Genomic DNA, 72,089 nt, shown 5'->3' on the forward strand with positions numbered 1-72,089 from the left:
TCCCAGCATGCCCCAGCTAGCAGTGTGAGGTAGGCTCAGCTGAGAGTCGTGAATGGAAAAGTCTCAAGATGCTGGAACAAAGATTTCATTTGTTAAAAAAAAAAAAAAAGCCCAATGAAGATGTGGTCAGTGAATTTTAGTAGGAGACATTATTTCAGGTGCAGATGTTTTATAACCCTTCAAGAAGGCTTTAAAGTAAAAAGTCCAAAATGCATTGGGAATTATTATTATTTTAGCAAATAAAATATTTGTTCCAGCATTTTGAGGCTTTGCTCTTTTGTTCATGGGTCCATTTTGGGTATTGTCCCACGTTTCTCCTTTTTGCTTTTGCATTTTTTTGGCTGAGAGACAGTGACTGGCCCAAAGTCACCCAGTGAGCTTCACAGACTAGTGGAAACTAGAACCCGCGTCTCTCTAATCCCAGTCCAACACTCTAACCACTACACCACACTGGTTCTATTACTATTAAAATTATAATAATTATTTCTAAATTGGCATCTATACATATAAATCAGGATATGCACATTTATGAAAATCTAAACAGTCACCCTGTTCCTGACCGCAAATCTGTCCAGAGTGGAAATATGGCCTTGCCTATAATTTTACAATTACAGCCTTCCCCAATCTGTGCCTTTTAGGTATTTTGGACCACAATCCCTAGCACTCCTGACCATCGGCCCTGCTGGCTGGGGCTGATGGGAGTTGAGGTCTAAAACTTCTGGAGGGCACCAAGTTGGAGCAGGCTGCTGCAGAGCATAGACAATTCTGAAAATGAGAAAACGTTCGTTTCACAGCTTGTTCCCAACCCTTGGGCTGTGTCAAGCTATTACCCAGACAGGAACTTAGAGAGTAGGCTCTCCTCCCACGTATACATGAACACAAAAGTTGACTTTCTGGATCATTTGGTTGGCAAATCTTTGCTGATTGGCACTCGGATACTGTGTAGGATGAGGTTGCAGAAGAAAAATTGCCACGCCTTATAAAGAGCCTCTTCGTTTGGCAACAATGAAGTATGAAATAGCTTCTTTAGTAAACTTTATATGGACCCTCTTGGATGGATGTTTGGTCACCTGCATATACAGCATTTCCATGAGATGCCTTTTTAATGATGTGCTGTTTTTAAATAATGTATTAGTTTAAATGTTTTAATTAGTTATATATATTTTATGGTGTTTGCATTTGTGTTGTACCCCGCCTCGATCCAGAGGGAGAGGCGGGTAACAAATAAATGAAATTATTATTATTATTATTATTATTATTATTATTATTATTATTATTATTATTATATATTAAGGATATATCTACACTATAGACTTAACCCGCCACTTTCCTGAAGTTTTCTGTTTCCGGATTCTTTGCAGGATTAAGATCAGCTCTTTTACATGTTTCTTTTCTGGGGATTTTCTTTCTCTTCCTTTTCTTATGTTCCATTATACAAGCAATAGGTGGCCTTGCGGTATAGCGGAACTATGCAATTACACAGGGCTTGATAACACCAGTCACAAATATTACCAGACTTTCCTAGTTAAAAACACCACCCCCCACCCCGGCTGAAATGGTTGCAAAGCACAGGAGAGGCCCTGGAGGATGACAACATCCTGTAAAGGACCCACAAACTACCGTAAGCGAGGAATCACAGGTGCACATTAAATGTCTCATGTAGAAAGGCTCCTATCTAGCTTGAAATAGATCAGTCAACTAGCCTCCAGCTGAGAGATGGTAAGGATATTTTATGTTTGAAGACCAGACTTATATCTTTATAAGCATGAGATTATGGGAAACTGTTTTGCACTATTATGCTTATTAGAAATTGTGAATGGCTTTAAAAAAGTAAATAGTACTCAATCTGTCAACATATTGCTAAACTTCAAAAATTGTTCTGGTTGATGAGCTATCAGTTTCATAGCTGCTTCAGTATAATCCTGTTTTTTCCTACCTCCTGGACCTTTCTCACTTTCTGATGCTGTAAACTGAGGCCCTTGTTGTTGTAATATTATTATCCTCCCCCTCCATGTATGCTTACTCTTATTACTGTTATTTTTATGAAACCCAACGGAAGGATCATTTTCAAAAAGGCCAACACTGGCTCAACCAAAGATCTATCTAGTCTGGCGTACTATTAATGTAGATAAATATACTCACATACGTATCCCACCAGATGGCCTTAAGCCAGGGGTTGTGGAGAATCCCTTTCTTGGCGTTCACCAAGGTTACCTAGCCCTTTTTTTAAAAAAAAAGTTTACTAGCTGCTGGGAATGCCATAAAACAGGTTTCTGTAGATGCTGAAAACTGTTGGGTTCAAAGAAGGTTTTGAGTAAACTGCTGGATTTTTTTATTATCAAAAATAGGGAATCTACCATTATTTGTTTTATTTTCCCAGCTATCTTTGGAAGGGTCCAAGGTGTAAGCTGAAAACATCTCACTACCTTAAGTTCAGCCACTGTTTTCAACCCACCCACCCACCCACGCTTTTTGTGCTTTGTTTACCATCCTGCCTGGTGTGTTCTGAAGATGTTGAAAGCTCGTAGAGTATTTTGTGACCTTTTGAGTTAACCTAATAAAAGTATTACGCTAATGGGGATTTTAGCATTTTTCTTTTGACCTACCATCATTTTTTATTCACTTATTCATTCATCCATCTGCTTTGCAGTCAGTGTAAGGATTATTGAAATATATACATGAAGGGATTTGAACACACCATCAAAGCTATATAAATGTTAAATATTATTAGCGGAAACCAGAAAGTCTGCAACCCTGGCAGTTCATTCATCAAGGAAGAATGGGAGCAGAAAGCCAACACGGCATGTCTTAATAGGAAATGAAACTTGACCTTTCAAATAACTTTCCAAAGCTTCTGAAGAGTAAATGTTAGATCTATATATAAAAACCAACAAGTATATTGGCTCCATTTAAAATCTAGAGTTCAAACACATTCTTAAGCAGGATCTGCTTTGCATCCCCTGCCCCATCTTGAAATATTCAACCAGACTTGATGGGGGTGGGGGAATGTTCCACTTTTCATTCACCAGGACTGAATGCAAGGTGAAACACTGCTGTCAAAAGAACAACTGTCTAGGCTGCACAGGGCTTAGGGAGGCGGTGGCATAGCCTTCCACAGGTCCAGTGATGAGCTTCTTTTATGGGCTGGATTAGGCCGTGGGTCAGAGATTTTGTACCTTTGGTTTAGGAACATGGTAGATTTCAAGTCCATGCAGAACTGCTATGGCCAAGGCTGCCTGTAGGACTGCAACATATCAAGTGATGAATTTGATATCACTGTGTGTAGAAAATATCCTGAGAATGTTGGCTTTTGGAAATTACTGGACTTGGGGAAGCTGACTGCTTTATTGGGAAATCCACAAAAATCTGAATGTGGCGAGTTTGAATCCAGAGTTACAATATATTAGGGGGAATTACTAAGTATTATAGATATGGAGAATGAGTTTATGACACTGAAATAAACAAAGAGCTGAGATACCAATAGAACTGGAAATAATTGTGGTTGTGGTTTTTTTAAGTGCCTTATGTAGTTGTACTTTGGGTGGTGGATGGGAGTTGCAATGATAATGAAAGAGAACGTTGCTTTCATTTCTTAAATCCAAGTTTCTAACCTTATGACAAGCTATGATACTAGGTTTGATAAGAGTGTGTGGCCAATGTCTGCTAAAACCTCAAAAGCCAAAAGAATGGAATTCAAGTTGTCAAGATGGAGCTTTAGTGTCCCACATAGGACTTTTCTGTGATCAAAAAGCATTGTGCAAAATAAATAAAATCAACATTCATGTTAATAATATTAAAATAACATGAATAATGTGCCCAAATAGTCCTTAGCCAATAAAAAGAAAATCCAATATTTACATGCACATAGTATACAACTTTAATTAGAAAAACAGTTCAATTATTTAAAATTGCCCTCTTCTAAGTTATTTGCACAACTCTGAAATTAAAACATCTACTTGCAAAACCAAAAATCACCTTGAAAGGACACATATTTGTGTACAAAATGTCTCACTTAAGACATACAACAGAAACATGGCTGAAAACCTTGCTCCACAACCGCTAATGGGGAAATGTGGTTATGGAAGGTATGGGGACAACAACATGCAACCTCTCTCCTCTCAAGTCTCTGCTGCTCGGATTCTAGAGCGAGCAACATCCTTTCGAAACTAAACCCAGGCTGCTCAGTGCTGCTTCCGCGTGGCAGCTTCCAGTTCAAGGCCCTTCACAAATAGAACAGCTTGTCTGCAAGCTCCAAGCTTGGTTCCCGGTGGATACTTTGACCCACCAAGAAAGTCAGCTTGCTGGCATACTGGCACGGCGCTGGGACTCGGATGAGGCCCTGGAAAACAAAAGAGAGGAGATCAGTGAGCCAACCCCTAGGATGTGTTGCTAAAAGCAGCACCTCCCAATGCCTTGAAACCACACGACAGCCTTCTCCAACCTGGGGCATTATGGGAATTGCAGTCAAATACATCTGGAGGGCACCAAGTTGGGGAAGACAGTTTTCAAGATAGCGGAAGTTGCTCTTTCTTCAGCCAGTGGGCTCCGGCTGCCTTTACACTTCCAGGCAGGCAACAAAAGCTAGTGGTTTACAGATCCCCCGGAAGACTCCATGCTTGTTCTGGAGGACTGAGGCAGGCACTGCTATATTTGAAGCAACAGGCTGGCCTTCTCCAACACAGCACTCTCCAGATGTATTGGACCACTCCCATAATTCCTAGCAAGCTTAGCCAATGTTTGGAGAACTTTTTTTTAGACACCAGACTTAATGGTCTTATATGTCCCCCCACCCTATCCAACCCTGCTTTAGATAGCCACGTGTATTTATTCACTCACCAGCACTGGAGTGAAAGAGAAAATTATCACCATGATTTTGACTTCATGCCACTTATTATTTAAGAAGTTCTATACAGCACAATAAGATTTTGCTGAGCTCCTCTAAAAAAGTGATTTTTTGCTCATTCATGCACATTCACACTCACAGAATTTTTTTGATCCATTACATGACATTGTCAACGCCCAGGACGTCTCCCACGGTATCCCCTGGAAATCCCGATATGAAAAGAACCACTTTTAGTGTGGTAATACCCAGAGGAAAGTGGGATCTTCCAGCCCTAGATGGTGCTGTCTCAATGGAAGTGAAGAGAGGGGAAGTATTCAATTCAAAGCTTGTGGTTGCCTCTCTCCTCCCGTGTAATGCAGCCCATAACAATCACATCAAAGAACCAGGAAGCACAAAGCCCCGGGTAAGCACTGTGATTTCCCCTTTGTGTAGAGGAACTCGCTATGTTCTAGCCACTTCAAAAAAGATCTCATGAGGATATGATGGAAGATGGGTGTCTGCTCATATTTACTGGCTATTCTTCCCAACTTTGAAACACAGCCTGGCAAACAAGCCCTTGACTGTTACTAGCCCATTATAAAAAAAGATTTACAAGTCTGGCTGCCAAACTGTATTGGTCCTTTCCGGTACAATGATGGCTTGAAAGGGGAGGAAAAAAGAATAAAATCTCTCCCATTTCACAACAGTTTGCAAGGCTGACCACCTGGGGGTCAATTTAGGCTCCCATCCTATCACCTTACTCCTCTGGTCATGCTGGCTGAGGATGTTGTGAGTTGTAGACCAACACATCTGGGGAAGGCAGCAATAAGCCACTCCTTTCCTAAATTCGGGTGTGGGGAGTGACCATTCACAATGCTTCTGACTGTTTGCAACGCTGTTACTTACACTCCAATTGTAGTACAGGTGACACATCTTGTATGTCAGGCGCTGCATATGGTCTGGCTTTAATCCATTGTCATCATAGATCACGTTATAGTAGGTGGGGTTAACAGTCCCCTGCCGTGCAAGTTGGCTGATCAGGAAAAAGTCATACCTGTCGGACAAGGTTAGGGTTAGTAGTGGGAAAAGGTCCAGGTAATATGGGTCAAGGAATAACCCCAAAGGGTATAATTAACTGATCTACATTATGAAAAGCATATGCTAACTTAGCAGGCTTGATGAGTTTCTTGATGGGTATCAAGTGACTGAAATGTTACTCTTTAATTAAAGCACTTTGCTTCCCACCCTTTCTCAAGGAAGTATATACGATGCTGTCCATGCTGATGTTATCCTTACGACAATCCTGCGAAGTAGGTTAGGCTGAGAGGTTGGGTCTGGATGGACAACCAGTGGAGCTTAAGGGCTGGGTGGCAATTTGAACCTGGACCTCCTAAGTTCATCTCTAATACTAATTATCCCACCCTGACTCTCTCTCACACATCTGATATATCTGGGGGCCCCCCGTGTGTGCTGCAATAGGCACTGTGCATTCATTTCAATGTAGAAGAAGATAAATGCAGAGCTGCCTGCCCCTTTCGTCAAAATGAATTTCACAAGTGAGGGTCCCTTAACAAACCAATGAATGGGGGTAACCATAGGAACTGTCATAAAGCTCTGTGTTGTTTTATTTATTCCTCACATTTATATCCCAGCCTTTCTTCAAGGAGATCAGTATGGTGTATGTGAGTGGGTTTACTCTCCTTTATGTTCACAACAACTCTGACAGGTAGGTTAGGCTGAGGGCACATGACTGGCCCATGGTCACCCAAGGAAGAAGGATTCAAACACAGGTCTTCCAAGTCCAACACACTAACTATTGCAACACATTGGCCCTCAGTTATAAACTAACTTGTTATATCCATTGCAATCGAGATGCCAAAATGTTTTTACACATCCCAGTGTGGGTGATTTGGGGATTCTAATCTTTATTACTGATTATGAATATGGATCCTGGCTGTTATTCTAGATTAACACAGAATATAAAGGGTATGATCTTGTGCTGGTAGCCCAAGGGGGGATCTACACTACTGCTTTAAAGCGCTTTATAACAGTTTTGACAACTGTTGGGACCCAGGACACACTGCATATACAGGTTTCAAAATGTTTTCAAAGTGCTTTAAAGTGCTTTAAAAGCAGTAGTGTAGATCCCCCCCACCCCGTGAGATTGGGGAGCAAGGGGAGGATACTGTTCTTGGGTACAAGTGATTTGGAAAAGAGAGCTTTCCTTTCATTACGCTACAGATAGTTGGAAGGTGAAATTTTTAACAAGGAATTTGGAATGCGGCTTGGCTCGTAGCTTAAGTCATTTGGACACAAGACGCACGGGTTCACTATTTGCACATTTCATCTCCTGCTGGGAAAGGGGACCTACTCATTACCCTCTTGTCCAGCCTGTGCCCCCGCCCCCCAAATTCCTGAAACATGAAACTTCAAATCATCACATATAAAGAGAACTCACCATGATATAATAGCACAAGGGTGGGGAACCTCAAACCCAGGGGCCAAATCTGGCTCTCCGGGGTTCCCCAGATTGCAATGCCCCCTTCCACCCCCTTTCTCCCAACCAATCACTGGATGCTTTCCTGGCTTTTGCACATTTTCTTCCCCATTCTAAAAGGTTCAAATGTCTCTCAGTAAGGCTTAGTTACAAGCAGTAAGAGCTTTAAGATAAAATATGCTGGTATTTTGGCCCCGCCCCTTTTGCATTTAGTCCCACCCGTCATTGGAATGCAGTCCCCAAGAGCTTCTCCAAAACTGAATTCAGCCCTCGGACTGGAAGAGGTTCCCCAGCCTTGCCATACCATCATGTTATCCACATATATCCAGACGATCAAGCCGTTCTGGCAATCACAGGTATTAATCTGAGCAGGCAAAGCAAAGAAACACAGAAGAAGTTTTAAAGAAAAGGTTTCCTCCTGGCCTGGAACTGAAGGAAAACACCTGCTTAGTAAGATTACATTCCCCTAGTCTGTTGATCTGAAGCTGTTCTCCATGAAGACAGCACCACAGCGGTTTTGCTCCCATGCCCATGTATACTTGCCATTCAGGTCGAGTGGCTTCCCTGTCGACAACTGTCCCAATGGGAGGATTCTGCAGGCTTCTGTTGGCTTCAGTGAAGAAGCGGCATGGGCATCTCTTTTTTACTACAACCATGGACAGCTTGGGTCGTCTGCCATTAAGGGAAAGAGCTCTTAAAAAGGCAAGTAAGTCATTGCACTTCCACTACTAAATGGGAGTTCCTGATAAAGAGCAAGCCTTGCTCCCACAGTTGGTTTTATGGGTGGTGGTTGAAACAGAATGTCATCAGTAGAGGTCAGTGCCATACAAATGCAATGCTCCCCAATCTCTTATCCAGGATTAGGTGATTTTATTTGTATTTATTTTAAAATATTTATACCCTAGCCTTAGAGGCTTACCAGAAGTCAACAAGTTATCCTGGGCTCAAGGACTTCTGCCTTCCCCCATGCATGAATCCCCCTCTTCTTTCATTGACAGAACTATATTTATCATTATTTCTGCACCAGTGTTTTCACAAATGATTGTTAGCTCCAAACCACAGTTTACAACATGATACGGAACCTCCGGCCCAGGGCTTAACCTGGCTTGTGGAGTGCTGGCCAAATCACTTTGATGGTGCCTGACTCACTACTCTTCCCTGCAAAGGCTGAGTCTCTCTTTCTGTGCTGAGAGAGGCACAGAACTCCGTGCTTCTCCTAGCAGGTCAAAAAACAAAATGGGCAGGGGGTGAGGCATGGCCAAACTCAGTGCCATCAGGGGGCACAGCCACACCCACTGACATCAATAAGCCCCTGGTTTCTAACCATGTTTAGAAGTAGGCTTAGAATGTGTGGCTTCAGCAAAAGACAGCTAGTGAAAACGCTAATGCGAACGAACGTAGCACCATGGATGGGTATCTCAGAAAATGGACTGGAAAAAGGAATTCATCTGCTAGAGCAGAGGAAACTTGTAGGGTGCTTCCAATCTCCTAACCATGGTTCAGAGATTGGGTGTGCCCTGGGAGAATGGTATAAAAGGAGGGTCTCAGGACATTTTGACCACACAAACGGCAGAACGGGATCCATTTACCTGCAATTTCCACAGAATTCATCAAGCACAGTTAGTAACTGTGGAACCTCATAGTCCACCACCATCTTCAGCTGCCCATCCCCAACTCCATCGCGATATATTATGATGCGTGCAGGCAGCTGTCCGTTACAATTTTGCCATTTGCTTAAAGCACCTATAGAATGGCAAGAAAAGAAATACAGAAGTGGTTCATGTCAACGGGTCCAGGGGCGGGGGAACCTGAAGGCATATGCTTGTCACATCAAAGTTCCCTTTCGCACTGTTGGGTGGCGTTTCCAAGTACTTTTTATTTTACTTGCAGCCACAAAGGATATCTTATAATTGTCACTGCATTTAAAAAGCTGGGTGCAATTTACTGGGAAAACGGAGGGGGGAAATGAAGCTGGAGAAAGATAGTAGATTATTCAGCAGTGAAGACAATATGATAGAGGCATTGTTGACCATGACCAGGAGCAGTCAATTTCTGGGGGGGTCTGGGTGCTATTTCCATGCAGGCCACAAAAACAAAACAAAACAAAATGCTCAAAGCTACATTTAAGGCTTTTCATACTCAATAGCTGTTATGCATTTGTAACGGCACTTTTTGTTTATTTTGAAATTTTTGGGGGGACAGCAGAGCGTGGTAGGGGCTGCAACAGGAGGCAGCGAGAGCCACATACGGCCTATGCACTGCATGTTACCCACCCCTGAAATACACTCCAGCTCTGCTCGCAACCCACCATGCATGGCACCCCAGCAGAGACTCAGTAAAACATTTGCTCTCGTTGCCTAGTAGTACAAAAATAAAGACAGGATGTCAAGGACCTGATATGTCACAATATGTGGATTAGGGTACTGCGCTTCGACAACCCTGGTGTACACTGAGGTCAAACAGTGCTTCAATACCCCCAGTACATTTCCAAGCCCATTTCAAAGAGTTGGTGCTTACTTTGAAAATCCAGGTCCCATAGCTTGGGACCCGGATATGTGAAGGTGCACCCACTCCCACGTTAACCTCCTGCACACTTAAGTCATCTACAGAAGCCCCTTTCCAGGTGCCCCACTGTCTGAAGTGAGGCAGGTGGCAATAGGAAAAGGGCCTTCTTGGTTGTGGCACCTGAATTCAGACTGCTCTCCCCAGGGAGGCTCGCCTGATGGCTTTAGTTGGATGCAATGCCCCGGCCTTCTACTGCCTTTAGTTTGATGCAATACCTTTCAGACAGATCTTCAAGCAATCTGCAGTGCTCGCGCCTGTGTGCTGCAAAATGCAGCGAGAGTACCACCTGGACGGGAAAGGAAAGGAGTTACAAGGCGATCAACACAGTTCTAACGATACAGGCTGGTGAGGTTCCCTCTCTCTATAGTTGTCTCTATTGCTCTCACTCAGCTGCTGTACATTTCTGCATCATCCAGAACTGCCTTCCCCAACCTTGTTGTCCTCCAGATGTGCTGGACTGCAACTCCCATCATCCACATCCAGCACAGCCCTGCAGATGTATCCCAACACATCTGCAGGGCGCCAGGCTGGAGAAGACTGATCCAGAGGAATGGCCAGTAGGCCAGGGTAGGGGCCGCTACCAGCTGCTGACCCCTATTATCATCTTGAATAGCACTTACATTCCAGAGAACAAATGGCAAATGAATGAGGGTGCAGGCATTGCTTTGCTCCCATTGCTTTGAGAAATACTGAATGGGCAACGGCCTTTATCACCCAGCGCATCAACAGAGCAGCAGACAGCTGTGGAGCAATGGCTGCTTTGCACTACACAGCCCCGGAGCTGCCACTGCAATGTCTTGACGCATGCAGAAATCTTCCAGGAGTGTCCAGTTTGCAAATGAAGAACCTTACCTAGTTATTGAAGCATTTGTGCTGGCCACGAACCCAACCACTGAGCTTCCTTTGGCTATGGCATCTTTGTTGATGTCAATGCCGACCACCATGAGGAACTTCAGCTGGTAAGGAAATATGTAACTCAAATTAGAGCCTCAGTACAGGCTACCTGATGCTGCCGCTAGGGTTGCTGGGAGCTGCCTTGCTTGCTCCCAGCAGAAGCCTGAAGCCATCATATCACCTGCTCCAGTACCCTAATTCACACTTGAATGCCTGCAGAAACCCTTCCCCTCCAATTCCATCTCAATGTCACTTCAGCCTTTTCTCTCTCCATCCTCCTCGTCCCCACCCCCACCATTTGGTAATGTCTTGCCTGATGAAGAGATCTGGAGATCTCAAAAGCTTACATACTTTTTTGTGACCTTTTGACTGGCCTAATAAAGATATTACGCTCATCTGAATTTTAGAATTGGTCCACACCTGCTCTGTTGGGCAGGGGGGGAAGGTTATATATAAAATCACTTACTGGTATCTCAACGGCCCACAGCTCCCCTCCAAGCTTACAGGCAATCTGCATTGCAACCTTTGAGGCCACACTCATCATCATTCCTTGCTTGGTCAGGGTACGAGCGAGTATGCACTGGCTCGGAACAGGCTGATCCAGGCTCAAGAACTTCTTTATGATATCGTAACAGTCCTTCTGATTGGACGGCAGCACACAGAGCACCTAAAAGTGGGAAACAGGACAGGCAGATCCACTCGCTATGGTCTATTGACAAGGCAGGCTTGCCTATCCCGTGACCTGCCATGAGAAACACAGTTGGAACCCTGGAGGTGGGTGGGCAATGGCAGCAGAAAACACTGGAGGGGAGGCTTAATCTTCCCCGCTTTCTCTTCTACCCAAAGCTATGTTTCAGCTGTCGAATACACACCATCAGGCTTTTCTTCCACATGTGTGCGTGTGTGTGTAAAACATGTAGTTTGGCTATAAGATTTGAGGAATGCTTATTCCAAATCAGTAAGCTCAAAAGTAATGAGGGCCTACCTGTAAAAGTTATCAAAAACATTTGTCTCTTAATCACAAACCAGGAAGGGTGGGGGAGAGTACCCAAGAGTTCTGAACCAGGAGATCAAATTCCGTGGTAGGCGGTATCCAACACCCTTCCTCCTTCCAATTTATCCCCCTTAGTTTTAAGCAGACCTAAAAAGGCAGAAATGTCTGTAGGCCCAACAGATTCTTCAACACCACAACTGAGAAAAGCCAGGTGTTGTGATTCCAAGCCCTCCCACCAAGATGTGAGACAATAAAGATGTCTGCCGTCCGATCCACAAAACCTTATTCAGCAAATGTCTCTTCGCACCTGAAGGGAGTGTGAATGCTAGAAACTATCCTCTAAGCTTAATTAGCCTAACCAAGCAAGGCCAATCAACTAAATGGTAAGCTTCCCACTGTGCTGGACAGGCTTTTACTGAACCGGTCCTTTAGGGAGGGTCTTCAAGCTGGAACCTCTGGCAAGTGACTAGCCTAGTGGACCACCTCCTCTCAACTCCATCCGCTTGACCCTGCAACAGACTCTGGGACCTGTCAATTCTGATGCTCCCTCCCCCTCCGACAGACTGAGTTCCCAGGGGCAGAGAGGATGATCTCTGGAGCCTGGGCCTCCTGTCCGATAAGCTCCTGGGCAGATTCCTCCTTGAGTGTCTTGAGGAATTTCCTCCCCTGCTTTCTGTCTTGGCTGGTCTACTTCTTCTTCTTCAGGCTCTGAATACGATTTGGGATACATGCCAGGAAAACCCAACCTGATCCTGACACCAGGCTCCCCCAACAAGTTAAGATGCAAGACATTTTGGGGAATGGTGTATTTCACACAATGCCCCTATAGAACATTGTGCCTGGTGCTGAATTCAGCAGCTAGAGAAACCAAGTTCTAGACTTCTAATGGTCAGGAGATAGAATTTCAGTACTCTGTATAAACTTGTGTCTCTGCATATCAAGCTCAAGCAGAATAAATTATACAAAATGTCCTTCTCCTGTCAGGCTAAGATTTTTCATTATTATTATTTATTTAGACAGGTCCTTGGCCTATTGAACTGGTATGACTTTTTATTATTTATGGCTCATCTTAATGTACTAATGTTATCTCTGCTGGCATCTTTGATTGGTTTTAACTGCTCTTCTTTTTTACTTTAGCCTTGACTTTTAAAAATTGGTACATCACATTTTTTATTATTATTACTGCTGTTAGCAGACCTGGGTGCTATGTGCAGAAAGATGAGACATAAACTGAAATAATAAAATAATTGGGCAGATTTCTTGTCTTTGCAGATTTTATGCCAGTCCCGGGATTTGGCTTTTCCTGGCATTTCTTAAATTTAAATTTCTTAAGGTAAATTTCTTAACCAAACACACTAATAAAAAACTCACTGCTCTGAGTCTAATTCAGGAGCAAACGATCAACCCTGCACTTCTATTGAAGGCAGAGCCAAGACTGAGGGGGGTTGCTCACCTTCTGGGTGGCAAGAAATCTGTTTGATTGGCCATGCCTCCCACAGAGGTGAGGATAACCCTTTCCTGCCTGCTCCACTCCCTCGCTGACCAAGAAATTCAGTTACACCTTGGAAAAGATTTTGTGTGTGTAAAGAATATAGCTCCTTCTATTTCTGATATTCAGGTTGTGAGTGCTGTTACTTATCTGTTACGTCTGGGGAAGCCCAGAGGGCTGGATTGGGAGCTCAGGATGGCCAAACCTGGCTCCCGGGCATGAGGTTCTGAACCCCTGATATGTATAGATATGTTAGTCCATGTGGAACCACCATGTTCCTGGTGGTTCCATGTGGACCTATGGCCCGATTAGAGTCCACCAGGAGAAAAGCCTTTAGTGTGATGGCCCCTGGAGGTCCAGCAGGTGCCAAAACTGTGCTGCTTCCAGCACATCCTGAAAATAGCTCTTTTTGAGGAAGTATTCCTTAACTGGCAAGCCATAGTTACTATTGGTATTCTGTTTTAAAATGAACGATTTTAATGGCATGGCATTTAGTACTGTAAATAAATAAATACGCATAACCTGCCAAATTATGATTGAGAACTGGGGGAGAGAAACTACCCCCGTAGCAAAGTACCTGACCAACAGCTGACAAAGTGGACACCCAAAAAGCAGTTGAAAACATGCATACACATATGTAGAACTGGATCACTATGGTATCTTCTCGGGAAGGCCCTGTTTTCAAAAACTCCCCCAGAGTAACCTTAAACATCAGAAAGTGACATGTCTCCCTTCAAACACCTTTGAAAAGCCATGCTTATCAACCCATGCATACATACCAGCTGAACCTCAGGATTCACATGCTGTTGCAAGACTCGCACAAACACAGTGGGGCTCTCTTGTACTTGCACACTGCAGAACACAAAAAACAGACATAGGTGAACTTTAGACACGCAAAACCCTGTTATACTGACTGAAGCACATCTCCCAGAAGGCGGCATACCACTGGCTTCATGGGGAAACAACATTGAACTTAAGGCAAGATTCATTGGCATTCTACTTCCAAGCACTCCACATTTCTACAGGGATTAAGACACAAAATTTCTTTATGGGGGTGGAAAGGGGGACAGTGGAAATATAATTCAGAGGAATTACAGTGCATACATGAAAACTATTAAAATGTCATAAAAGTAGTGAGCAAAAAAACCAAAAGCCAACAGCCAATTGGCTTTTGGATTTTTTCCCCCTAAGGGGGCACTTGAAGCTTGAAGAGTCTCCAGGTAAGAAATAAAGAGAAACTATGGGATCATAGCATCTTCCTTTAGGTTGAGGCCCCTTAGCAGTTGAAAATGCTTGGTGAGTGTACATGGGATGCTTCCAGATCAAGCTTTTATTGTGAAATCACATTGTCTCATTCATAGCATTTTACCATCACTATGGTAAAATGTTATGAATGAGGCTGTGCAATTTCATAATAAAAGCCTTTGTTGGAATGATATGGTCCAGGTGACATGGTCTTCTTCCACTTGTAACCCTCCTGTATTCCCCCCCCACTGTTCTCCCCCCTCCCAATATCAATACAGGAGGAAAAGGCAGAACAGCTGCACCTGAATTTTGACAGGTAGCACTAGGAGCCTGCCATCTGGAAGCCCCCATGCTCAAGGTGTCTCGAATTTTATCAGTTGTTTTGAAGGTTGATGTGGCTTCCAGTTACTTGCCATGTATGAATTTGCTGCTGTATAGTTAAGGAGGCCCCTGGGCAGAAATCCAGGGTCATCTTGCCTAAAATAGTGGAGTAGCATAGAATGGAACAGCATATTCTTGAGGGTTATCTATAGTCTAATATGAAAAAATTCTTGGCAATAATCAGTGGTCATTCTAAAACTCGTGCACTGTCCAATATCCACACGAAAGATGGAAGCCTGTCCCCATCTGTCTATACTGTTTCCAACAGATCTGGATGCAATTTGGCTGCTGTTAGATGGTTCTGCAGGGGTAAAATACCACCTGTGGAAAACCTTATTGTATGCTTCCTTTAGAGTTGTATTGATTAATAAACTAATGAAGGAGATCCAGAGAGTGCACCAATCATCTTCCTCTGACGTCTTGCCAAGGTCATTCTTCTATGCTTGTACGTAGGAGAGAGTGCCTTCAAGAGGAGTGGCTTGGGGATGTTAGAGAATATTAGACTTTTAGTTGCCAGAGTGGCTACATCCAGAGCAGGCCTTTGATTGCCTGTTTGATGTGAGACCGGCTAAGAATTATAGTTGCATGCATTGATACAGAGGTATGAAAACTGGCCTTTTTAGCCAGGCACACAGAGAGAGAGGGTTCTCTTTATCTAATACAGAGGTGGGCAACTTGTGCCCCTCCCCAATGTTTTGGCCTACAACTCCCATCATCCCTCACCAATGGCTACGCTGGCTAGGGCTGATGAGATTTGTAGGCCAAAACACCTGGAGGTCTGCAAGTAACCCAATCTTAATTTAGCAAATCTATAAATCTTTGCTTATCTCCAGATGTGGCTTTTTATTCCAGGTGGTGCAGCCCTACTATCAACCAGGACAGAGCAGAGCCTTCGAGTGCCTGATAAATGCATCATCTTTAGTTTTTAGGTGTGTAAGGATGTGTTTGGGTCTTTGTCTGGTCCATATAAAGAGCTCTATAGCAGGGAGCTGCTTGTTCTATCTGTGCCCATTGACACTCAGCAGACAAGTGCATCCAGTTTGCAAAGAATCTGAATAGAGCAGCAGCATAGCATGAATCTAGTTCTGTCATAGTTAAGTCTTCCTTTCGCTTCGAGTCTTCCAAGGATCACTTGCTTCAGCCTCAGCCTGTAGGCTGAGAATGAACAACTTAAGTTATGGCTTTGTAGCTCCTCTAAAGACAAGTAGTGCTGCTGCTGGATTGGCTATGCAAAGTTGGGTTGGTCATGTTGTCTGCAAAGAGAGACACTTTATGTTCCGTATGGTCAATGCATGTGCCTTGGATGGCCTGACAGATGTGAAAAACAATAGTGAGCAGTTCAGCTGCTGGAATGTATGGTAGCGAGGACTTTGCAGGGAGGCAATTTTCATATCCTTAGGACTCCCACCAAAGATTTTAGAGCAGCCATCCCCAACCTGGTGCCCTTCAGATGTGTTGAACTACAACTCCCATAATCCACAGCCAGCGCAGCTGAGGCCTATGGAGTTGTAGTCAACACATCTAGAGGATGCCAGGTTGGAGAAGACCATTTCAGAGCATAGTTTATGCACATTTTTTTCCAAAAAAATAGTATGATTATCCAGTACAGGATGAACTAAAACTATTTTTTTTACTCCACTACTCTGAAACATTTGCAATTAGCATATGGGAGGGGGACAGATCTTTCTTAGTTTGCCGTACTACAATTACAAGTGGAACTTACTTCCGAATCAACATGCTTAGGGTCAGATGGGTTAAATGCTCAGTCTAAAACCTACTCCTTCATGGTTAGTCATGAACATTTCCCCCAGGCAGTAGAAAGCTGTAGATGAAGCCAATGCAACTGATCTCTGTGCCAATTTTCCTGGCCCTGACAAAGGGCGAGCTGACCAAGAACAGAAGGAAGCTGAACTAGAGAGTGTGCCACGGCATGATTACAGACTGATGGCTCTGTCAGCTGGTGGAGCTGTGCCACCATTGCCAGCTGGTGTCCACTAAATTACTCAGCCCGACTTCTGACATGTTTGAAGATTGAGTGTGTGTGTGTGTGTGTGTGTGTGTGTGTGTGTGTGAGAGAGAGAGAGAGAGAGAGAGAGAGAGAGAGAGAGAGAGAGAGAGAGAGAGAATATTAAGCTATGGAGCTGCAAAGATCAAAGCAAGGCAGGTCTGAATCTTTAGAATTTCACAGCCAACAGTGCAAAACCTGTTCATTGATAGTAGAGATCTGGTAACATAAACAAGCCACACCTTTTTTGTTTTACAAATAATAAAGGATGTAGAAAGCAGAAGAAAGCCAACATCTGCCCTATGCCTCAGTTAACCATTTATGGACAAGAGTTTGTCTTGATCCATGTAAAATTGATTGTGTAAAAACTTCATCTCATTGCAGCAAATTTGCTATTTGTTGAAGACATTCATCCACCGCTCTTCAGTAGTTCTATTCCCAGATCGGCTCACACAATGCTGGAAAAAGGCATGGGCTCCCACAACCCAAGAAAGGAATGCTAAGATGATAGACAAACTATCTCATCAAGTAAAAACTAGGCAGCCCCAATAGTTTTCCCTATGAAAAACTCATGGTAAGTGGGTACGTAAATGAGGAATGGTTCAGAAAGTTCCCAGAAGACAACCCAGTGTGTCCTGAGAATTATCCAACCTAAGATAGAATTATACAGTTGGAAGGGACTTGAGATAATCTAACACAACCCCCTGCTCAACGCAGGGTCTGCACTGCAGGATGCAGCCACAGCATCCTTGAGAGATGGCCATCCAGCCTCTGCTTAAATATCTTCACTGAAGGAGAACCCAACAACTCCAGATGCAATCTCTTCTACTGCTGAACAGCTTCCACTGCTGGGAAGTTTCTCCTAATGTTTAGCCAAAATCTGCTTCCCTGCAATTTCCTCTTATCGCTTCTACCCCTCAGGAGCGACAGAGAACAAGTCTATTCCATCTTCTGTGTCACATCTTTACAGATATTTGAAGACCACTATTGTGTCTCCCCTTGATCTTCTCTTCTCCAGACTAAATATGCCCGGGTCCTTCAAATGTTCCTCCCAAACTGGACAAAATGTTCCGAAATGTGCAAAACCATGCCATGTGTGAAATGCCACCAAAATGTCTGCCAGTTCAACTCAGCGGTTTGTATCAGCTACTACACACAAGTCATCACCTCCACTGCTATAATAAGCACAGAAAGAAAAGAGGCGCATTCGGCATGGGATGGGTTTTGTGTATTTTGTCCTGAGAGTTCTCACTCGCCTGGAACGTCAATGTTTATCATAGACCACGAAGCAGAAGGCAAAGCTAGAGACATCGATGATGTGGGTAATCAAAGTTGATCAAATCAGCAAGCCAGCGTGGAGGAAAGATGGTATAAAAAATTGGTTTGGGGGCGACTTGTACAGAAGCACATTTCTGGGTTCTCTGATGTGACCAAAAGAAAGAATCCAAAGCAGAGGAGTGGGCCTAGTTTCAGTGACTCCAATTCAGGGATAGGTGGGTGTCTCCTAGCTTGCAGCAAGGCAAATTTGTAGAGGATCAAGCTTCCTACACAACACCCTGAATACGGCTTTGCAGTAATGTGCAATGAGCCCAATCTTGCATGTGCCGGCAATAGCGCACGACTGGCTGGACATTGGCAGGAAGCCATCATGAATGGCAGCTTCAAGCCACCACCACACCCCCAATGGTTGGTCAGTATGATCCGTTATTGCAGGGGTGCAGAACCTCAGGCTTGGGGCCCAAATCCAACTCACCTGGCGTTCCCCAAATGGCCATGCTCCTTTCCCCCCCAACCACCAATGCTTAGGCAGTTTTCCAGCTTTTCCATGTCCCTCACCTCTCTCTAAAAGGTTGGAATGCCTCTCCTAAGGCTTAGTTACTGACAGGAATGGCTTTAAGCTAGAATGTTCTGACACTGTTGGACCTGCCCTTCTGCCTTTCGCCCAACCCCCTTTTGCCTTAATCCCCACCCACCACCAGAATGTGGTGGCCCCCGAACACTTCTCTGAAATGGAATTAAGCCCTTGGGTTGAAAGAAGTTCTGCACCTCTGCCTTCTTGCCACTGACATACAGACACGGTTTGCACATCACAGCAGCAATTCCTCAGTAGTTTTTCCTAAGAATTGCAGGGCCAAGCAGAGCCCACAAGCTACTACTACTACTACTACTACTACTAATAATAATAATAATAATAATTGTATTTCTTACCCGCCTCTCCATTCTGATCAAGGCGGGGAATTAATTAACAACTCAGGAATGCCTGTGGTTTGTTGATGGGTTAACTCTGGGTTCCTTAACCCATAAACAACCCAGAGTTTCTGGGTTCACATGACACGAAACCCAAGAAGCGGAAATGGCTCTCTGTACTCAACTTGGCCTCGCAATTCCTGGTTTCCGTCTGATCCGGGCCACATAGTACAAAGAAAAACACACCACTGAGCACCATTTCATACAGTATGCAGGGGTCTGTTAGCAAGGTACAACTGACAGACAGCATTCAGTCAACCCGGGTTCCCCGATGAGTTTACCTATATGTATTTGACCCAATCGCGTTTTACATTTTTTAGGCGTGGACATTTGAAACATCTTACATGTACACCTATTAAAAACCATTAATGTATGAAGAGGCCTTGAGGAATGAGGTAAAAAAATAAAAATAAAGGTTTGTGGTCTGATATATCTCACACTCTGGGAAATTCAATGCGAAAGCCCATGGGACCTCCTACTCTCCTCAAACAGTTCACAAGATTATGGGCCAGCTCGGAGTTCCTGTTGCTGCACACCACTATCCAGTTCTCCAGAGGTGTAACGCCAATTAGCTTCATATTGCGCATATCTCTGAGCCAATCTCCCGCGTTCATTGGCATACACTGTCAGAAGAAAATGGAGACACAAATATATCAGTAATTCAAGGGAGAAATATTACACAAATGATGGAAACTTTAAATTTAGATCCGGCTGGCTGGCCTTAGATTGTACAGAAATTCAGCTTCTTCTTTTAAAACCTCATACACAAGTAAATATCACAGTGCGTAAGAAACTGTCCTAATAGTGTTTATTTTTAGCTGATTGTGAAAATGTTCATACTGCAGTTTCCACTTTCCATGATTGAATCAGTTATATTACATTTACAAACATTAAGGCTGCAATCCTAAACATATTTACTAGGCCCTAGGGCAGACTTCCCCAATCAGGTGCCATCCAGGTTCTTTGAACTTCAGTTGCTAGTATAGCTAATAGGAAGCCTGGGAGTTGTAGTTTAAATCTCTAGCAAGCACAATGACAATATTTATTCAATATTTTTTTTAGAACTGGGGTCTCCAACATGGTGCCCAGGGACCCAATGTGCCTTCAGACACCTCTCTTGGCAGCTGCCAAGCTTTCTGCCGCTTCTGATTTTTATTTTATTTCTTAAGATTTCTAAAGATTTCTTTTATTTGGCTGGAAGGCTGGCATGATGCAAAGCAAAGGGCTGCCTTTCTGCAGCGCCATCTTTATTTGGATTCAGAAGAGTGGTTTTGGAGTTCAGCCCCCACCTCTGCCTTGTACTTAGATTCTTGCGCAGGCTACTTTTTCTTTTTAGTCTCACCTGTTTGCCTTTTGGGAAATGAGTGTTTTTTGACAACCCCTCCCATGACAGCCATTTTGTGAGAACACCCATAACACTCAAAATCCCCCCCACAAATTGCTGAGACATGGGGAGGGAGGAGAGAAGTGAAATGTTCCATAGAATCTATAGGTAAAGGCAATGCTTCGAACCATGCCAGAGCCTCCTCGAACAGAGCATACATTCAACTAACATGTGAAGTAGAATAAGAAATCAAGCCCCTAAAACTTACCATCTCGTTCTGCATGAGGATTTTTTCTGAAGTGACCACACGGCCTGTCAGGGAAGCCTGGCACCCAAGCTGCAGTCCCCAGCTTTCTAATTCTAAGCGAGCATCTTTGTTTCTGCAAGAAAATGTATGCCACCAATGTTATGACTGCTGAAAAGAACAAGGATCCCCCTGCACCCCAGCAGAAATAAAGCTGACGTGGCAAATTTTGGATTGTATCCAATTGTGTCATTCCACCAGTGAGAAGAAACTGCTGCCAGAATGGATGCCCCCCTCTCTGATGTGCCCGGAAGGTTGGGGGTCCCTCTGGAGTAGATAAGGGACACACATGTGGTGGGGGGAGGAGAGAATGGAGAAGTCTTATTGTGTGAGCGGGCTTCCACTCAAGTGAGTGTTGGATCCAACCTTATGTCATGAGCACCTCCAAACCTTGCATGATGGCGCTATATAAATAAATAATAATAATAATGAACAAGGTCAGTACTGAACACAAAGTTTGGCTGGCTCCCAAGACAAGCCCGAATTTGGTGTCCTTGAGAAAGTCAGCCTAACCAGGCGGGCTCGTTTGTTTAGGCCTTACTAGCACTTGTATTCCACCTTTCTGTTAAGCTACTAAAAATATCCAATTAAACTGTAATCCCAATAAAAAATAATTAAACGCAATCTAAAACAGCCCAATCTTAATAAAAATATAAAGGGTAGCCTCCATCAGATCTCATTTTGTTTAATCAGAAGTATTTGTTTAAACAGAAATATTGATCCTGCATTGAGCAAGGTGTTGGACTCGATGGCCTTATAGGCCCCTTCCAAGTCTACTCTTCTATGGTTCTATTTAAAATCTGCCCATTGAAAAAGGAAAAACAGTGGTGATGGAGCCAGGCAGACTTCCTTCAGAAAGGTGTTCCAAATTCTGGCTATTACACCAGAACAGGCCTTTTCTCTTATGCCCACCCACCGTCTTTCAGACAGCAGGGGACCCACTTCTGGGCCTCAGAAGTGGATCTCCTTCGGGGCAGGTTTGTGAGGGAGGAAACCTGCCCTCCTAGGCTCTTTAGGGCTTTAGAAGGTCAAAGCCAGTATCTCTGACAGCCTAGTACCAAAATGATCACCGATGCAGATATTACAGAATTTGAGGCCTGACCTACAGATTCTAGTGAAACTCTTGGTAGCTGCATTTTGGATCAACAGAAATTTCTGAACAATCTTTAAGGCAGTGGGGAGCAACTTGCGGCCCTGCAGATGTTTTGGCCTATAACTCCTATGATGCCTCACCATTGGTGATACTGGCTAGGGCAGATGGAGTTGTAGGTCAAAACACTGGCCCTGCTCTATGGTAAGTACTATGTGGAACACATTATACCAATCAATCCTAGAAGTGACACCAAGGCATGAATGACTGTGGCCAGATCTAAGAGGCGTCTATACGACTCCGCATTGGTTGCTGATTCTCTCAAAAACCCTACAGCATCACTGCTGTGAGGCGGAATTGATAAAGTTACATGGCAGGAGGGTGCACAGGCTATCCGACCAGGAAAAAACGCAGTGCCAGCGGCCATTCAGCTTGTCAAGCCTGCTCCCTGCCCTGCATTCCAGCACTTCCTCTGCACTTGGACCTGCCCCTAGCAATGCCCACTTGCTTAACTTGAACTGAAGCCACCACTGACAGATGAAGAAACAATGTGGTGACCTCAGAGCAATAGAAAAAGTCACGGTAAAACAACACCACGAAAAAGCTCAGTTTTGGAGAAAAAGCCCAATGTGGCTGTGAGTTGGCGGCTGCGCCATATAAACAGCACAACACCACTGCACAGCCACAACTGGGTATACAGGGAATACAGACAAGCCCCTAGTTTTTTTTGGGAAAAGAACGCAGCTGACAGATGAGTCAAAAGCAGTAAAAAAGGTGCTCACAGGAACATAGGAAGCTGAAACCAAACTAGAACCACTGCTCCATTTGGTCTGGTATCAGCCTTTCCCAACCTTGGATTCCCAGACTACAGCTCCCATCACCCAACCATTGACTGTGATGGCTGGGGGATGATGGGGGGTTGTAGTCCAAAACCACCTGGGAAATCCAAGATTGGAGAAGGCAGGTCTACACTGTCTGTGAGTGGCTCTCCAGGTTTTCTAACAGGAGCTGTGCCCAGCTCAACCTGGAGATTGGGGAGGGGGGGCAAACCTGGCACTGCCTATAAGCAGCGTATATGCTCTACGACTGAGCTACAGCCTTTTTCTTCAAATGTCAAGGAACATGGCTGGATCCAAGATTAACTCCAATCTGCACACCAGATTTTTTTCAGGGGCGCTGTACCCCCTATTCAGGACTCATCACCAAGGTCACTGTCTCTCCTTGTGCTCTCTGATTTAAATATCGTATATCTGAATGAGAACCCAAAGGAGCTGTTCTGAGTCACTACTTTCACACGGGAACAGAAACACAGCTAACCGTATCAGATGGCAGCGAAAGCTATGAATGACAGGAAAAGCATGAATTAATAAATCAATTAACTTCTACGGAGTAATTACTGGAATCTTGACTTTTTAATTGGAATGGAATAAGCCCTTTCCAACAAAAGGTTGTTCAGTGGCAAGAGTATTTCTATGAAAACATCCATGAGGGTCTGAGGGTGCTTAAAGTAACAATATTCTTTGTATTCTATGCAATAACTGGTTACGGTCCTTTAACTCTATCTAGGGGTTGTAGGCACAGGATAAACCAGAGCAGTGCCTAAAGGTGTGATCCAATACCTACACTCCTGCGAGTAAGCCCCATGGAACTCAATTGGACTTACTTTTGAGTAGACATTAACATGATTGTTCTGTAGTAATGCAGTTCTAGATGAGACTGATATCTGTTAGTTTAAAATCACATCATGGCACAGAGATCAATGCTGCCTCCTTTTGGATTCGTTTATTTATTCAAGGAGTAACCCTATGCATATTTAGGGAGAAAAAAAGTCCTACAACTCCCAGCATGCCCCAACCAGCCATGCTAGTTTGAGAACACTGGCAGTTGTAGGACATTTTTCTGTATGAACATGCACAGGATTGCCTCAAAGTATTTCCAGGCCATTTTTCAGGGCCATGCCCCCACAAAGTGACATATGTAACCAGAAATGATAATGCAGACACGTGAGTCACGCCAAATCTGCAGTCACAAGTATTTAAAAGCCATTCTTAAGTCCCAAACCAATGACACCCTTATGAGAAGCCAGCGTTGAATATTTTTTGAAAGCCTGAAGTAAAGGGACTAAGCATAATTCCACAGGAGTTCCATAACTGAAGGTCACCAACAAGAAGGCCCTGCCACTTGTTCCAGACAACCTGGCTGCTTTTTGTCCTATCTGATGACCTTAAATATACAATGTTAAAAGGTTCAATTCAGGCTATAATATCCTTTCTATACATATAGAGCCAATTCTCACTTCACTTAAAAAAAAATCTGTACTGGAAACCTGAACATCATACATACACGCATCTCATAACAACTGACAGGCAGGTGTAGTACCCTTGCACAGCTCTTGTGCATTCCAATGGGATGTGTGTGAGAGAACATCCTGATCTATTAGGATCCCAGCTATATGAACATGCGAAAGCACCATTTAAGCCTGAAATTACTTTAGGCCATGATACCTAGAGGACCATCACCTATCATCCCTTAAGCTCTGCTGAGGAGGGCTCCTTTGCGTATCCCACTTTCATCTAAGGCACAGTTGGAGGAAACACGGAAAGTGCTTTCTTTTTGGCTGCACCCAGACTATGGTACTCTCTGGCCCAGGGAGATCCACTTGGTGAACCTCTTTTGTCCTGCACTGCTTCCAAACTGCGGAACGGTCTCCTTCCTGAGCGAAGACTGGTCCCCACTCTCTCAGCTTTTTGTAATGGTTAAGACACATCTTTTCAATTTGGCCTTTTAAACAGTTTATTTATTTAATTATTTATTTTATTTATTATACTTATATACCGCTCCCATAGCCAGGGCTCTCTGGGCGGTTTACAGAAATTCTAAAATTGAGATAAAAACAAGAATACAAAATTTAAAACTCTAAAACACAGTACATACACACATAGAGCATTAAAAACCAATTAAAAACTAAACATGTGGATAATTAGGATGTGCCGCCATATGCCCGGGCAAAGAGGAAAGTCTTAACCTGGCGCCGGAAAGATAGTAGTGTTGGTGCCAGGCGAGCCTCATCAGGGAGACCATTCCACAGTCTGGGGGCCACCACCGAAAAGGCCCTATCCCTCAAACCCCAGTTTGAGTGGTTTTAAGGCATTAATTTTTCAGAATGGTTTTATTGGGTTTTTTATCTTGTTATAGGTTTTTTGCCTGTACACTGCCTTGGTGACTCTTATTTATTTTTTATTTATTCATATTGATATACTGCGAAATGTAATAAAATCCGTAAGTGGTTCACATATAAATATCAAAATCACATTTTAAATGCAATAATAATACCACAACATTAAAAAGAATTCCAATTACAATAAAAGCAATACAAGGAGCAATATGATGGAGCAGCAAGATTAATTTAATTACAACCCAGGGAAAGCCAAAGTGAACAACTGCATTTCCAGGAGGCATTTAAGATGCCACAATTTCTGCCTCCCAAACTGCATGGGGGAGGTTTTTCCAGAGTGTGGGTGCTGCTACCGAGAAGGGCCCGTCATCATGGTACTGCATGGTGACATTTAGTTAATTTTGTAACGACCAGCAAGGCCTCTTCTAACGCTCTTAAAGTCTGGCTGGGGTATATATAAGGGAAGGTGATTTGCTAGATATCCTGGTCCCTGGTTGTTTAGGGCATTGTATGACAATAACATAAGCTTGTACATGGCTCTTGTAGAAAGGAGATTTAAAAAATACTACCCTATTTCTTCGATTCTAAGACGCACTTTTCCCCCCATATAAACATCTCTAAAAATGGGGTGCGTTTTAGAATTGCATGTGTGTCTTAGGGGTTTTTTTTCCTATTGGTGGTACTGAAATTAGTGCGCGTCTTACAATCGATGGCATCTTACAATTGAAGAAATATGGTAGAATTTTTTTTAAAAAGAATGACCTTGAGTGTCATTGTTCTTGGTAGAAAGCTGGAATACAAATCAATCAAATAAAATATTTTGCCTCACACCTTGACCCCTTGATAAGTAGTGAAACACCATTATAAAGAAGGTGCCATCTACCAGTAAGGCCTGGCACATTATGGAGCACAAGTGCTCAGGCCTAGCATAACTTATAAACATGTATTGTATGTGTGTGCCCGCCCACGCGCGTTACATTCAAAATCCAAAAGAGAGATTTAATAATAAAGTATGGAATATCTCAATCTTCTTTTAACATGAAAGCATTACTCTTTTCTTTAATGTCAAAATCTTGGAGAAACTTTCTACTGTACCTTATTTGAAAACTAGGAAAACCTGCTTCAGGAGACAGATCCAGCCCATGGGCCAACACTGGGCCAACTGTCGTGCAATTATCAGACCCAAATATTTGTCTGCCAATAACCCATAACTGAAGCCATCCCAACATGGCAGATGCATGAGTCAGGCAACAGATCCTTAGAAGCAAGTGTGACGTCAAATTACCTCTGAATGTTGTCAGCAAGTCTAGACAGCCGTTGGTGTCTATGCTCCGGAGTCAAGTGAGTTTCTTGGCTCAAATCCTTCATCAATCGGAAGTCAGAAGTTGCATGGTTGCTCAAACCTAACAAACAATTTGGAGTTTTTTTAAGGTGCTGTGATTTTGTGGTCCATGGAGTGGGGGAGAATGGGTGAGAAGGGCGGTGCAAAGGCATCTCCCACCTCTTTTAAGGTATTATTATATTTAGAATATTATTTATACTACTTTGAATGCTGTGTAGTTAGAATGCCTAAGAGCTGAACTACACATTCAGAAAAATCCCATGGTATCACTTCAGAATGCAGTAGAAAGGAGGCAGCATTGCATATTTAAATGCTTTCCCAATGTAAAATAATAATAAAAAAACCTGCCTGATCTTTGGAAACTAACATAATTGTAAGCACTATCGACACTGTGCAAGTGTTGGCTTATCAATAATGCTAGTGCGTGGGCACTGTTGGATCCTTCCCTATGCCTCCACATCCAGGGAGGCAGCCAAGAGGGGCAGGGAGACTCACAAACACATAAAACAGCCTTATAATAAGTCAGACTGTTGGTCTATCTAGGCCAGTGTTGTCTTTCTCCAACAGGCAGCTTCCTGAGGATTTAGACGGAAGTATTTCCCAACATTCCCACCCCAGATCCTTTATTTGGAGATGCTGATTGAACATGAAGCCGTCTGCATGCAAGGCAGGTGCTCTGTCGCTATGGCTCTCCCATACAATGTGTACTCTACATTCAAGTTTCTACTAGCCTATGGCTGAACCGTATGTACTTTTCCAAAGCAAACTGCCTCAAAGCCCATTTGGTCACGGGCTATGACTATAAGCAGAACATCAGGCTAGGAGGGGGGGGGAAGCCCACCTGGGGTTCCCCGGATGGCCATGCCACCTTCCTTTGGCCCCACTCCCTTCCCCCTGAGCAGCAATCATTTGGTGGTTTCCAGGCTTTCGTGCATTTCCCCCGATTCTAATAAGAATGTCTTTCTCGACAATGTGTGGACTTTGCAAGGCTATTGCAGGTTGGGGCTTGTCCATACGCCCTGTTTAGCCCATGGTGGCTGTGAGTTGGTGCTGTGTTGTTTATATGACACCACCTCCAACTTGCAGCCACCATGGGCTTTCCCCCCGAAACTGTGCTTTTTAAAAGTCGCTGACTTACTGTGACTTTTTCCTTTACTCTGAGGGTCACCACCTTCTTTGCTCCGTCTGTTGGTGGTGACCTCGCTTTGGACTGAGGCTGGGGACATTCCAGGGGCAGATCGAGGCCCACGAATGGTCAGGGGAAGAGCGGGAAAGATGGGCAGAGTGTGGGCTTTCAGCCAGAAAGCCCACACTCCCTCCTGCTGTGGAGATTTGCCATTCCTGCTGTGGAGATTTGCCATTCCCACCCCGCAGCTGCGATGCTGTGGGGTGTTGAGGGAAAGAGTGGCCAAAGCAGCAGCATCAAGACAACCCCCTGGTAAAGACGTCTTTCTCGCCAATGTGTGGACTTATTTTGCAAGGCTACTGTAACTGATCCAGAGCAAGACTTTGCTTCCACCACAAAGGGCAGCAGTGAGATACCTGTGCGTAGACTCTATGCCATAGAGACCATGATACCTCTGCCTAGGAACTGTACCACTGATTTTCTGCACGACACTCATGGGCAAAGCCCCCTTTTCCCCAGTAATTTGGTGGTTTCCTGGCTTTTGTACAAAAGGTTGGAATGCTTCTCCTAAGGCTGAGTTACTGGCAGGGAGAGCTTCAAGCTGGTATTTGCTGGCATTTTTTGCACCGTCCATTTTGCCCCCCACCCCATCGGAATGTGGCCCTGATGAGAGCTTCTGCAAAATGGACTAAATTCAGTTTGGTTGCTTTAAGTTCACAACCCTTAACAGATACTCCTGTTCTATTGAGGCAGATCTTTGATGTTAACAGTTGTTTACCTGTCAGGTAGCACAGTTCCGGGATCAGGTGCACGATTCGAGGTTCAACAGTGCTGCCAGCCTTCGTCTTCAGATTGCTAACAAGCAGGGGTTGATTTAGGTCAGTCAAGACCGCATCATACTGCTGCTCAGAGAAATATAAAATTTGAGGTAAGCAAATTAATCCTGTTCCATGTCCATGTTACCGTTGGCAGAAGTACACAATACAAGACTGTGTACAGTTTTAGTCACCACACCTAAAAAAGGATATTGCCAAGCTGGAAAAAGCACAGAAAAGGACAACTCAAATGATTAAGGGGCTGGAGCATCTCCCCTGAGGGAAGGTTACAACAGCTGGGATTGTTTAGTTTAGAAAAAAAAAAGGTGAGGGGACACATGATAGAAGTGTGCAGAATTAAGTATGGTGTGGAGAATGTGGATAGGAAGACACTTTTGTCCCTCTCTCATAATATTAGAACCCAGGGTCACCCCACGAATCTGATCGATGGGAGATTCACAACAGATGAAAGGAAAGACAGCACATAGTTAAACTATGGAATTCGCTACCACAAGATGTGGTGATGGCCACCAATTGGGATGGTTTTAAAAGGGGCTTGGGAAAATTCCTGGAGGAGAAAGCTATCAATGGCTACTAGTCCTGATGGTTATGTACTACCTCCAGTATCACAGACAGTAAGCCTATATACAGCAGTTGCTAGGGAACATGGGTGGGAGGGTGCTGTTGCACTGTGTCCTGCTTGTGATCCCTGGTCGACAGCTAGTTGGTCACTGTGCAAACAGAGTGCTGGACTAAATGGAACCTTTAGTCTCTTCTTATGTTCTTACGTAAGACAAAATGGAAGTTCTCACTGAATTAAGCATTTCACATTACTAAGGACATTAGCCCGGGTTTAATTAAATTAAATTAATTAATTAGCTTTATATATTGCCTCTCCGCCAAAAATAGTGCCCAAACGCTAACAAAAATGAAATTCCAGATTAAAAATATTAATTTCAACATAACATACAAACCAATCCATTAAAACACAATTAAAAACAAAGCAATGAAAGAAATAGACAACACCCAACCAATTAACCGCGCCCCCTCCATCAGCAACAGACCAGCTTACATGTCAAAGGACTGCTTGAATAAAAATGGCTTTGCCTGCTGGCAGAAAGACAACAGAGATGAACCCAACTTAGCCTCCCTTAGCAGGGAGCTCCAGAACCTGGAAGCAGCCACGGAGAAGACCTACCAAACACACCTGCATTGGTGGTGGACCAAGAGACGTGTTTACCCAGAAGTTCTTAAAATCTGGTCAGGTTCATATTGGAGAATATATTATTTCAGTGAAGTTGTACAGGGAATAGGGACTCCATATCCACTGGACTCCCATTCTTCCCATATTTCACAACTGAGATCTTTCCCCACTTTTCTCACACAGTTTTTTTGTGTTTGGTCCAGCGACAATGAGTAGAGTCTTCCTACAGAACCCTGGCTCTCATTTACCTGTTTGTAGTAATCTTCATAAGTGATCTGAGTACCGTCACGTTTCTGGAATGTATCTGTTGGCTTCACAGACCACTCAATATCATCAATATGGTAGGTCCTGTTGTTGTATCTGAAATAATTAAGTACACAAACATTCCAAACAGGGATGTATAAGAATTTTATTTCTGCTCACCAATCTGAGAACTTATCCACTGAAAATGTTTGAAAATTATTGAATATGTACTCGCTTTCGATTTGCACAACTTTCCTCATTCGATTTGTGCCCATTTCCAAATTTGTACTAATTTTAAGATCAGCCCCATTTTAATCTATGGGGGAAATTTGTGCAACTTTGGAAATTTGTTCATGCAAAACAGCATCTAGTCCAGTATTGTCGACACGGACTAGCAACAATGGCTCTCCAGAGTTTCGGGAAGTTTTACCTGCCCTACCTGGAGATGCTGGGGACTGAACTTGGAACCTTCTGCATGCAAAGCACTGCTCTTTCACTGGACCACAGTCCTTCCCCCCTAGAAATGTAAGGTCAGTTAGTTCTGATACTTCCAATATATTCCTGGGCTCAGATTGTGCTCAGAGGCACCCTGTTCTTTCATGTGAAGAAAGACACTGTGCCATTTCTACAACAGTGGACATTACCTGGTAAGGACAATCAGCCCCACCAATTCCTTTTCACATGTCTCTGCGAAACGTGCCCTGTCCACACGGTTGTAGAGGTTTGTCATGAACTCCAAAACATTCTCACTGCGCAGGATTTTGTGGCTCACGTCCGCACAGAGCATCACACTGTTCTCAAACTGACTGACAGACACAGCAAACCCAGGCCAAAGAGTCATTCTGAAAGAAGAAGAAAAAGACAGATCTGGGTTGACCTGATATACGTGCTCTCCAGAAGGCTATGGATGAGTGAGGAGCCCCAATTGAGGAAGAAACAGGTTTCCTGAACTATCCCCCCAAAGAAACTTCTAAATTTTTAAGGGTCTAGCCAGATGATGGATTTGGGGGAGGGGGGTAGCGATGTTCAACAAGTGCACATCCATCTTGCACCAGTGCAACTCAGAGAACCCAAGAGGCAGTGGGAGTTGCCAAAGTTGGAACTAGTGAACAGACCTGGCTTTGCACAGCAAAGCCTTCAAGTAAACTTACACAGCTTTCAGAATTGTGCCTGACCCATCTGAGTGAAGCCATGCCAGTTGGCAGCCCTGGCCATGGTCCTTGCTATGGTGCACCCCTTGCAGGAGGAGTCTGTCCTATAGCATGGGGGAGATGCATAACTCTGTCCCTTGACCTACTAGGTTGCAAGACTAGGTTGCTGGTTAGGGAACTCTGTCTCTAGTGGCTGAAGAAGTTACTTCAGGATTCAACCACATGAGCACATTTAAATTAATTAAAATCAATTAATGTATTTTAAAAATAAAATTTTATTTATTTATTCATAAATAAATAAAAACAGTATAACCCTGAGGCGTACACCCCTAGAATCCCCTTAGTATGCATGACATGTTTCAGGTGTCTAGGTTTCACACTCTTGGTGCTATGTTATTGACATAACACACAACCTCTGTTATTGTTCTAGATGCAAACCCTACTAAGACAGACAGTCCAGAAGGGTCAACTAAGGAAGGCAACCTAAGACACTGCAACAAACAACACTTTGTAGCATGTTTAATGTATTTATGGAATGCTTTTAATAAATAAACATTTTGGTGGAACAGGAAAATAAAAAGCCTATCTGTTCTCAAGCCAGACAACTCAAATCTACACACCCACCAGTTTGTTGCCAAGCTGGAAAAAAAAACATGCATACTTCACCAGCCTGGAAAGAAATACAAGATGGGAAAAGAGTGAAACTGACGCTAACAGGAGTGCAGCTGCATTGCCTCAGAGGAAGTGAACACTACTAAAATTCACAAATGGGGGGGGGGGGGGAGTACAAAATCATGCCCTCTTCGCCTTGACTAGTCAGTACATCCAATGGAAGGACATGAAAAAAGGACATCACGCTTGCTTGTCAATCATGCTTCTATTGCCCCTAATGCTGGAAGTCAGGAAGAGATTGGGCAGAAAGACCTCTGGCACATTTGTCTTCATCCCTGAGCAAAAAAAGGGGGCTAGATACTTTTTGCAATAAAAGCTAAAATGTCAATGTAGAAGCCTGAAATCTGAGAAGGGGGCCAAGTCTCCATAGCTGCAACTCTGCTTCTAGCCTCCGGTCAGAGTTTGCAGCCTTGAGGTATGTTTTGAAGCAGTGGAGATTTCAGAGTCTCACACACACAGTCCTTGTTATGTTTTACCCTAGTGATATTCCATCTGTCTCTCTTTTGTTTTGTTTTTGTTTTTTGTAATATTTATTTATAAAGCGCCATCAATGTTCATGGCGCTGTACAAAATAAAACAAAACAAGACAATGTGCCATATGGCTTACAATCTAAAATCACAGTAACAGACAGGGTGGGAATCTACACTGATGTTATTCTAACGTTTTGAATGGGTTACTGTGACGCACAGCATCACGTGACCCTGGGTCTCCAACGTTGCAAATGAGTTGTACTTACAGGTTCTACCGTATTTCTTCGATGCTAAGACGCACTTTTTTCCCTAAATTAACAGCTCTAAAAATGGACTGCATCTTAGAATCGATGGCGTCTTAGAATCGAAGCAATACGGTAAGAGGAAAAGAGGAAGCTCCTGCAGCAGCCTCGAGCCATGCGAGCGAGGAGCTGGTTGGGTAAGCGCCTGGTTTTTTGTTAGGCAAATTTATTCGTAAGTCCCATCGATTTCCATGGGACTTACTCGCGTGTCATCGTCCCCTGGTGCACAGACAAGTAAAGAGCGGGACTGGAGAGTTAAGTTTACTCTTTGTTTCAACGACACCCCCCCCTTCTTCCCGCGCAAACGGCAGTTTCTTCTCTCACAGAGGGAAAAAAGAAAAGGACACAAACATTAGAAGAAAGCGCGGAGGGGGGGGAGGAGGTTGGCTGGGCGGTGAGGGAAGTATTTCTTTGATTCTAAGATGCCCTTTTTTCCCCAAATTAACATCTCTAAAAATGGGGTGCGCCTTAGAATCGATGGCGTCTTAGAATCGAAGAAATACGGTATTTCTTAGTTCCAGCATGGCTACAGATTCATGTGCCTTGTTCTACCGGTAATTTTCCTCTTGCAACCCTGAGCTGCTGAGTTTGCTCCGCCCACTTCCTGTTCTCCTTCCTTCGCCCCGTTTGCTATCTTATCTGCTACAGCAGATAAATCACACCAGCGTTATACTGTGCAATCACTGACAATTGCATGCAAAGGACTCAGAAATTTTCCACCTTAGAATCTGCTTTGATTGTGAAGTAGTCCCATGATTCCAGCGTTAATTGTGCTCGTTTTGCAAAAGATTCGCCCCAGCCGCTGCTGTGGGCGCAGGAGCAGGATTTTAAACAAATGCTTACATCTGCGTAAGCTTTATAGATAAAGACACCAAAATTGGCACAGCAATTCAAATACCAAATTTGAATCAAATTGGATCATGGGTTGATTTTTTATGACTTTTTTTTTTAACATTTCCCCCCTCTTTGCAAAGGAGCTGAGGAGCGCTCAAAAGATCGCTGTAGCTCCCTGTAGGAAAATTAACAAGGGTCCAAAGTCCAAAACTCATGACCAGCAGGGCTTAAATGGGGCTGTTGCTAAAACATTTCAATTTGGTCTCCCATCCAAACTCTGACTAGACCTGGCCCTGCTTAGCTTCAGCAAAGTGGCTGGCTCCTATGCACTCAGGCTATTCCCTGGGACCTGCATTAAGATGTTTTGGGAGGAGGTATGTGCGTGTTTATGACTATTGCCCTGCCCTGCTCTGCTTTGCTGGCTAGGAATGAGGCAGGCAGTGGGCGGAGCAAACCCAGCAGCTCTCACAGAAGAGGGAGAACAACGGAAGGATTGAACCATGTGCCCTGAAGTTCCGTTGCAGCGAAACGTAAGTCACGCTAGTGTGTCCTGTGATACAGAGAAACGATACAGAGAACCACGTTAGAAAGGGACACTAGCAACATTATAAGACAAGTGTAGATCCGGCCAGGGAGGGGAAGAACCAGCCGGGGTAGGGGACATTAAAATTAAAATATAGGCTGGTATCATCACGCTACGATTGATAAGCTTTCGGGGGGGGGGGGACGTTTTCAAGAGAGATTTAGTGTGTTGTCCAAAACTAGGTCATTTTCCACAGGGTGGCTTGTTAACCATGCAGTATGTCTTATTTTTCTTGAACAAGCCACCTTGAGAACCCATGGTTTGTTGATGGGTTGTTCAAGGTGGTTAACAAGCCACTCTGTGAAAAATGTCCCGGGTTCAGACAACTCGCTGTTCAACAAACAATCCACAGCTAACAACAACCCACACTCAAGCATATTGTGTGATGATGGGGGGTGTTATTTTACATATTTTTGGGAGTCTCAGGAGGGATCTTACTGGAGTTCTCTTGATCAGATTGGCTGCTGTTCATATTTCTTTCCAAAATTCCCCATACTAAGAGGCACTCAGGGGGAGAAGCTGCAGCCACCACCAAAAAAATGGCAATTCCCAAAATGCAAAAGAAAGGAGGTAGTTTTATTCTGTAATGTCCCCCTCCCCAAATTCAGGGCAAGAGTGTGATGGTTCAAAATTTCATCCCAGCCTTTGTGTCACCATTATTGGTCAATCCTCTGATAAGTTTCTGGAGAACTCTAAGATTCCTCAGAAGACCCTTTCAAAAACCACCGATTTGCACCATGAGCTGGCAGAGAAGATACTATTGAGGTGCAGAGCGATTTGAGTGATTTGAGGTGCAGAGCGATTTGAGAAATGTCTATGCAGGAGTGATGCTAGAGTTAGGGAAACATGTTAAATTTTAAGTATAGCTATATCTAAAGTAGTATCCTCAGAGGAAATATATTAATGGATAGAATTTAACAGCTAAAGCTTAATTTTGCTGTCAAAAGGTTATGGCTATCAAAGATGTTCAGTCGTAGAATTACTGAGAGAATCAACCTTCTTACTTGTGCTGGGGGATTTCCACTGGTTCCGAAGGATCATAGAAGTTTCGTCCAATTTGGTACATTGATAACTTTTTCAAAACCCTAAACATTAAATACATATGTTTATTATGCCATATCACACAAGTATCAGTTTCAGAAGCAATTAAATTTGCACAAGATACACCCCCCACCAAATTTAGCTAGGTATTCAAATTAAAATTTACCTTGGTTGAAACTGCTCAGGTGCTAGAACTATAGAATGTAGTTATGTTAAAATGGAGTAATTTTCATCTAACGAATTATGGGGTGGCCAACTTGCGGCATGAGTGAGGATGGATGGATGTCTACTACTGATCTGTTTTTGTTTCACACGTTTTCACTTTTAAGTCCATTTCATCCCATTCCCAAATTATTCTGACAATTGTTTTTAAAAAATCAGCACAAAAATCCATATTTATATACATCCTTAGTGCCAGCTCCAGGTTTTTCAGGTGCCTTGGCAAAGACACCCTCAATGCCCCACCCTTAATGTCTATCTTCTCACCACCATTGTTACTAGCTGCTATTGATCCTCATCCTCTTTCTCATCATTGACACCATTTGCTCGCTTGGCAGGCAGAGAGCCAGGGAGCAAGCAGGCGATCTACTGATTCTCCATAGATTGAAGCAGAGCAAGAGGCAGGAAAACAAGCAAGTTGCAAGGGTAACGAATCAGTGTGGTGTAGTGGCAAGAGTGTTGAACTGGGGAGACCCAGGTTCTAATCCCCACTCTGCCATGAAGCTCACTGGGTCACTTTGGGCCAGTCACAGACTCTCAGTCTAACCTACTTCACAGAGTTGTTGTGAGGATAACGGGCATCCCAGGGCCGATCTACACCAAGCAGGATATAACACTTTTAAAACGGTATGAAAACAGTATATGTAATGTGTCCTGGGCTTGAACAGTTCTCATAACCCTTATAAACGGTTATAAGCAGTAGTGTAGATCCTGCCCCAATAAGATTGCGCCCTAAAATTATTTTTAGGCTACCTTTAAGGGTAAAACCCTCTCAAGATGGCGTACAAAATATAAAGCATACAAAGTGGAGAGAATAAAAATAACGTATTCAAACTTTTACTTGTTAAATTCTTACACTTTTGGTACAACCAATTAATTTTTTTACAATTAATAATAATAATAATAATAATAATAATAAATTATTTCTTGCCCACCTCTCCATTTTGATCGAGGCGGGGAACAACAATAAACGATAAAATACATAATACTCAATTAAAACATAATATACATTAAAAACATTCTAAAAAACATCCTAAAAAATCTTAAAATTCCACCGGATAGGCCTGCCGGAAGAGAAAACTGTCTGATTTGACTTATTGCAGGGAAAGGCAACTTCCATCCATGGAGGTTCCCAATCCGGCCCGTGGAGGTTTGGGTGCACTCCCTAAGCCCCACCCCTTGGCCCGGAGAACTGGAGAGGAGGCAGGGGAGGGGAATCCCCATGTTACCTCTGATCTCCAAGCCAGTCCCGAAGTGCCTGAGGTGTCCAGCTTGATCCTGAGTAACCTGGCCCTCAGACCAAAAGAGGTTTTGCTTGCTCCTGATTTATAGCATGACTTTTCAACCCATCTAAAATTAGGTCTCTCTCTCACACACACACACAAACCGGCACACACTTACTTCTTAAAGACAATGTTTAAGAACTGAATGCACACAGGGTTGCTGGGAATCAGCTCATGGATTAGTGTAATGGTGATCTTCACAGTCTCACCTCTTCGTGTTTCACAAGATAGTTCAGTGACCTAAGGAGAAAAAGAAATGAGTTATGTTGCTTCTCTTCAGACTACCATTTTCTCATACCCATATACTACAAAGGTTCAGGACTCCAAAATGTTTCAATAATTCACCTCAATTCCAGTACTTTTCTTTTCCAAATTGTTTCCTGGAAATTATTTTCTGAAGAATACTGGAGTTTTACACTGCGGAAAACCTGTTTATTATTTTACTTATATTCCATCTGGGTTGGGCAGAAAGCAGATCAAGATCTATTGGTACATCTTGGGTGATTTGCAGTAGATTGGCAAGAGTTTCTAAAATCCAATGGTTTAATAAAAGCAGCAACAATGCAATACCTGGTGGAGTGGTTCTCTCAGTAGGAGCTTACTTGGACACTATGTTCAACACCTGATGCCCTATTCAAGGTGTCTCCTCTGAGGAAGGATAAGAGGATGACAACAAAGGAGAGGGCCTTCTCTAACTGTGAAATGCTCTCCTCACCTGAGGTCTGCCTAGTCCCAATATTGCCATCTTTTCGGCACCAGGTTAGACTTTCCTCTACTCCCAGGCATCTAACAGCATAGGATAGTGCTTTTAATGTCAATTGTTTTTATCAAGTCCCAGTATTTTCTTGTAACTGTTTTTTACCTGTTTAAAATTGTTTTTAAATTTTGTATGTCAAGCATTTTATATTATGTTATATTTTGGGGGTTGTAATTTTTGTGAACTGTTTAGAGAGCTTCAGCTATTGGCTGGTATAGAAACAGAATGAAACTAAAGGGTCTTCCCCCCCCCAAATTAGATTTCTCCGAAGAAGAAAGTTTGTGAAGGAAATCTTACCAGACATCAATCTTTGAGTGGGAAAGGACCGTGAGCTCAGTCCTGCTACTAAAAACTGAGCTTGTCTCAAAGGCACTCTGGCCCTAAAGTCTATATTATAGAAACCCCCCAGAGCCACTATTTTTCATTTGACTCTGTCCAGAGGGCCTTGATGTTTTACTAAACAACAGAGTGTTAGGATTGGGCCCAGTATCTCAGCAGAGACAATGGGAATGGAGTCAGAGTCAGATGAAGAACAGTATGAAGTGGTGTTGGAGAGACCAGAGCTTCAGGAGACCAGAGACAATCTCCCCCTCCCACTTCCTGATTCCAGAAAACTTTCTTATAGCTTTTAAATAAAGACAAGCCACATGGAAGATAAAGAACTTGAGTAGGCAAGCCTTAAAACCAACTAACCCAGCAGTCTGTGTATCTTGGCACAAACACATCTCTCAAAACACAAAGCTGCTTGTTGTTGTTTTTTAAAAAAGGAAGATTCCTTCTTACTTAAAATACCATTCCGGAGCCAGAAACAGCCTTAACAATGACAAATGAAAGACAACAAGATTGCCGACAGTTTGTGATTTGAAATCCAGATCATGAGAAAGAGCTCTTGCCAACCTAAAAGCAATACCTTACAACAGGATGGGTGGGACTGCATTCCTTTAGAGGTAAGCTGTCAGGAGTTGCATACCAGCAGTGAGCAAGGCGGAAAACAATAGCAGGTGGGACTGCAGCCCAAATTGGGCATGCTATCCCTTTCTCCCAGGCCCATTTCACACAACATGCTGGGTTCACCAAGGGTTATTTAACCCACGATGAGCCCCGGTGTATGCTGGCCGCCATTTTGAATACACAACCCCTGATGGGTTCGCAGCGTGTCAGGCATACCTGGCGGATCAAGGGTTATTCGGGGGTTAAACAACAAAGTGAGGGTTATGCAACCATCAACCCTAAACATTTTTAGAAAAAGTTTACAAAATAAAAGGAAAAATAATTAAGGACCACAATGAATTAACTTACAGCATAATAATATATAAAGGTAAGAAGTCAACAGTTAAACAGGATTGATAAGAGCAATCATATACATGCCAACTCAGAAATCAAGATAGGCTTGCACTGTAAACCATTTAAGCTTAGCAGAAGAGATAGACTGTGTTCCATATAAGACATTGCAGGACCCCATATTTCATTTGTTAAAATATATGCATTTTAGGATTTGCAATAGGCAATTAATATTACTAATGAACGATTATTCCTGAGGGTGTTTTTTAAGCCATTCTTGCTTTGGACAGCTAGTATTAAGTTTCTAGTATAAACCGGATAGGAAGAGGGTCTTTTCAATGGTGGCACCCCATTTTCAAATGCCCTCCCCAGAGAGGCTCACTTGGTGCCTAGATTATGGTCTTTTGGGCATCAGGTGAAGAACTTTTTATTCTTTTAATCCTTTAGTTTTTGTTGTCTGTAAATGTGTTATTGTATTTTTAGATCTTTACACCTGCTGGTTTTTATTTTGGTTTGATATTGTAGTTTTAAACTTCTAAAAGTTGTGTATTTTGTTTTATCATGTTGTTGTATTTTATGGTTTTAACTTTTTAAACCACCCAGAGAGCTTGAGCTATTAGGCAGTATAGAAATATAATAATGATAACGATAATAAAGAAGAAGAAGTTTAAAGCTACTCTACATTGTTTTAAAATGGGGAGGTCTCAAAAATGTTGTTTTTGTCACAACTTTTATATTTATCACAGACCAGCAGTAACGTGTTAGGGGCATTTCTACCTGAGACTTTTAACCCACACTTTTAACTGAGGCTTCTGATCCCAGTTTCTTTGCGTGATTGAGAACAGCTCCTTTCCATGTGCTTTTTTCTGGTGATTTTCTTTCTTTGCCTTTCTATATGTTTCATTACACACTAAATGGCCCTGTGATATAGATGAACTGTGCGATTATATGGGACTCTCATTCCACCATTTCTAAATAATACCAGACTTTCGTCGTTAGGGAGGGAAAATACACAAATGGTTGCAAACCACAAGAGAAGCCCAGTAGGATGACGATATCATGTAAAGGCCCCGCAAACTACCATGAGTAAGCAATCATGACCGCACAATAAAAGCCCTGTGTAAAAAGTCTCTAGAACATGATGTCACTAAACCAAAGTTAGGAAACCAGCTTTGGAAACTGGGGAAGACCACGCAGAGAAACTTCAGAAAATAGAGAAGGACATTCCCTAACAGGCCACCTGGCAAGCACTGAAGCAACATGACAAGACTGGTGGATGAGAAGCCAGCCTCAGAGCAAAAAGAGCAAGTAGTGGGATATGGTATGAAGGATGGAAGGTACTGAGGCAAAGGGAAAGGGGCAGGCATAAGCACAAAAGAGCAGCCTAGCTGGATCAGATAAAGGCTTATTTAGTTCAGCGTCCTGTTTCCCCCAGTGTCCAGGGTCTGCATGGTCGGGCATCTGCCAAAGGCCCATATCCCATCATGGGACCAACTGATAAGAGTGCCCTGGACCTGCTGCTGCTGCTCCTCTTCACTGCAACCTGCTTGTTCACTCACCTCTTGCTTTGGCCTAAGGGAATAGCAGTATTGTAAAGGAGAAACAGTACATTCAAGAGGCAGCTGGACAACCATCTGTCAGGGATGCTTTAGGGTGGATTCCTGCATTGAGCAAGGGGTTGGACTTGATGGCCTTGTAGGCCCCTTCCAACTCTACTATTCTATAATTCTAGATTCTGCTACCTATTTTTGTTCATTGGCTCTCTGGCAAACAAGCAGGTGATCACAATGAAGCGGAGGAAGAGCAGCAGCTGGTCACAGTGCTGGTAAGAAAATAGAATCACTGGAGGTGTCTTGCCCAAGTTAAGTACCCCCAAAACCTGGAGCCAGCACTGCCTAACCAATGCCTATGGGATGCATGACACAAGGGGAATAGCATCCTGCCATTGTTGTTCTCCAGCATACTGGAGGTAAAATATAGCCACCATGATTAGAAACCACTAACAGTTCCATTTTCCATGAAATTCCCTAATCCCCTCATATGAGTGCGGAGAATGCAAGTGGGAATTCCCTTCTCCCCCAAATATTCCCCTACCCCACCACTGAAATTTCAAGGCTAGTAACAGCAGTATTGCTGCATTTTTATTTTGGGCTTTAATGACACACACACACAGAGACACACACGGTCTTACTCGGTTTTCCAGTTTCTGTGCAAGAAACAGAGTCGCTCCATCAAATACTTTCGCTGTAACTTGAAGTTCTGCATGGCCGTATAACAGTGCAACCCGCAAACGCCTCGATTCCAGCTCTGGGAAAAATGCTACATCGTATTGATACAGCTGCCATTCCCTGGGCAAACCTAAGCTAAACAGGTTGGTTATCACTTTCACAGGAATCCCGCTGGAGCCTGAAATGGATGAGAGGATTGAAAATTAACTTTGTGCTGGCCAATACGTATTATTGCAGCATTTCAATGCAGGAGCAGTTTCCCCGGGAAAGTACCTGACTTCTAAAACTGTCCCTCTTACACCAATGCTACAGCAGCCACAGAACTGTGCTGGGTTTATTACAGAGCCAGACTAAGGAGAAGGGGATGAACATGTATCTGACTCTTTATTCCAGGGGTGCTGAACCTCTTTCAGTCCAAGGGATGAGACTGTCGTGGGCTGCATTCCAGTTGTGGGTAAAACAAAAGAGGTGGGGCCAAAAATGCCAGCATATTTTAGCTTAAAGCTCATCCTGCCAATAACTAAGCCCCTAGGACAGGCCTTTCAGCTTTTTAGAATGGGGGGGGGGGGAAGATACACAAAAGCCAGGAAACCACGAAATGATTGGTGTTCAGGAGCAAGGCAACGTGTAGGGATGGACTGGGCCCCTGGGCCTAAAATTCTGTAGCCCTGCTTCATCTGAATATGTTACAGGGTACTTTAACAAGACAGAACAGAGGGTATAAAACGCCTGAGAACACTGTACTTTATTTAGCCCAGATCTCAGCTATGGAATCTGTGTGTAGTTAGCTCTCATTCTCTTTCTGTTGTAGTGTAATTGCTATGTCCTTTCCCACTTCCTCCCCCATATGCCCAATCCTGAAAGAGCCAACTTCTTTCAAAATCTGAAATTTGATAGGAGGAGAAAATATATGCAGTGTGCACATGACACTTTACCAAACTGAATTTCAGCGATCCTTTTTACCAAGATTCCATTTTTCTGTTCCAGCTGGTTTACCAGGAGGTCTAGTGCAGTCTGATATATCCTCCATTATCTCCAACACATGTGGAGGGTATCAGGTTTTGGAAGGCTGGTCTAGCGTTTCAGGAGGAAGACTAATGCAAAATCTGAGAGCAGGGTAGCTTGGAAGCATCCTTGCAATATTCAATACAAAGGCCAGGCACAAGCACCAGGAAAAAATGCAGGTTGCTTACCTGTAACTGTAGTTCTTTGAGTGGTCATCTATGCATTCACACATATGGGCTTTGCGCCTGCGCAGAGACCAGACCGGAACCTTCTATAGCGGAGTGGAACATTTTTGGCGGGAACCCCTCCCCCACGCTACCGCGCATGTCCATGGGGTTCCCGCCCTTACCTCAGTTTACAGGAGTCTGACATTGTGCCCCCATAAACATGAATGTAAAATAAAATAAAGTACATTCCACATATAACTGTGTCATTTGTAAGTCTCACACCACCAAGAGGGGATGGTGGGTGGGTTGTGTGAATGCATAGATGACCACTTGAAGAACTACAGTTACAGGTAAGCAACCTGCATTTCTTCTTCGTGGTCTCTATGCATCACACATATGGGCGAGTAGCAAGCTGACCTACCTTGGAGGTGGGTTGGTGCATCATCTGAAGAACTCCGAGAGCACTGTCCTCCCAAACGAGCAGTCGTGCCTCGCACGGGTGTCCAAACTGTAGTGCCTGACAAACGTGGATGGAGTGGACCACGTTGCGGCTCTACAGACTTCTGCCAGGGGAACACCTCTGCTGAAGGCAACAGATGTTGCGACAGCTCTGGTAGAATGAGCTGTCACAGGTTTCACCAGCTCTAGTTTAGAGATAGAGTAGGCAAGTTCAATTGTCTCTACAATCCAGCGTGACAGTCGCTGGCATGAAACAGGGAGTCCCTTAGAAGGCTCACCATAACAAATAAACAATTGCTTTGTTTTCCTAAAACTCTCTGACCTAGCCTTGTAGAAGGCAAGAGCTCTCCTTACATCAAGTGTATGTAAAGAGGACTCAATAGGTGTCGCAGGATTCGGAAAGAAAGCTGGAAGAGTAATATGCTGGGATAGATGAAAAGTTGACACTACCTTAGGCAAGAAGGCAGGGTCTGTGCGTAACACAACCTTATCTTTGTGAAAGATAGTATAAGGAGCATCTATCCTGAGAGCTCTAAGCTCACTTGCACGTCTAGCAGAGGTGATGGCTACTAAAAAGACAGTCTTGAATGTCAGAAGCCTAAGGTCAGATAAGGCCATGGACTCGAAAGGCTTCCTTGTCAGTGCTTGTAATACAACTGACAAGCTCTATGGTGGAATTATACTCTTTACTGTCGGTATCGTATTTTTAAGCCCTTTTAAAAAATTTCTCGATGTTGGATGAGCAAAGGGTGTAAAACCATCCATGCCTCGATGAAAAGACGTAATAGCCGCCAAGTGGACTCTGATTGAAGTAAGTTTGAGTCCCTGCTGGAAAAGCGTCAATAGGTATTTAAGAATCACTGACAAAGGGCAAGATTCGGGTGCTTGATCGTTTTTCAAGGCGAAAGTTTGAAATCTCTGCCACTTTGCCACGTAAGATTTCCTTGTTGAAGGCTTTAGTGATGCCAATAATATATGGTCTACAGTTAAATCTTCGACACGAGAGGAGGAGTGGATGATATTCTCCATGCTGTCATCTTGAGGGTCGACAGGTTTGCATGTCGAACCCTGCCCTGGTGTCGAGACAGTAGCCTCGGTATCGACGGGAGTCTGATGTAATTCCCGTTCGACAGTTGAAGGGCGTGTGAGAACCACGTCTGTCGAGGCCACCATGGCGTGATCAAGATGCAATTTGAGTTGTCCATCTGGATCTTGGCTAACACCTTCGTCAATAGTGGGAAGGGTGGAAAGATGTACAGGAGATTTCCTCTCCAAGTCCTGGTGAAAGCATCTCCTAGGGAGTGCTTTCCTCTTCCTGCTCTGCTGCAGAACTTGGAGCAAGCTGCATTTTCTTCGGTAGCGAAGACATCGACAGCAGGGCGGCCCCAGTACCGAAAAAGATCGTCTTGGATTTCGGTATCGAGCTCCCATTCGTGGTCGACATGGAAGGACCTGCTGAGGGAGTCTGCAATGATGTTTTCCTTTCCTGCTACATGGATGGCAGTCAGGTAAGTCTTTCTCTTTATGCACCAGTTCCAGATTCTGAGTGCAGAACGGTTCAGAGGGTGTGATCTTGTTCCACCCTGCCTGTTGATGTAAGCCACTACGGTGGTGTTGTCTGTCGCGATCAGGACATTTCGGCCCTCGATCATTTGTGAAAAAGTCTTTATTGCATTTTCCACAGCTAAGAGTTCTAGATGGTTGATGTGTTGTTCTCTTTGATATAGAGGCCAACGACCTTGAGCGGTGAGGGAGTTGCAGTGCGCTCCCCATCCGGTTAAGGATGCATCCGTTGTGATCGTCACCGAAGGAGCTTCTTGTTGGAACGGAACCCCTTCTAGGAGCGTCGACATCGAAAACCACCATTTCAGAGTTGCCCTGACTTGCTTCGGTATCGACAGGTAAGTTCGTCGAGCATCGTGCCGAAGGTTGAATGTTCTTAAAAACCAAGCCTGCAATATTCTCATTCTGAGTCTTGCAAACCTGATGACTGCAGTTGTAGCTGCCATCAAGCCTAGTAGCCTCTGGATTGTCCATGCCGAAACTTTTCGACGGCTCTCAGTAGCGATGGCTAGCTCTTGAAGGGTGCTCGCTCTGGTCGAGGGCAGGTATGCTCTCCCGTCTCGAGATGATAGAGTTACCCCTATAAAGTCTAATCTCTGCTGTGGGGTCAAGATGGATTTTTCCTCATTGACCCATAGACCCAACGAGTCCAACAGGTTGAGGGTGGTTAAAATATCTCTCTGGAGCATGTCGCTGTTGTTCGCTACCAGGAGCCAATCGTCCAGGTATGGATATATGTAAATCCCTTTCTGTCTTAGATGGGTGCAGACCACCGCCATCACCTTCGTGAAAACTCTCGGTGCCGTGGCCAACCCGAAGGGAAGAACGGTGAACTGGTACTGAGATGCACCGATCGAAAATCGAAGGTAAGCTTGATGCGACTTCCTGATGGAGATATGGAAGTACGCATCCTTCAGATCCACCACCGCGAACCAAACCCCCTTGTGTAGGAGCTGCAGAATTGAAGTAACCGTAGTCATACGGAACTTTCTCGGGGTGATGAATTTGTTTAATTGCCTTAAGTCCATGATCGGTCGAAGACCTCCATCTTTTTTCGGGACCGTGAAGTATCGGGAGAAAAATCCCCGGTTGAGTTCCTCTGCGGGTACGGGAGAGATGGCTCCCTTCGACAGCAGGGTCTGTACCTCGAGAAGCAGAGGAGGGGATGGCGCCGTTACTTTCACCCCCGAAAAAGGAGGAAGGACATCGAGCTCGATGGCATACCCCGAGTTGATGATAGTGAGCACCCAGGAGTCTGTTGTTATTGACTCCCATTGATGGTAATGGGGTGCTAGGCGGTTCGCAAAGGGAGGTGGATCTGGGACCGAAGAGTCAAACCCGCTGCTTCTTGCTGAAGTCGGGTTGACGTTTGTCTTGCGAAAAACGGTTTTGATAAGGTCTCTTCCTCTGGAGCTGCTGTCGAGGTTGAGGCTGGTATTGAGGCCGGTATTGCTGCTGTTGTTGCATAGGTGGCCTCGTCCATCATTTTGGTCTATACTGTACTGTAGGAGCAGTGAATCCCATCTTTTTAGCAGTTGTTCTTGCTTTATAGATAGAATCCAGCGTCTCATCAGTCTTGGTATTAAATAAACCTTCACCATCGAATGGCATATTCTCTATTCTCCATTTGGTTTCATGCGTCAGATTAGCTGATCTGAGCCAAGCATGCCTCCTCAAAGATATGGCGCCCATCATGGACTTTGAATGGAAGTCCACTTGGTGTCGAGCCGTGGACAACTGCTGTCTGGCGATGGCTGAGGCCTCGTTCTGAAACACTCTTGCCAGCTCTTTTTTGTCCTCTGGGAGATGTTCACATAAAGATCCTATCTTCTCCCAGAGGAAGAGCTGGTATCTTGCCATAGTTGCCTCATATGCTGACGCTCTGATGCCCAACGAAGATGAGGAATAGATTCTCCTGCCAGTCTGATCTAGTTTTCTACCTTCCCTATCCACGGGTGCCAAATGTGCTTTTTGTGATTGGCCTTGGGCCGACTCCACCACGATGGAATTAGGCTTTGGATGTTGTACTAGAAATTTTACGTCTTCCTCTTGGATTCGATAGAGGGTCTCTAATCTCTTCGATGTAGCCTGAGTCATAGCAGGTGTCTTCCACGACAGTTGAGCTGTTTGCTTCAATGCATGCGGGATAGGAATGGCAAGTCTCTGGTTAGTGGTAGATTGGAATACGTCATATATTGGATCAACTACCGACTCGTCCGTTTGTTGGATATCTAATCCTAATGCCTGCGCCATTCTAAGCATATGGTCAGAAAATCTGACCATATCGTCCGAGGGAGAAGAAGGGTCGTTGTCATGGACCTCATCTTCTGGTGAAGGCATCTATGGAGTCGCCGACACCCTCGACTCCGAATCTGGAGGATAGTCTTGTTCCGGAGAAGATAGTGTAACTACTTGTAGTTGAAGTTGCTCAGTCGGTACCGTAGGAACTGCCACGGTCGACGCCGATGGTTGTATACGTTGTTGAGGGGTCGACACCCTAGATGTTTGATGGGCGGGCGACGGAGGTAATGGCAAGCGGCACACTCTTGTTGTAGGTGGAGGGTGAGCATAATAGTCTTCCTGTGGATACTGGTGATCCGGGAAGTAGCGCTGTGGACAATATCGGTCCCATTCATAATCATCGAATCTTGACTGGGGATCGGAGTATCTGGAAGCTCCGTCCCATTCACGGCGCGGCGTTAGTCTTGGCGACGGCTGTAATGGGATTAATCCCTGAAGTACTTGAGGCCTTGGAGGCTGTTGAAAAGAAGCCGCTGACGCCGAATCCCTTAGCTCGCCCTCCAATAGGCTGGGCGGGCGTGTCGGTACCGTAGCCATCGGTACCGACTGAGATCTCGATACCGAGGAGGGCCTCGGTATCGAAGCGGTCGGTACAGTGGGAGGAGTGGAGTGACTCCTAACTGGCTCCGCCGCACGAGGTGACGCTAAGGAGGGTTTCTCCGCGTCCCTCTTCTTCTTCTTCTTCTTCTTCTTTTCTAATTCAGAAGAAGGTTTGGGAGTTCTGGCTTTCTTTGAAATCTTTTTTGCCATAGAACTCGTCAAAGACCGACCAGGCGTGAGGGGTATCTGAGCCCTATGTGCTCTGGCTTGCACTTCAGTGCTGCGGTCTGCTGGTTTGTCGGTAACGGACTTACGGGCTGCCGTTTTGTCAGTAACGGACGTTTTATCCATAGTAGGCGCCTCCGTGGCCTTAAGAGCTTTTTCCCATAAAATGGAACGAAGTCGGTCAGCTCTGTTTTTTCTTGTCTGTTTTGTAAACGACATACAATGATGGCAGGCCTCACCGACGTGGCCTTCGCCCAAGCAAAGGACACAGAGGGAGTGTCTGTCAGTAGGTGGAAGCTTGGCCCCACACTTAACACACTTCCTGAACGGGGCTTTAACTGCCATACGGGCCTCAGGCGACCGAAGTCGCTGAGGAAAACTATCTAACGAGAAAAAAAATTTTTTTTTTTTAATATAGATATAAAGAAAGGAAACGAGAAGAGTCTAAGAAAAGGATCGAAGACGAAGAAGATTGTAGAAAAGAGAAGAAAGTTAACAAGAAAAACGCTAGAGGTTCGGTTAAACAAGTCTGTGCACAATGGCGGACGAAGAAGAACTGAGGTAAGGGCGGGAACCCCATGGACATGCGCGGTAGCGTGGGGGAGGGGTTCCCACCAAAAACGTTCCACTCAGCTATAGAAGGTTCCGGTCTGGTCTCTGCGCAGGCGCAAAGCCCATATGTGTGATGCATAGAGACCACGAAGAAGAACACACACATTTGTTTCTTCTTTCTTTCTTTAAAAGATTTACAAGCTGAGTTTCAGGGTAAACTCTCCCAGCTAGAACTACTATGGCAGTCAAGCTGAGAGACCCCATCCCTGCCCCTGCAGGTTAGGAGGGCACTGCTGAGGGTGGGGGGCTGACAGGAACCCAAGCCCAGGAAGACACGCCCAAGCCAGCAAAGGACCTCTGGGAAGGCCAGCTTGGAAAGGGGGCAGGGCCCCCTTCTTCCCCTACATCAGGAGGAAGGAGCTCAACATTAGGAGGTGACAAACAGGCAGTGGTTGAATGTCCTCGCTTCACAACAGCTGCTACTGAGTTGTCTAATTTAAGGTGAACGCTCTCCAATGGTCCTCTGAACTCTCCCTGTGATATCTAAGTGATATGCCCCTTCCAAAAACATGCATTTTGCAGGGAGGGAGGTTGTTAAAAACAGGTAAGACACAACCACCATTTCACACTGCGACAAGGCTTCTCCACTTCCTTCATACAGCGCATAGTTAAACTCTGGAATTCGCTACAACAAGATGTAGTGTCGGTCAACAATTTGGATGGCTTTAAAAGGGGGTTGGATAAATTCCTGGAGAAGGCTATCAATGGCTCCTAGTCCTGATATATATATGCTACCTCCAGTATCAGAGGCAGTAAGCCTATATACACCAGTTGCTGGAAACATCAGCTGGATGTTGCACCATGTCCTCCTTGTGGTTCCCTGGTTAACAGTTGGTTGACAACTGTGTGAACAGAATGATGGACTGGATTGACCCTTGATCTCATCCAGCATGGCTCTTATGTTCTTATGACTCATGGGCAACCCTGTCCTCTTTCATAATATGGGATGGGAGGATATTGCTGGACTTCTTCAGTTCATTTTATTTCTATATCACTCAAAAGCCAAAGGTTTATGGGCAGTTCATAACAATTTATAAGATAAAGTACAGCATAAAAATTTAAATACTCAAAATTTTAAAACAATTTAAACAGCTAAAAACAATTTCAATGAAATACTAAAATACATTGGCCTCTCCAATTATAATATAGCACAACTGGATAAAGGCTTGGTTGCTGTAGCAGGAATGTATGGCTGCTTCCAGATAAAAGCAGAGGATTACTGTACCTGTTTTAGAATCTTTGACGTGGGTCATCGTCTCCCTAGTATTTATTCCCATGTCTTGAAAGTTACGACGGATCCTCCCCCCTCTGTCCATCACTGTATAACCAGAATGTCCGACAGAAAAGCCAACTTGATAAGAAAAAGAGAGAGAGAGAGAGAGAGAAAATCTTGAAGGCTTCAAGGAGAATGAGAGAAAGGTACCAAGAACATAACGGCATGAAGAAATCTAAGAAGTGTCGTTGACTGCACAGAATGTGCTCAGCTGTTATGGAGTTTACTGGCCAACCTACCATCATGCATTTTATTTATCAATAGATTGTTTTACAATGCCAATTTTATAGCCAGTTCTACCTTTTAAAGTGCAAGTTGTTCACTTGTTTTGCAAGCCTCAAGTTTGCTTTCCTATTCATTTCCCTGTTTAGCAATAACCAAACAATACTGACTAACTGAAGCACAGTGAGTTTGCCTGGAAAGCATATTTCACACTTCAGGGGCCACCCCTAAGAAAACACCCCTAAGATGGCCCTTCTTTAGCCTTCCCCAACCTGGTGCCTACCAGCTATGTAGGAATGCAACTCCCATCATCTTTTAATGACAGGAGTTGTTGTCCAACACAGCTAGAGGGTACCAGGTTGGGGAAGGCATTTCTACTCTGTGCCACAGTAGATTTTGCTTCCAAAAAGAATGGGTCCTGGAGCAAAACCTCCCAAGATGACCTGAAGTGTGAAGTGGTTCACATGGGAGAAACTACTCCCCCAGGTACCCTGGATTTCAAAGGTAATCACCAGCACATAGAATCATAGAATAGTAGAGTTGGAAGGGGACTATAAGGCCATCGAGTCCAACCCCCTGCTCATTGCGGGAATCTACCTTAAAGCATCCCTGACAGATGGCTGTCCAGCTGCCTCTTGAATGCCTCTAGTGTGGGAGAGCCCACCATCTCCCTAGACAATTGGTTCCATTGTCGTACTGCTCTAACAGTCAGGCAGTTTTTCCTGATGTCCAGCCAGAATCTGGCTTCCTGTAACTTAAGCCCATTATTCCGTGTCCTGCACTCTGGGACGATCGAGAAGAGATCCTGGCACTCCTCTGTGTGACAACCTTTCAAGTATTTGAAGAGTGCTATCATGTCATGAAAGACTTCATCTTGCTCTAAAGACAAGAATATTTGAACAATATACATCGTTTAAGTCAAACACTTACATTTTGGTGGACTCTTCCCAGCTCTTGGGTGTCTGTTAGCAGCTTCTTCAACAGTCTGCAAAACAAGGGCATTGCCACTCCCCAAGCAGACCTATGAGGTCGAGGTGATAGAACAGACAGTAGCAGATGTAAACAACAACAATAATGCTCTTTAAACACCTCACGTTTTTCATGCACCAAGATAATTTCTTTGTAAGGAAAAGTATGCACACCAGGAGCTATCCAGCAGGACCAAAACTGTATCAATAATATGTAATTCTCTTGTATCTTTTGGCTGGTAAGGACAAATATGTGAATTATATGGGGGTGGTTTTCTTTCTGCACTGATAGCACAAAAGATTCAAAATAATTTTACTGAACAAAAAGTAGTCAGGTATTATGGGGTGTAGCTAGCAGTTTATAGGCCAGCCCATCATGTGATTAATTTATTATCAGTTTGATTTACATTGTAAACCTTATAACTAGTTCTACATTTTCATTGGTATATTGCTTGCTCATTTGGCAAGCTTAAAAGTGGTTTATAATTAACATTTATATATCACCGTATCTCCTAAAAAGCTATCATAGCGATGTGCAACAATTTAAATCAATAAAACCTTAAAACTATCAAAGCAAGAACATTATTTACAGTAAAAACATTAAAACTACACATTTTAAAGGCTAAATTGAAAAAATTCACACCCTTTCCCTGTTTAACAAAGACCAATGGATACAAGCAAATAAACAACACTGACTGATATATTGGTAGTAATAGCCAAAGGCCATTACTTCCACAGACTGTCCAAAACATTTGCATGGCTGAGGAAGAAAGTCTGAAAGGTGTACTCACCACCCCATGGTATGAAAAATATCACATATAAATAACTGACACAACTGCTGGCTGTGATGACCTGCCTCACCCTGCCTAAGGGTAGTGCCAGCCCTGATGCACTGGAGAGAAGTTAAAATTTTGTAAAAGGCAGTCACAAGCTTCACACACATACCGGGTTGGTGGAACCAGGTTGTCCAAATGTTTCTTCTTCTCCAGAAAGGATTTGCCCTCTGGCCTTTATTCGTGCTCGACCCGTCATTCCGCCAGATTGTAACTCACTGAAATAAGGAAAACGATACAGTGAAATCCCAGTGCATGAAATAAACGCTACCCTGTTAACCCAAGTTTGAGTAGCATTAGTTCTGCTAGGAGGGATGGACAAGAGAGAAGGACTTCTGGGTACCTCAATAAACTGCCCACCTCCATACACCACTGTCATCCATGATGTCCATTCCCCAACCATCAGAGGTATGGTGAGTGTTTATGCGAGACAGGGCTTTTTTTATGGTGATGCTGAGGTTTTGGAAGTCCCTGCTCCCAGAAGCCTGTCTTGCTTGGCTCCCGCAAAGCACTTCAATGGCAGGTTTAAAAAAAGTATCAATCCAGATATGATAAGTCAAAACAAAATATTCTACAAGAGATGTGAAGGCCTGGAAAAAAACCAGAAAAATTCAGGAAAAAAACAGAGTTTTTCCAATTTTTCCCGAAGCCTTTTTTGATTTTTTTCCAAAAAAATGAAAAAAATGAAGAAAAAACAGATTATGGGATGTTTCATTTTAGCATGATGAATAAAATGTTTAAGACAAGGTGTTCAGATATTTACTTCACCAAATGATTTCTAAAAACTGTACAGTATCAGATTATTACAATGTCTGTGCACCAAGGACAAGCAAATCCTAGGTTGCAAACTGAAACTACAACTCTCAAATGCAAGAGGAAGATGCATTTCTGCCTCTGGGGGCACTTCCATGGAAGCAGAGACTGAAACTAATACTGATAGCTATAGGTCAGAAAATGAGTCTGATGGTGCCCCCCCCCCCATTTTTCTCAGCTCTTTTTATGGGAATGGGGGCTTTATGTCTTGACACTGGCGGACTAGTGGAGACATAAATAATTTTCTTTGTTACTAATGTTGGTGGTTTCTTCAGTTGTTGTTTTTTAAAATTGTTTTTTGCCTGCTCCTCATAAACTGGCAGAACCAAAGAGGTTCCTTACAGTTCAGCTGTTCCTAACAGTTCAGGAGCTTGTTGCTCCATTTGTTACCAAATATATATATATATATATATATAGTAAATTAAATTTGTAATAATTGTTTGAATGCACTAGTTTTAATATACCAAATGTAATAATTTTATGCCAAACCAACTTGGACGTAATTACATTTTATGTTCCTAAAGTAACAAAGTGACTTTAAATCTGTAAAAAGTGCTTACATTGCATTATTTCAATTTTCCCGAAAATTTCCGGTCCCCCCCCCCCCAAAAAAAAAAAAAACCGGGGAAAAACCAGGTTTTTCCATGGCTTCAACATTTCCAGAAATTTTACATCTCTAGCAACAACAACAAAAAGACGACAAAGGGTTATGCAGTGTTCAGGAATTTACTGTTTCAGAACATAACAAATATAAAAGCCCTTTTTATAACAGTGTGCCTGTCGGGATTCAATGTGATTCCTTACATTTAATTAACTAATTAAATTTATATACCACACAACCAGCAGATGCCCTTGGGGAGGTTTACAATCATAAAAAAACTAAACAGCACAGTAACAGCCAATAGAACAAACAGAATACAAATATCAAACCAAGAGCCAGCAGTAAAGTTAACCATCAGAGCCATAGATTAAAAGTTATACACCACAATCTTGTTTATGTCTATTCTGAAGTAAGCCCCATGGAGTTCAATGACACTTGTTCCCAAATATATGCGTATAAGATTGCAGCCTAAACACCTGCTGGAAGTCTTAACCTGGCATCTAAATGCTTACAGTCAAGGTGCCAAGCGGATCTCCCTGGGAAGGGCATTCCACGGATGGGGGCCGCTACAGAGAAGGCTCTTTCCTTTGTAGCCATGTCACACCATTGACAAATTCATGGACAAAAAGGCTATCAATAGCTACTATTCCTAATGGCTATATGCTACCTCCTGTACCAGAGGCAGTATGCTTATGTATACCAGTTGCTGGGGGACATGGACGAGAGGGTGCTATTGCACTTATGTCCTATCTGCAGGCTTCCTACAGACCTACTTGTAGGCTGAGCACTGTATGAACAGAATGCAGAGTCACCAGGTCTCTCCATATGTTTCTGAGTTAACTTGGGATATTTTAGCAATAGACTATAGCAAGGTCAGAACAACTTTTATTTCACGGGGCCTTTGGGATGAACTGATCAACTGTTGGCGGAGTCTTAAATGCCACTGTTTTTCCACCAGCAAAGCTGTTTTGATACAGACAAGCCTTTGGCATATACTCTAGTCTGTTCCTGAAGGAGGCGTTGTTACTTCTTTGATTGTTCTGATTTTTACTTAATTGTTTAATGTTACCTTTCGATTAAAACCTTGTTTTTCATCTGAATTTTGTCATTAGCTACCTCGAGTGCCATTTTTGGGTGGAAAGGCCATAGATAGATAAAATAAATAAATGCTGGGGTTTTGTTTCTCCTTCCACTGGCTGGGGTTTTCTTCCCACCTTTGTTTTTGGTCTGTTGTTGCTGGGTGTTTTTATGGCTTTTAAACTATGTTGTGAGCTGCTCCGTGGAACTTTGCTGGTCAAAAACATGAACTGTGAACCACCCAGATTGCTTTAGGTATTGGGCGGTATAAAAATGCAATAAATAAATAAACAAATGAAAGCTCACTGGGTAACTTTGGGCCAGTCACTGACCCTATCACTAACCTACCTCACAGGGCTGTTGTAAAACAGAAAGGAGAACCATGTAAGCCACCTTAGGTCAGGATAGAAATGTAATTAATAAATAAATAAAAGATAATTGTGGAATTCAACAGGAAGATGGGAGAAAGCACTTCTCTCCCATTTCCTGAGAGAGACTGAGGTAAGTTCCAAATGAACTAGTTGTTTGCTTTTATTTGTATTATTGTGCTAATTCTTTATATTCGTTTGGGGATTTTTTTGTTATATTAATTATGGATTTCTGTGTCTGCACATGTGTGCAAATCCACTTTTCTGGGTGTGAAGTCATTCATACATTTAATAAATCATCGTGAGGGAGGAAAACCAAAGGTCTGTGAGCCTTTTGGGGAGGTAAAGGTAACAGAGCTTGAGTGTAACTCCTATTTATTTGAATTAAGAGCCTCAAGGGCCCTTCCTCACCCTCAGAGGTGGTGGAGCCGTTTTATAAGCGAAGTTCTCGTTCGCCACAATCTTTCCGACCCCTAGATTGGGATTTCTCGCCCCCCTCAGCTCGACAGTTGGGACTTTTGCACACCGCCCTCTTCTCCTCTTACCCCTGGCCTCTGCTCGCGCGCGCTGTAAGTCCACGCCACTCCCCGAACCCCACCCAAAGAGGCCCCGCCCTTCCACTTTCTCTCCCTGCAATTGGATGGCTTTCCGAGACGCGCGGGCGATATTGGTCCGCCGCGCCTGTCCGTCGTCGTTTACCCTTCCTACCGCCGACAGGGGGAGCAAAACCCGCACCCTCTTGGCTGGAAATATTCAATAGAGGCTGGTGACTCCGATTTCGGAGGGGCTGTGAATCCATTCTGGGTTTCAGCCAGAATTCTAATGGAGCTATCCAAAGTGCTGGGTGCAGAACTTTGGACAGTTCCCTTTAGAGTTCTGACTGAAACCCAGAATGGATGCACAGCCCCACCGAAATCGGAGCCACCAGGATTCTCCTAGAAACATAACAGTGTAAAACAGGAGTATCTTGTTATCTTGTCTCTAGAAGTGCTGTGGAGTGGCATTTTTCTGATTTCTTTTTCTTTCTCTCTCTCTCTCTCTCTCTCTCTCTCTCTAATCCCCACATACGCCCCCTTATAAACTCTATAGGGAGGTGATGAAACCTACAAGTACAGACATGTCGACACTTGGCAACAGACTTTGTTTTTGGTGTGTGCATGCGTGTGTTTTTAATCAAGCTACGTAATCGATTAATTCCCCAGGTTTGTCAGAGTAAGGTGAGAAGCTCCATTTGTGAGATTTGCATATCACAACAATACTTATGGGTGATTTCATACACAAAAAAATGCTTTGTGCTTCAATCTGACTATAAAAGCAAGCGTAAAACCTAATAGGAAGTAGTAGAACGTACATTTCCCTTTAACACTCTAGTCTATATTAACGTTTACACATGGCACAAATAGTGAGGCACGGGCTCAAAATCACTTTTTAGTGATACTTGGCACATTCAAACGAGATTTAACACTTTTGCCATGTATGTAGATACAGCAAGTAAATTGCTCCCTTGTCTACATATGTTCTTTCAGTCCTGCTATCCTAGTAGACCACAAAATGCCCCAGACTTCTTGGCACTCCATATCCAGCTTTTGAATACCAGTTTTTGTTTTCGGTTCTATTTTATTGGATTTGTAGCCCATTTTATGACTTTGACGCACAATTTGCACACGTGTTTTATCACTGCCACATATGATAAATTTGCAGGCATGGATCTGATCACAATTAGAAGATGGACTTGTTCTACAGTGCTCCAGAGGACAAGAAACAGAAACAATGGGTAGAAATTACAGGGAAGCAGATTTGGGGTAAACATTGGGAAAAGCTTTCTAAGAGCTGTTTGACAGTGGAACAGCCTGCTTCAGGAGGTGGGGGGCTCTCTTTCACTGGAGTTATTCGACTATTGGGCGGTAGAAATGCAATCAATCAATCAATAAGAAAAAGAGGATAGGGCTCCTGTATCTTTAACAATTGTATCAAAAACGAAATTTCAGCAGGTGTCATTTGTATGAAAGCAGCACCTAGTGAAATTCCCTCTTCATCACAGCAGTTGAAGCTGCAGGAGCCCTGCCCTCTTTTGAATCGAGGGCAGGGCTCCTGCAGCTTTAACTGCTGTGATGAATTTCACCAGGTGCTATATGCATACAAATGACAACTGCTGAAATTCCCTTTTCATAGAATCATAGAATAGCAGAGTTGGAAGGGGCCTACAAGGCCATCGAGTCCAACCCCAAGCTCAATGCAGGAATCCACCCTAAAGCATCCCTGACAGATGGTTGTCCAGCTGCCTCTTGAAGGCCTCTAGTGTGGGAGAGCCCACAACCTCCCTAGGTAACTGATTCCATTGTCGTACTGCTCTAACAGTCAGGAAGGTTTTCCTGATGTCCAGCTGGAATCTGGCTTCCTTTAACTTGAGCCCGTTATTCCGTGTCCTGCACTCTGGGAGGATCGAGAAGAGATCCTGGCCCTCCTCTGTGTGACAACCTTTTAAGTATTTGAAGAGTGCTACCATGTCTCCCCTCAATCTTCTCTTCTCCAGGCTAAATATGCCCAGTTCTTTCAGTCTCTCTTCATAGGGCTTTGTTTCCAGACCCCTGATCATCCTGGTTGCCCTCCTCTGAACACGCTTCAGCTTGTCTGTGTCCTTCTTGAATTGTGGAGCCCAGAACTGGACGCAATACTCCAGATGAGGCCTAACCAGGGCTGAATAGAGAGGAACCAGGACCTCATGTGATTTGGAAGCTATACTTCTATTAATGCAGCCCAAAATAGCATTTGCCTTTCTTGCAGCCATATTGCACTGTTGGCTCATATTCATCTTGCGTTCTACAACAATTCCAAGATCCTTCTCATTTGTAGTATTGCTGAGCCAAGTATCCCCCATCTTGTAACTGTGCCTTTGGTTTCTATTTCCTAAATGTAGAACTTGGCATTTATCCCTATTAAATTTCATTCTGTTGTTTTCAGCCCAGCACTCCAGCCTATCAAGATCACTTTGAAGTTTGTTTCTGTCTTCCAGGGTATTAGCTATCCCCCCAATTTTGTGTCATCTGCAAATTTGATATGCGTTCCTTGCACCTCCTCGTCCAAATCATTAATAAAAATGTTGAAGAGCAGTGGGCCCAGGACTGAGCCCTGCGGTACCCCACTCGTTGCCTCTCCCCAGTTTGAGAAGGTTCCATTGATAAGTTCTCTTTGAGTCCGATTCTGTAGCCAACTGTGAATCCACCTAATAGTTGTTCCATCCAGCCCACTTTTAGCTAGTTTGTTAATCAGAATATCATGGAGCACTTTGTCAAAAGCTTTGCTGAAGTCAAGATATATGACATCCACAGCATTCCCACAGTCCACAAGGGAGGTTACCCAATCAAAAAATGAGATCAAATTAGTCTGACAGGACTTGTTCCTGACAAATCCATGTTGGCTTCTAGTGATCACTGCATTGATTTCAAAGTGTTTACAGATTGACTTCTTTATAATCTGCTCCAGAATTTTCCCAGGGATGGATGTCAGAATGACTGGTCTGTAGTTCCCAGGTTCCTCCTTTTTGCCCTTTTTGAAGATAGGGACAACGTTAGCCCTCCTCCAGTCGTCTGGCACCTCACCCGTCTTCCATGATTTTGCAAAGATAATAGACAAAGGTTCTGAGAGTTCTTCCGCTAGCTCCTTCATTACTCTAGGATGCAGTTCATCGGGCCCTGGAGATTTGAACTCCTTCAAGGAAATTAGGTGTTCTTGACCATTTGTTTATCAATCTCAAATTGCAATCCTGCCCCCTCAACTTCTGCTTCACTTCCTCCAGGGGGGTCATAGACCCGCTTTTTGGGAGAAGACTGAGGCAAAGTAAGAATTGAGGACTTCAGCCTTTTCTTTGTCACCTGTTATCAATTTGCCATCCTCATTAAGCAGTTGAACCACCATTTCTTTCCTCTGTCTTTTACTACTCACGTATCTGAAGAAAGCCTTTTTATTTCTTTTAGCATCCCTCACTAACCTCAGCTCATTCTCAGCTTTAGCCTTCCTGACGCCATTTTGGCACTTCTGCGCCACCTGTCTGTACTCTTCTTTTGTAGCCTGGCCTTCCTTCCACTTCCTATATGTATCCCTTTTTGTTTTCAGGTCATCTCTAAGCTTTTTGTGGAGCCACATTGGTTTCCTCTGTTGTCTTCTATCTTTTCTCCTTGTTGGAATTGTTTGTAACTGTGCCTTTAAAATGTCTTTTTTAAAATACTCCCACCCATCCTGCACTCCTTTTCTCATTAGGCTCACTTGCCACAGGACCTAACTTATTATAGTTCTGAGTTTATTAAAATCAGCTTTCCTAAAATCCAGAGTACGTGTATGGCTACACTCAACTTTTGTCTCCTTCATAATCAAGTATTCAAGTATGATGTGGTCACTTTCCCCCAGAGTTCCCGTAACTGCCACTTTATCCACTAAGTCATCCCTGTTGGTCAATATCAAGTCAAGGATTGCAGTTTCTATACAACTGTTAAAGATACAGGAGCCCTGTCCTCCTTTCCATATGGTCACCCTCTAGCTATACAGTAGACCAGTCTCTGCAAGCTGAGACTCTCTCACTCCTTACTTGGAAGCACCCAATGGCTGGCTCTTCTCCACATCTTTACTCATGCCTCAGCACTGTGTCTGTGCAAGGTTTGAGAAAAGGGAGGGTCATGGTAGAAACCAGCCTTCCCCAACCTGGTGTCCTCCAGAGGTGTTGGGCTACAACATCTGAGGCTTATGCATCAGGGATTATGGGAGCTGTCATCTGTAAATCACAGATTCCCCACCTCTGCTCTGCAATAAGACTTCCTTCTGGAAGTGGTAGGTTTGTGGCTTACCTATATAAAATAAAATGGAAAATAATATATAAATAGCAGCACTGTACAGTTTTCACTGTAGATGGAGGCATCATCTATCTGAATGGATTTTAAAGATAAAGAACAGTGAGAAGGGAGAGCAGAGTTCCTGACGTTGCCCATCAAGACGAAATAGGATTTAGGCAACAGGCTGAACAGGCACACAGGTAGTCACCTGCCTATACACTTCCGGTTGGAATTTAAGGTGTTGGTAATGACGTTTAAAGCCCTAAACAGCTTGGAACCTCGATACTTGAGGGAGCGCCTCTCCTTATATATGCCTGCCTGAGACTTGAGATCTGTTGGAGGAGCCCTTCTCCACATCCTACCAGCACAACACATACGCTCTGATGGGACAAGGGAGAGGGCTTTCTCTGTTGTGGCACCCTGACAGTGGAATGCCCTCCCCTTGGAAGCCTGACTGGCACCAACACTGATTTCATTTCGACGCCAAGTAAAAACATGGCTTTTTAACAAAGCCTTTAATGGTTGAATTCACTAAGATGGCATTGTTTTAACTGTTTTAATTGTTTTTACTGCTTTAAAATTATATATTGTTTTAACTTGGTTCATGGTTTAATTTGTTTTTAGCTGTGTATATTTATTGTTTTATACTGTATGCTTTTATCTGTACGCCGCCCTGAGATCTTAATGATATAGGGCGGGATACAAATGTTTTAAATAATATAATCATCATCATCATCATCATCCTCACCATGCGGCAAAATTTAGTTATTTATTACATTTCTGTACCTCCAGTTGCCGAAGCCCGCTGGGTGGTTTACAGCACTTAAAACCATAAAATACAACATAATGAAACGTAATATAAAAGCCTTTAAAAGTTTAAAACAATGGAATAATGCCAGAGTAAAAATCAGCAGTAGTATAAAGATCTAAAACACCATATTGCTATTTAAATTATAGCCATTATTTCTCAGTTTGCCTCTACACATATAAATACATATACATGTACATTTATGAACACATAGATAATTCACATATGCAGATCAGGATCCACTTTTTTGGTGAAGCATTTCTGCTTTTTTGGCAGTGCATAAGTGACACACACACACACACACACACACACACGCTTTTCACTTTCAGCTAAAACAAACAGCATTCGCTCTTTTGCTGCATTTATATTTCTCTGCTGCAGCTGTTCTATTATTGTGCATTTACCAGACCATTCTCTGCCGTTCCGGCAACAGACTGCAAATGCATTCCACAAATCGTGTACCTGTGATCAAGAGGATCTTATAGTCAAGGATGAATTGAAATGCAATCAGGCCTGATTCTGGAATGCTGGCAGCAAAGAGCTTCCCTTTCAAAACAACACACAGAACAGAGTATATTCTTCTGAAGGAAAAGATAAAATAGCAATTTATATAATAATAATAATAATAATAATAATAATAATAATAATAATAATAATAATTTATATAGCACTTAATTACAAAGCGCCGTACATAAAATAAAATAGGTCAGCAGTTTAGAAAAATACAATAAATACATTAATCCTAATAGGAAACCTTAACTGAATTAAAAGAATGTAACAATAAAAGCTTAAGATCAAAGACCCGTACAAAACATATAGTGGCCACCACAAGGGACACCAGCATGCTCTACTTCAGGAACAACCAGCCAACCCTCTCTATTCAAAAAGAAAGGGTTTCAAACTTTTCTTGAACACCTCCAAACTCTTGGTTAACCGCAGCGGCAGGGGAAGTGAATTCCACAGCTGTGGGACAAGGTCCATAAGGTAGAGTGGGTCTTTATGAATTTAAACATGCAAATTGCATGCAAACCTTTGTCCTCTTTTGTGCTGATGCACTTTCTCTTTTTTTGGTAATTCATATGTGGCTACCCTACTTCATATGTGGCTACCCTACTTTGCAAATAAGTTTTTTTGTTTAAGTTCCTAATCCATAACATATTTTACTAGACTCCCTGTTAGGTGGCCATGTGTTTGGTGGCCATCTGTTAGGTCCCTGTTAGGTGGCCATCTGTTAGGTGGCCTAACAGACACCCTGTTAGGTGGCTTTACAGAAGACTGTTTGAAGGGTGCACAGTCCAAGTTTGGTTTTGAAAGCAAAGAACCCAATGAGGGGAGAACATCAGGGGCCTTGAAATTGTCCATCAGCAGTTAGCACCAGGGTAGGGTGACCATATGAAAAGGAGGACAGGGCTCCTGTATCTTTAACAGTTGCATAGAAAAGGTAATTTCAGCAGGTGTCATTTGTATATATGGAGAACCTGGGGAAATTTCCTCTTCATCACAATAGTTAAAGCTGCAGGAGCTATACTAGAGTGACCAGGGCCCTGTCTACACGTTGTACTGAAGGCGCATGCATGCACCCCCAGTACGACCCCAAAATGATGGTGTAGACGGCAGCCCAGAAGAGACGGAGGAGGCGGCAGCTGGGGAACTGGCCGCGTCCTTGCCGCCGCCTCCCCGCCACCGCCGCCGCCTCCCCGCCAGCCTCCTGCTGCCGGGGTAAGAGCGACCCGGGTCTGAGAGCTCGGCTTCCGCCGAGGGCCTTCTTCCGCCGAGCTCTCCGACCCAGGTGGCTCTTTCGCCGGGGGGGGGGGGGCGCTGGGGGAGGCAAAGACAGAATTACAACAGTGGAGGTGAGCAGCGGCGGCAAGGACGCGGCCGAAGAGGCCAGAAACTTTTCGCCCCATCCCCGCGAGGGGCAATGCGGAGCCGCCTCCGCCTCTTCTGGCCTGAAGATCAGCATCTACACTAGGAGTTTCGGGGCGCCCTGGAGGCGCACGCAAGCGCCTTCAGGGTGCCCCGACGACTCTGTGTAGATTTGCTCTTAGTCTTCAGTGCAGACAGTTGTGTAGTTCAGTTCCTTGCTGTTTCTTTTCCCTATTTTGTTTTAGTGCATTCGTTTTGTTTGTCTAAATGTGTTATTGTGTTTTTAAAATTTTATGCTGCTGCTGGCTTTTACTCTGTTTTTTTTTTCCTATTCTTCTTAATATTTGCGAACCACCCAGATAGCTTTGGTTATTAGACAGAATAGAAATGTCATAATACAATAAAATACATAAAACCAACTCCAAAACCTGAGAGCCTTACTACCCAAGGCTTTTATTGTGTGCTCACTCACAGTATGGGTCCATTACACGATTTCCATTATCACAAATAATACTAGACTTTCCTTGTTAGAAGTAAAAACTCTGTTAAAATGGTTGCAAATCATGGGAGACGCCCTGGATAGGGTGACCATATGGAAAAGAGGAGAGGGCTCTTGTATCTTTAATAGTTGTATAGAAAAGGGAATTTCAGCCCTGTCCTCCTTTCCATATGGTGACCCTAGCCCTGGACGATGATGATGTTGTGTAAAGGACCTGCAAACAACCGAAGGCAAGGAATCATGAGCTCACAATAAAAGCCTTGTGTAGAAAGGCTCTTAGTTTCAGTGAAAGGAGCTCTGTTTTTGGTATGAGTAAAGCAAACTGGCAGGCTGCCCGAGCACACATTCGGTTAAAAAAAAGGCTTTTCAAAAAAGCTTAAAGCAAATTGCTGACAAGCTATTCTTGTACATTTCCTGCTTACATATTTTTTTAAAAAAAGGTGCATATGCTGGCGAATGGGCTCACCTGGATGCATACCTACACAGGAAGACAGAAGTGGGAGGAGATAAATGAGGGAGGGGGAAATAAGTGGTGGTGGAGACCACAGGTAGATATTGCTGCTTTCGTGGCTTGCTCCGTCCACAGCTATGAATTGGAGTTTGCTGATCATGGCAGAATAAAATAGCGCAAAATATCAGGATACCTTCTGAAGTGCGAAATGTACCTTGAAATCCTGTGTTTTAAAAAGCAACAGCCCCAAACAATGACCTTCTTCCGCAAGCACCCAGAGATTCCCCCAATGAGGTAGTGCCCGCTTCAGGTTTTGGGGAGCTGTTGGACAAGACACCCTCATTGGGCCCCCTTTATTTGCTCAGTCTATTCCCTCACTGCCACTATCACGAGCCTCTACCTATCTTCCTCATTTTGCTTGCTTGCCAAAGCAGAGAGCAAGTGAACAAGCAGGCAGCAACAACTACTCCTTCCTTCCTTCCTTCCTTCCCTCTTTGTTTGCTCACCTCTCTGGGTGAACAAGCAGTTGCAGTGTTAAATAGGAGGAGCAGGTCAAGGCGGCTCTTGTCAGCGGGCCACCTAGATAAGATATGGGTCCTCAACAAGTGCCCAATCATGCCGACTCTTGACACTGGCCCGGTAACCAAGAATCAGCTAGTACCTTTCACTACGAATCCCCCAGACACCCTGAAATGTTCATGTGGATCAGCCTGCATATTACACCTTACGCTTGGTGGCCCAGAGCATCTTTTATCAGCTTAGGCTGATATACAACAATGCCCTTATCTGGACAGAGATAGCCTAGCTACAGTTATCCATGCTCTGATAACCTCTCGCCTGGATTACTGCAATGCGTTCTACGTGGGGCTGCCTTTGAAAACAGTCCAGAAGCTTCAGCTGGTACAAAACAGGGCAGCGAGATTGTTAACGGGGACTGGCCAGCATGGTCGTATTATGCCAGTACTTTTCCAGCAGCACTGTCTGCTAGTCCATTTCTGGGCTGATTCAAAGTGCTGATATTAACATTCAAAGCCCTGAACAGCTTGGGGCCAGGTTACCTGAAGGATCATCTCCTCCCGTATGTACCAGCCCAGACCCTAAATATATGGCTTCTTATATCTTTTTGTCCTGTTATGGTTGGGTTGGGCTCAGCCCTGGGGCAAACGGGCTGACCACCACCTTCCAAGACATGTTTGGTGGCGACCTGAGAGACAGGCTTTTCCACAGCCACTCCCAGGCTGTGGAATTCCCTCCCAAGGGAGGCTAGGTTTGTTCCCTCTCTGCTGTCCATCCACCAGCAGGCAAAGACTGCTTTATTTTAGGGTGACCATATGAAAAAGAGGGCAGGGCTCCTGTATCTTTAGCAGTTGTATAGAAAAGGGAATTTCTGCAGGTGTCATTTGTATGCATGCAGCACCTGGTGAAATTCCCTTTTCATCACAGCAGTTAAAGCTGCAGGGAGGTTCACAATGTCTTCAAAATGACCCACAAACTTCCATGAGTGGCCAGTCACAAGTGTGCTATAAATTGCTCGTTTAGAGTCGCCCATAGCCTGTTAAGTCTGTGCCTCAACCTGCCTTCACCCTCTAAGGGACAAAAGTGCATGCTGCTGTCTGCGCTTCCATCCTCCAGATGTGTTGGATTACAACTCCCATCATTCCCAGCCAGATTCACCTTTGTCTTAATCTTACCCCATATCCTAAAGCCCGACTGGTGCCAACGCTGATTTTATTCCGGCGCCAATTGAAAACATGGCTTTTTAACAAAGCTTTTAATGGTTGAATTCACTAGGCACATTGTTTTAACTGTTTTAATAGTTTTACTACTTTTAAATTATATATTGTTTTAACTTGGTTTATGGTTTAATTTGTTTTTAGCTGTGTATATTTACTTTTTTTATACTGTATGCTTTTATTTGTATGCTGCCCTGAGATCTTATTGATATAGGGCAGGATATAAATGTTTTAAATTAAATAAATAAATAAAGCAGGCCATGCCTTTGTTTCAATTTCACAGGCAAGGTTCTACGATATACAGCCAGGTCTTCTGTTGAAGGTGTTCAGTTGGAGTTAGCAGACGGTGTTCCTTGGATCTCACGCTGAATTTTCTTCCAGGAGGTCCAACTTCACTTTTAGGACGTAAGAAGAGCCATGCCAGATCAGAACCAAGGCCTCTGATCCTGGGAGTAATATACAGCCATTATAATGAGGCTATCATAATAACTGATAGCCTTATCTTCCACCTACTTCCTGATACAATTATTATTCTGGTACGACGTAAGATATCACTTTGCAGCCTATCATATCAATGCGGGCCACTATTAGAAATTAAGTTTCTCGGTTTCTTTACTTGACTGCCCTTTTTCTGTCCTTTGTGTTTGCTAATAAAACTAACTCTTGGGTTATTAACCAGGTGTGTCAGGATCCAGGTAGATTCTGGACAATCTTATCTCATGCCACGTTACTGATTTTACACAGAACGGCAGGATATTTATCTTCTGAATTCAATAAACGCTGTGTACCTTGGGTGGCTTTCTTCTGCACTGATAACACTCACATATCCCTAAATAGCATGAGCAAGTGCTACGTGTGAAAATGACCTTCAGAATCCAACATTTAGCAGGCCTGCTGCACCTTCCAAACCTACAAATGTTTTTTTAAAAAAAAACATGTGAGGAGTTGAACATGCAATTTGTTATATGTAAGAAGAGAGAGGGTCTGGTGAAGGAAGGACCAATTCAAGATCACTGGGAGAACAGATGCTTTGGACACACAGTGTAGGGTGACCATATGGAAAAGAGGACAGGGCTCCTGTATCTTTAACAGTTGTATAGAAAAGAGAATGTCAGGAGGTGTCATTGGTATGGATGCAGCACCTGATGAAATGCCCTCTTCATCACAATCATTAAAGCTGCAGGTACTATACTAGAGTGACCACATACAAAAGAGGGCAGGGCTCCTGCAGCTTTAACGATTGTGATGAAGAGGGAATTTCACCAATGACACATGCTGGAATTCCCTTTTCTATACAACTCTTAAAGATACAGGAGATACAGGAGCCCTGTCCTCCTTTTCATATGGTCCCCCTAAATTCTAGAGAACCCCAAAGGGCTGGTTTTGGCGTACAGGCCTGAGGTTCCCTACTCCTAGTATAGACAATATTGAGCTAGATGGACTCCATGGTCTGACCTTATGGAAAGCAGCTTCCTAGGTTTGTATAATTAAAAAAAAATGTAACCAGAAATACTTCACTTACTAAATGGGATATTGAGATTGGTGGCTATCAAAAGGGATGCATAAATCAATGCAGTCTGTTGGGAGTAGGTTTCAAGGGCTATAGGGGACGTCAGTTAAGTCAGGGCTGATTCACACATATATGTACATCACTTACTTCCTCTGCTCTTGGTTACTGTCTTGGAGGACATCTTACCCAACCCCTTGCTCAAGGCAGGAATGTTGTAATTACAGGATTCCTTTCAAATTGTTGTCCAGCTTCTGCTTATATACCTCCAGCAAAGGAGTGGCCACCACCTTCCAAGGCAGCCTGTGACACTGTTAAACAGCTTTTACCATTAAGATGTTTCTGCTAATCTGACTCCTTTTAATGTCTACCCATTCATTCTAGTCCTGTACCCATGGCAAAACAATAAAATAAGACAAAAGAAGTATCAGTTTTATTTCTTGGTTCATGTGAGAAGTCCCCATGTTTTGAACAAATTGTAAAAATGGATTGGTAATTCAAGAAGTGGAAATGCTATTTTATTGTGGGGGTGGGCAGAAGATAGATTGAGATCTGCTGGTAGATCTCTGGGTGATTTGTTGAAGATTGGCAAGGATTTCTGACAACCGATTGTTTAACAATAGCAACAATCAAATGACACACACACACCCCACACACCAAATTAGGTAGCTGAAAAATAATGCTTTGACCAGATTCTTTTATACACTTGTTTCTAGTACTGGTCATTGTGGTAAATAACTGGCAAGGAGTCCAACTGCATGAAGATGAGGCATCCCAAACAGGCGGCCCCGTCCTGGTTTTTATTAAGAACTAAGTGGTTACATTTCTTGTTTACAAGTTATGATTGGTTGTTGCGTACAGCATGTTAATGCATGATTACCTCGTGCACAGAAGGTGCTGTTAGTGTGTGTTCAGCATGAATATATCATATAAGGGTTAAGGAAATGCGTGATCATGGTGCCTTCAGTACTGTATTGTATTCTCTGTGGCTCTTGCATCAGCACTTTCTTGCCATGGTTAGCCAGTGCCAAGATGTTCCTTAGCAAGACTGGTCTGCCAATACTGAATGTGTGCCAGAGAGGAACAACAATAACCCCTACATGTCATAATTTCCTGAGTTAAGCATGCATTCAGAATCAGCCTGTTCCTTCATTCCTAGCATATGTCCACCCACCTGAGCTGTATTTTGCTCTTGGCTCCAATTGGTGGGCCTTGGGGTCCTAGTAAAAACTAAAGTTGATGTTCTTATTTGCAAGCCTGAAATCTGCCCACTCTTGTCTTATTCCAGAAAATGTAATTCAGCAAATCTTCCAAAACCCACTATAATAATGGTGTTAATAGATGCTTTTAAAAAAGTGAATGGCTGGGTGGGGGGGCATTGGGGGGTTGCTTCTGGGAAGGAAAGGGCAAACTTTCCTCACTCTGCAACCCCCTCTCAAAAAAACACCCCTCACATGGCAATCAGGTTTTTAAAAGCTGGTTATCATGTGGGGGGGGGGGAGAATATGTTATGTGCGTATGTGTGGAACTGTGTGTGTGTGAGAGAGAGAATTAATAAGTGTGTGCTATGTGAGAGAATGGGCCTGTTCTAAGCCATGGTTAGGCTGCTAACCTTTTGCAGCAAGTGGTTGGTGAACCATGGTTATGTAGCTGCCATGGTTAGAAATAGTTCACAAGACACACTACATCATGGTTCACATGACATGCTAAGCCATAATGTTTAGCTCAAAATGCTTAACCATCATGGTTTAGTGTATTGTCTGAACAGGGCCAAGGTGTGTGAGTGTATGTAAGAGTGACCCTGCCCACTTTCACTCCGCCCACTTTCACTCCACCCACTTCTTGTGAGGGAGGGACACTCACCTATGGGACATGGCCTCCAAAAGGTTCCCTAAAAGATAATATGGACCTTGGGCCAAAACAGGTTTGCACCCCTGCACTATATGAACAAACTGTCTTCTTCTCTCAGCTGCCCTTTACGTAAACTAGAACCTGTTTGAAGCACCTGTGAGAAGCACACTTAAAACACACACAGGATTTGAAGTTGAGGGCCAAGCTAGATGTAGCAGCAGCAAAACCATCTGTCTGGGTCACCGAGCAATCCCTAGAACGCAGAGAGATGGGGAAAGACTTTATGAGCAGCATGAGTAGTTGGAAGCAGGGCCATGCAGCCTGGGGATAATGGGAGCTATAGTTGAACACATCAGGAGCACACCAGGTCAGGGAAGGCTGCTAAAAGAGAACAATCAAACAAAAATTATAACAGAAGTTCAAAGATCAAGGTTGAACATGGCCTTTTTTCTTGATAAGGCACAGGAGATCTAAAGTTTCTTGATAAGGCACAGGAGGCCAAAGGTTTCTTCACAGACTGAAGACATGTGGTTCTCCTGGACACAGCTGAGTAAATCGCAATCATTACAAACCTTAAGAAGTCTGGTTGCTTAGAAAATTATCAGTGGTCATAATGGGAATAAAGAACTTTAAGCATGTTTCTTCAGTGAAACAGCATTCAATCCATTGTGTTTGATGTAAAAGGAAAAGAAAAGGCCCTCTGCGCACTTGTTAAGACCCAATTGAAAACTTCCAAGCCTATCGTAAATGTTTAGGAATCACAAACATTTAAGAAAAAAGGGACAAAGAAGGAGAGACCATCCTTTTTTTGCTTTGTTTCACTTCTTTTAATTGTCATCTTATCAGAAATATGACTGCAAATATAAAAGTATTTTCTTTTCTTTTTGTAGGGAGAAAAATACCTGCAAGTATAAAATTCCCTGAGTTACCTGCATCAAAAATGTATAAAAAATTATCAGACCGTACACATTCCTGTCTCAGTTCGTTCAGGTAACTGAGATGCTATTTGCCTTGTTTCGTTTTGTTTTCTTGTTAGAACGTCCTCCCACAGCTTAAGACACACACATCAGAATTAATGACAGTGTTTCATTAATTACCATTGCAAAATGGTGTAATTCTACAAGCAATTCTGAACAGAAAGTAATGCAGGTTGAGGGCATGTTTGACGTATTATACAGCAGAATGTGACACTTCCAGTTATAACTGTTGTAGTACCTCCTAAAGGTGCATTAAAATTACCCTACCCTGATCCTGCAAGGGAGATCTATGCACATGAGGAGGCTTCCAGGTACACCTCCACTTGCAGGATCAGAATCCACAGGTGTCAATTTGAAGTGCATCCCAATGTGGGTGCCATCTACTGCTTTCACTACAATGCACATTTGAATGAACATCCCCATCCACCTGGTCATGAGTAAACAGTGCCTTTTAAAATCAAGAGTAGAATTTGATATGGATAATGGGATTTGCATATACATAAGCCTGGACACTGAAATCTTTGGTTACTCAACCCTGAAATTAAATCTGCTGGTACAAATGGGACAGTTAAAATCATAGGGATGTAGAAATGGGATACATAGCAATATACCATTTTGCTAAAATAAAAAATGTCCAGGTTTCAAAGTCAACAGAAGGTTCTCTTTACAAATAACTATTGCAAGAAATGATTGAGGAAAAATTATTAGAAATAATAGTTAACCAATGAAAGTCCCCACGCATCACTGTATGGCCCTTTGCAGCTGGACTGGTATATGAAGACAACAACCCACTCAACTAGCATCTACTCAGTCAAATGCTAGCCTAGAAATATTTTAATAAGTAAATTCACAGCTGATGCAAATGAGATTATTATGTACTCAGGTTTCCCAGAGTATAAAATTCCATGGGAGAAGCAAGGTACTTTTGAGAGAAGGTACTTTCTTTCACTCCATATCATGTATTTTGATTCATCCCAATTGCTCTATGAATGGGAGGCTCTGCTGAGATAGGTCAGTGTCCAAAGAATTGCTTTAGGCATGCCCCCAAACCTGGCTATGCCTAGTGAATTTTTTTTTTCTATTTTAACTTTCACTTTGAACAGCAGAAGCCTAGATCCATGCCAAGTGCTTTTGAAACTCCTCTCAATTTTAGCAGAGTTTAACAATGTGGCACAGACATTAAAGAACCCTCCTTTGGCAACACTCAATCAAGAATTTTGTTTGGGTTCAGTCCATGGGAAATTATAAGTCATTCTATGAGTGACCAACAATATGAGACCTTGGCCTCATATGAGCTGCTGGGCTATATTTCAAGCTTATTGTTGGTATAATCGTTCCCTCTATATCTGATGTTTGGAGGTGAGTGCCAGTGCGTATGTACCCAAAACAGCAGCATCTACACCCAAGGGGTAGGTAGGAGCAGGTTTGGGGGGAAACCCGAGGTTTGCAGAAGTATGAACAAATCTGTGGGGGGGACGGGACTCTAAGGGAGGTAAAAAAAAGCCAATACCGCCCAATAAGGACTGAGTGTTGGCAGGGGGACAGAAAACTGGGTGGAAGGGAGGAATGGAGTGTCATAGAAGAGGGCATGGGTGACTGACTAGAACACAGGAAGCTGCCCTATACTGAGGTCAGATTCTTGGGCCCAGTGTCAGCTCTAGGTTTTTGAGACCCTTTGGGCAAGACCTCCTCAATGAATGTCCTCCCTCATTCAGTGAGTCCACCTTCTCACCACCATTATCACCAGCTGCTTCTGCTCCTCCTCCTCTTTCTCATTATTGCAACCACTTGCGTGCTTGACAGGCAGAAAGATGATGAGCAAGCAGGCCATGGCATCTACTGCTCCTCCTTCTCAACATCACTGTTGTCTGGGCCAGGGCCAGAGGCAGGTGAACAAGCAGGTTGCAATGGTGAAGAGGAGCAGCAACTCCAGGGAATTCTCATCAGTGGGCTCCTACCACCATGTGAGCCCTCGACACGTGCCAAATCATGCCTACCCATAATGGTGTCCCTGATTGGTCCATCCAGCCCAGTATTGTCAACGCTGACTAGCAGTGGTTCTCCAAGGTTGCAGGCAGGATTTCTTTCCTAGACCTACCTACCTGTAGATGCTGGGGACCTTCTGCATGCAAAGCATGTGCTGTGCCACCAACCTACATCCTCTCTCCTTAGGGGAACGCTCTGAAACATTTTGTTGCAGATCCCACTTGTTTGCAAATTAACATGGGAGAGGGCCTTCTCAGTGGCTGCTCCAGTGCTTTGGAACTCTCTTCCCGGGGAAGCTAGACTGGCTCCCTCCTTGATGGGCTTTTGGAAGCAGGCAAAAACTTGTTTGTTCCAGCAGGCCTTTGGAGAATAATCTGGTCCTCCATCTATGTTAAGGACTTGTAAAATTGTCATGTATTTTAAACATTTATGTTTTAGTGTTGTTGTTATTGTTGTTATTATTATTATTATAATATATTGTACATTTCTTATCCTAGGTTTAAAATGTATATATTTTAAATTTTGTAAGGCCGCCTTGAGGTCAGTATTGGGCAAAAGGCGGGATATAATAATAATAATAATAATAATAATAATAATAATAATAATAATTTTTAAAAAATTACACCACCACCCTGACTGGGGCTTGGAGGGGGGACCGAATTCTTAAATGCCTGCAATCAAATTATTAAGCATTTAGATTTGTCTAGCTTTCTCCTTAGTGGTTAAAGACAGGGCCGGCCAAATCCCAAAGCTTAAGCAGGTGGTAAAATTCCAACAAGTGGTACAGGATGCCATTCTTTGTCTTCAAAATGGTAAACACTTACTCTCCTTCATGATTTGGTCATATTTGTGAGGCCAAGTGTACTGGCAGTTTTCAGCTGGGCTGCTTTGAAGATAATATTTGGATCTTGAATATTGAATATTGAAACTGGTCATCTACCTCATTTCCTTGGAAGGAACAGCATGACCCGAAAGAAAACCCGTGATTCAGCAGTAAGTGACCAACATGTTTAGGTATTGGCCACGTTCAGATGTCATGCTAAACCATAGTTTTAGCATGATATGAATGAGCTTAGGCAGTTGCCTAGACAGACTGAAAACCCATGGTGGCTGCAAGGTGCTGCTGCGTCGATTATACGAGGCAAAAGCCACCTCACAGCGATCATAGGGCTTTCCCGCGACACTGTGACTTTAAAAAAGTCAGGGACTTACCCCGACTGTTTCGCTCGGAGTGAGGTGAGTACAGCACATTCGCTGTCTATCCTCGCTCCAGAGTCGCAGTGGAGGTGTTCCCAGGTGGATGGTGACCCCTGATTGGTTGCTGTCCACCCAGGCAGAGGACAGAAATGTACCCAGCATGCCAATGGCCACTGGAAATACTGCACCCTTCTTCTGTGTTGGGATTAGCCACCGCCACCCCGGAACAGAGAAAGCAGCACCATGTACATTGATGGTGCTATATAAATAAATAAATAAATAAATAATAATAATAATAATGGAGTTTTGCTTAAGGCAGCGGCAACCAAACGCCATATAAGCAGCCGCTAGGTGAGCCTTGTGCCTGCCCCTGCTCTTTCTCAAATGATTGGAATATCAGAACTTTTCCCTTCCATTTTTGTTTATCTGTGGCTTGTTGTGTGGTCCAGACAAACTATGATTCATGTTTGAAACAAACCATGGGTTATGAAGTGGTCTTGTTTAAACAAACCGTAGTTGACTTTAATCACATCTCAGGGTTTGAATGAAACGCTAAACCGCGGTTAAGTAAAAGTGGAAGCAAAAAGCTTCTGAACTTCTCCACATGGCTGTGGTACAAGGAGGAAGGAGCGCGTGAGCTCAAGAATCTCCTAGGATTGTTCATGTCACACTAAACTGTGGTTAGGTCGACCTCCCCCAATGTGGTGCCTTCCAGATGTGTTAGACTACAACTGCTATAACCCCTAGCAACAAATCTGGAGAGCACCAGGTTGGGGAAAG

The 72,089-nt window shown here is 43.6% G+C and overlaps 1 protein-coding gene across 1 annotated transcript; it reads right to left on the minus strand.

Moving 5' to 3' along the window:
* Positions 1-4,130: 4,130 nt before the first annotated feature.
* PIWIL4 (piwi like RNA-mediated gene silencing 4) lies at positions 4,131-48,808 on the minus strand. Its single transcript, XM_063127162.1, has 18 exons — positions 48,682-48,808; positions 40,548-40,762; positions 36,437-36,558; positions 34,780-34,860; positions 30,407-30,604; positions 29,768-29,879; positions 28,279-28,402; positions 26,318-26,435; positions 20,732-20,843; positions 19,578-19,762; positions 14,041-14,113; positions 11,245-11,445; positions 10,737-10,840; positions 10,100-10,170; positions 8,909-9,062; positions 7,863-7,991; positions 5,729-5,876; positions 4,131-4,339 (listed from the first exon to the last, which is right to left on the minus strand). Exons 1-18 carry the CDS (start codon positions 48,770-48,772, stop codon positions 4,223-4,225), a joined length of 2,355 nt encoding a protein of 784 aa, XP_062983232.1. The 5' UTR covers positions 48,773-48,808; the 3' UTR covers positions 4,131-4,222.
* Between the last annotated feature and the right edge of the window lie 23,281 nt (positions 48,809-72,089).

The sequence above is a fragment of the Elgaria multicarinata genome, chromosome 5 (genome assembly GCF_023053635.1).
Source record: "Elgaria multicarinata webbii isolate HBS135686 ecotype San Diego chromosome 5, rElgMul1.1.pri, whole genome shotgun sequence".
NCBI lineage: Eukaryota > Metazoa > Chordata > Lepidosauria > Squamata > Anguidae > Elgaria > Elgaria multicarinata.

What these genes read in the sequence shown, in the direction of transcription:
- PIWIL4 (XM_063127162.1), bottom strand. Translation starts at nt 48,772, where the DNA reads ATGGACAGAGGGGGGAGGATCCGTCGTAACTTTCAAGACATGGGAATA. An exon ending in ATGAAGATTACTACAAACAG is followed by an intron (nt 28,403 to 29,767) that starts GTAAATGAGAGC and finishes TTCTCTGAGCAG; the next exon opens with CAGTATGATGCGGTCTTGAC. An exon ending in GAAGCCACTCGACCTGAATG is followed by an intron (nt 5,877 to 7,862) that starts GCAAGTATACAT and finishes CTTGTCCGACAG; the next exon opens with GTATGACTTTTTCCTGATCA.